At 44.3% G+C, this 60,948-nt stretch overlaps 1 protein-coding gene across 2 annotated transcripts; it reads left to right on the forward strand.

The window, feature by feature from the left end:
• The first annotated feature begins 6,236 nt into the window (after nt 1-6,236).
• TMEM120B (transmembrane protein 120B) lies at nt 6,237-60,628 on the forward strand. 2 transcript variants are annotated; one of them, XM_088449157.1, is made up of 13 exons: nt 6,237-6,387; nt 16,915-17,033; nt 18,110-18,226; nt 18,689-18,748; nt 22,907-23,002; nt 25,686-25,763; nt 25,857-25,946; nt 35,754-35,819; nt 50,604-50,665; nt 51,616-51,708; nt 54,149-54,213; nt 55,301-55,369; nt 58,770-60,628. In XM_088449157.1, the coding sequence occupies exons 1-13, from the start codon at nt 6,325-6,327 to the stop codon at nt 58,875-58,877; spliced, it is 1,086 nt and encodes a 361-aa protein (XP_088305283.1). In that variant the 5' UTR covers nt 6,237-6,324; the 3' UTR covers nt 58,878-60,628. The 2 variants fall into 2 exon arrangements, with proteins under 2 accessions (XP_088305283.1, XP_088305282.1); XM_088449156.1 differs by lacking the exon at nt 25,686-25,763.
• The last annotated feature ends 320 nt before the right edge of the window (nt 60,629-60,948 follow it).

Below are 60,948 nucleotides of genomic sequence, written 5' to 3' on the forward strand. Positions count from 1 at the left end.
GTTGACAGCCAATATTTTCCAAATTCAGGGTTACGGTTAGGCTGCAGTTAGGGTTAGCTAATCAGTTTAGATAGAAAACTGCATTGTTGACATATACAATGTCACAATGCCGACATTATGTCATTGTGAATGTCGGCATTCAGAGTATGTCGACATTTTCTAACACACCCTTAAATCCAGCTTTAATACCATGCACAGAAGGATGTGGATAAAGCATTACTAAGTAGCCAAATATTAGCTTTGCAGTGATGTTAGTAAGGGCTCTATTTACTACAATCCGCATTTAAAATGCGGTTGTAGTGTTATATTACCGACTGAATTCGCATTGCAAATTCACGCAATATCACAGGGACTTATTAATAGAAATAAACCACCACCACTGGTTAAGTTACTGGGTTTTTTATAGCTTGAGTCATACGCTGATATGTACCTAACTACACTGCAACATCAACACCTGTATACACACATAATTTCCAGCAGGTTATGGGCCCAGGCAACCAGATATACAGGCTATTAGGACGCCTAGAGCAGCACACTGACGCCATCCTGAGCACATGTGTAGAACAGACTGCATAAGAACACAGACTGAATACAGCACAGAGTGTTTCTAGAGCTGTATAGCAGCAGTGAAGCTTATTAGAGTACAGAGAATTATGAGTACAGTAGCTACACCCATAATGGAGTTTATCAAGCTAAAAGGTGCAGAAGATTATACAACCTAGAAGTTTGCTATAGAAATCCAAATAAAGCATGAAAGGGTGGGGAAGGTCCCTATAGATGCAGGTGCAAGTATAGATGATATAGAGAATGGGTAAGATTGGCTTAGGGTGCATACACACCAGCACAATATCGGCCCGATTTAGCCAAATCGGAACGACAAATCAGGCATCTCATACAGTGTGTATGCCCAATTTGCGCGTACCCGCGGTCGCATGCGATATCGTGCGATTGGCTGCGCTGCACAGTCAATCACATGATATCGCATGTGAGCCTGTACATGTTAATGAAGGACGGAACAGTGATTGTTTCGTCTTTCATTAAATCTTTCAAGTGTGTACCGGCAATTATGCGATGTCCAGGGTGAAGGCAAAGCGCCCTGAACATCGGCATGATTGCCGGTCGTTTAGGTGTGTAGCCAGCCTTAAGTGTGGAGGAACACGCATACTCTATAATACATGGGAAGGTGTCAACAAAAGACATGTGGACAGCACTGCATACCAAAATGGAGGTCTCATGAGGAGAATAAATTTAAGACATGTACTGTATAACATTAAATTGAGTGAATGCAGCAGTATGAGTGATTACATAAACAGAATTATGTCTGTCTCAGCAATTAATGTCTGTTGGAGTGCAAGTGGATGATGAAGAGATAGACAGCAATGTTACATAGTTTCAAGAATGTGTGCTCTGTGATTCAAGTGCCGAGACTACTGCACTACATACAAGAAGTGAAAAGTTCCGAAAATTTTAATTAAAGTATTACAATTGTCACAAGATAGGTCACAAAGCAATTGAGTAAAAACTAAAGAATGTGAATAATATGCATAGCAAGAAATGGAACAGCAGAGATAAGGCAACCCTGAGAATTGCAATTGGTACATTTATTCAGACGCAACAAAGCATTTCAGCTGCAGTGAACTGTGGTTTACCAAATTAACCAAATAGGACTTTATCGCTAGTAAAGGAATTGGTAATCAAGTCATTGCAGCTTCTAAAGTTGGGACAATTAAAGCTTTTTGGAAGAACAAAAGTTACAGAGATTCAAGACGTGCTTTACGTGCCAGAAATGGGAACAAATCTTATAGCCATCCGTGTCCTAGAACAAAGATGCCACAGAATTCACTAAAGGAAAGTGCATTGTGGGAACAGAAAAGGGACAGTAATAGCTACAGGCACAAGGTGTCAGCAAATGTACATCATTGATACACAGCACTGTTATGCGATGATGACAACAAGCATTAGAACTCTGGCATAGAAAATGTGTTCACCTTGGATATTGCACTGTTCAGAAGCTACAGAATGGGATGGTTACAGGAATGAGTATCGCAATGAAACCCGTATGTGAGAGCTATATTGCAGGGAAACAAAGTCCTCAAATCCTATTAATTGGCCTGAGCTAATATACCGCAAGAGATTCCTTTGTGGGGCACTGTTTTAGTATCAAATGAGATAAGTGAAAATATGTTAAAATATATCTTTTAATTTGTTCTTTTCTTAAAAAAATTGGGGTATTGACAACATATAACCTAGTCACCCCTTAAACAAACATACATACTTTTTTTTTTTATTTGACTACCAAAGTCAAGTGGTGAAGATATATAATATATGTAACATCCTCTTAATAGGGTGCACTAGCTGTTTTTTTAGTATGTACGGGTATATATTTATTTAATTATTTAGATCAAATAAATGTAGCATACACCCTTTTCCTGCATCTAGTGAAAAAGTACAAAATTATCCAGACTAATATAGTTTTTTCTAGATAAATATCTTATGAGTACCTTTCCATCCACATCACGGCGGTGATGTTTATTAAATGTCAGCAAATTATGTTAGCATAAACATGTCATTATGAAATCAATCCCCTTATTTGACAAAAACGATACATATCAAGTCTTTAAAAAAGTATGTGACCTCAAGTTGTCTTCAAGCATTGAAAAAATAATAATCACCTTTCCACATACTGTCATCATATAAAAAATAATACAGTCTAATAACTTGTCACAAGAATAAGTTATATGGGTAAATGCCAAAATCCTGCAACATAAACAATGTTACCATAAGAAACCTTGTGCCAGCTAGATTTAGACGCCTGTCATTTAACCCTCGCCGGGATACAGCAGTCAGGAAGCTGGCTGTCGGGATTAGGCCCTCTGCTTCCTGACTGCATACCTTTTGGGCAGCCCTACAGGGCTTCTCAGGGCTGCATTATCCCGGGACTGCTTTATCCCGGCGAGGGTTAAATGACAGGCGTCTAAATCTAGACGCATGACATTTTACCAACGCCGGGAGACCGGTGCCCGGCATCCCAATCGAAGTGATGCCGAGCGCCGACAGTCGCGCGGGGGGGGGGAAAGGTTAGGTGCCGGGGAAGGGGGGGTTAGGTTTAGGCACTGGGGGGAAGGTTAAGGTTAGGCACCCCTAAGGAGGGTTAGGGTTAGGGGGGGAGGTTAGTAAATACTTACCTGGGGATGATCGGGATTTTCACCCATGTCGGGCAGCCGCTGTCGGGATTCTAACCCGCCGGAACAAGCGTCCGGCTGTAAATCATACCGATTCCGCCCGAAAGGCAGAGCAGCAGCTTCCACTGGAAGCCGCTCCCTGTTTATGGCAGCCTGGGCTTGCAGTCCCACGGGGAGGAGACACCTCCACCTGGGGCTGCTTGTCCTGTGCGTGACTGGCAGGTGGTGCTTCCAATAGGAAGTCACCTCCAGTCACAGGGTAGCCAGTGCAGTCACGGACTGCACTAGCTCACTGAAGTGGATTTTACTGGGGGTGCTGCAGCCTTGCAGCCCGTAGGTAAAATCCGCCGCTGCCCCTGAATATGATAGAAAGATGTCAGAACACACAGTGCAACGCACGTTTTCTTTTAAATCATGTGGATGACTGGGGGCGTGTGCGGCGTTTAGCTGGGGAAAAGATGGCACCAGGAGACACTATAGGAAGAAGGCAAGCTGACGGAGGTAGTATGATGCTCTGGGCAATGTTCTGCTGGGTATTGCTATTCATGTGAATGTAACTTTGTCACATGCCACCTACCTAAGCATTATTGCAGAACAAGTACAAAGGTATTCCCTGACAGCAGTGGCTTCTTTAAGCAGGATAATGTGCCCTACAATACTGCATAAAATGTTTCAGGATTGGCTTAATGAACATGACAAAGAGTTCAAGCTGTTGAATCCGATCGAGCATCTGTGGGATGTGCCGGAAAAATTAGTCCGAGCCATGGAGCCCCCAACTCGTACACAGGACACATTCAGTTGTCCTGTGGAGTCCAAGCCTCAATGGGTCATAGCTGTTTTGCCGGCACAAGGGGCACCTACACAATATTAGCCAGGTGGTTTAAATGTTATGGTTTATGGTTGTATGTCTAACTATTTTGTTTTGATTCTTTTTTGTTATAAATCTTTTATTAATTTGTACATTGAGGAAACCATGCTGCAAACAGATGACATACAGTTTTACCCATTGTTACCATTTGCTTATTATTATTGATGGCTGATAATGCTGCTGCCTAAAATAGCCACACATTTTCCCCATCAGCGGCAACAATTGTTACTCTACTACCTTATGTATAAAGTGCTTCCCGCACCTAAAGCTGGGTACACACTATATACAATATATCGTACCGATGCTGACCAGAAGGATATATCCGTACACATTATATAGTGTGTACGCCCGATCTGTCATTCACGACGGTCGTTCATCACATCACCCCATCTGCTGTTCTGCATGGCGTATGAGACTATGCAATAATGATGCGGTGCAGATACAATCATTATGTAACGATACATTGTGCTGAAATATGCCAGATTGTGCAGTGTGTACAGCCTGCGCGATGTATCATTACATGACATTGCACAGAAGCTGGGTCACACATCGTATAGTGTGTACCCAGCTTTAGATCCCACCCATTACACCTCTCTAAAGCTGGCCACACACTAGACCAACTTACATCCAACCAGCCAACTTGTTGATTGGTTGGAATGAAAATCTGGTAAGGAATGGGAGTAACTGACAATCAGCAATTTGCTCCCAAACTCCGGAAAATGGACAAAAACTGTTGTTTGAACAAATTGTTTAGATCAAACATTTAACAAACTTGTCTGACAACCATTTTCATCTGTTTTCTGGCATTTAGGAGCAAATTGCTGATCATCAGTTACTCCCAAACATTACCAGATTTTCATTCCAACCAATCAACAAGTTGGCTGGTTGGACAGATAATCTTTAGATGTGTGGCCAGCTTAAGCGTAAGGAAGAGCAAGTGTTGGATCTGCATGCGGGTGTAGAGGTACACCTTTGTGTGTATTTAATGCCAAGAAAACATGAGAAGCTGAAAACCTGCATCAACCCCATTGTTTAGTTAGCTATGAAAGAAAACCTAAGGAGTGCTTGAGTATATCACGTGGGTACAGTCTCCGTTGTGCTCACATGACGTGTGTACCATCCGCTGTGTTGTTTCAGAGGGGTGGAAATGCTTAGAACACAGGTTCTCAAACTCAGGACCCCAAAGAGTGCATGTTTTCCAGGTCTCCTCACAGAATCGCAAGTGAAATAAATAACTCCGCCTATGGAACTTTTAAAATGTGTCAGTGAGTAATGAATACACCTGTGCACCTGCTGGGTCACCTGGAAAACGCGAACTGTGCGGGGTCCTGAGGACAAAGTTTGAGAACTTCTGGCTTAGAAGTAGCCCTGTTGTTGATAGACAGCAAATGATCCAGCACAATATAACAGGTGAGAGCTTCCCTCCTGAGTGACCCTGGCCTACAGCTAAGCTGACGTTTTCCAATTCATTTCCAGTTTTGCAGGTTTGTGAATATTTTTCTGCTCCGGAAATTAACCCCTTGCCCCGTAGCAAAAGTTTGTAAGGACCCCTATATACCACCCAAAGGTGAAAATGTATATAACACTTGTAACTTTGACAAGGAAGATGGGGCCCCCCTCAGCTCTGGGTCCCATAGCAGCTGTAACCCTTGCACCTATGGTATGCCCATGCCCTTGTCTCATCATGCCCATAAGAAAATATAATTTAAACTTTGATTCCAAATAATCTGTAAAATGTAAAAAATCTGTAATCAGCGTAAATATTATTTTCATACAGTTTGGTGCAATCACCTACTTAAAGCTGAAGATGAATAGTTTTCTATATCGTTGTGAATGCCATTGACGGCTAGGAATGCAGTTTGTCCTGTGGTGCTGCTGCAATCATTTCATTTGTTGCTATTTTCTAATTGAAATAATAATTAATAACATGCGGCGTATGATGCATGGCACATCATTGCCATGGGATAAACATGTACATAGATATAATGATCCTGGGCAAGTGGGCAGTGCTGCTGAGGGCGCCAGATGTGGTGGTGCTAGCCGCCCCTCACTCAGTGCACCACGGCATACACTCACCCACTTGCCACTTCACTTCCAGTTCCTACTCTTAGCATGATGATCAGCTGCCGGGCTGCCGGTAGAGCGCATGCGCAGGCCCCGCCCCGTCTGGGCTGCCGCCTGGGTGCTGGAGTTGTGGCTGTGACGTCACTGCGAGCGTGGCTGCAGGCGCCGGGGCAGTGAGTGCTGCTGCTGCTACTCCTCCTCGTCTCCAACATGTCCTTGCACAAGTGCCAGGAGGAATGGGAACAATTGGAAAAGGAATTCCAGCAGCTGCAGGTAAGGCAGAGCCGGGGATACAATGTGCATGCCTTAGGTAAGATTCCAGCAGTCCTGAGCCATGTTCCTTGTTGCTGAACGCTGCCGAGAGGTTGTGTATGATGCGGTCCTTTTGTTCTGCAGTCGCATATTCGTGTCTGGCGATCGCAAAGAGCTGTATATCAGCCCCACTCCTTATAGTTCCTGTGTGTGTGTCCTCTGTACCTGCTATACACTGCTGGAGAGATAAGGGTTTGCAGTGTTAGCTACAGCATCCTTATCTGCACATGTGACTAGTAAATGAAGATGTCCTATCCCTGATATCCTCTGTGATCGCCTTTCTAAATTTTGGCTTTACCTTTGTTTGCGTGCCCCACCACCACATTATGCCAATCTCTCTGATATACTAAGGAACGTGTACCCTTTTTTACTGTGGGAATGCACTTGTATAAACAAGGTACTATACAGGTATGTGCTTGGCAGATCTTAGTGAATGGACGTGGGGAGCCTCTTAGTGCAGCCCAAGCAGGCAATGCTCTTATAGTTCATATACACTAGCTATAAAAACATTTTATTCCTAGTACTTTAAGTGATTTCTCCATATGTCAACCTGAGCATAAACCCTGCAATGTAAACTCATCCGCTGGGGGAACATTAATGGGCAGAAATGACCAACATTACTAAGTGCAGCTAATGTAAGACTCTATGTAATTGACATATATTCATATATGGGATAATGTGACCCCCTACTGTAAATTATGTAACTGAGGAGTTCTGTGATAATGTAAATGAATAAGTCCACGTTTATACAGGTCACAGAATTACCAGGTTACTTTGTTTACATAATATTTTACAGTAGGTGATGCATTGGTCATCATAATACACAAGTTTTCCTAATGAACACTGAAGTGATGACATTAGAGCTCACTGATTATTATTTGTGATGGCATCAGAATTCTTTATACAGATATTATAGTCAGGAATTTCAACATGAATTAGCATCACTTGCATTATGAAAGTATAAATATATACTCTTTTGTTTATGGTCTCAGAATATGTTTGTGGTCTGCCATTAATAATTATTAGCATTTACATATTACATACAGCCCTATTTATCCTTCCTTTTTTTAACCTCCTAAAATGTGAGGTGATTTTGCAGTTTTTTAGTATCACTTAAATGTATTAAACGGCTTTTGGAGCAGTTTTCGTACAAAAAACTACTCCAAGTCTTTCAATTCGCATCATTTTGAGTAAGCAAATCGCATTTCCCATACTTGTAATGGGAAATGTGGTCTGTTCAGACTTAATAAAAAGGGGAAGGGGAGGGTAGCCAGTGGGGCATGCACGGTCACACTGTGAGGGCATTTTTTGCAAAAAATACCCTGAAAAGTGTGCAGAGACTATTCGCACGTACAGAACTTTCACACAAGCTCTGTCCCTGCATTTGAAATTTGATACATCCTTGTGATGTATTCAAATATCGCAATGTGCATTTGGGTGATATTATCACAACCCATCCGCATCTTAGATTGTGATAAATGGAGCCCATAGTGCTTTACAGAGTATATAATAATGTACGGTGACCTGTCCCATTTCCAGCTTGTACTGCAGAGATGGGACGAATCAGGAGAGGGGAGGACCCTGTAGTGCTGGGTCTGATAAAGGGTAAGTATAGCGGGGCAGGGGAGTTCCTGGGGTGGTCCTGTATATGCCGTGTCCATATTGCTAGTATTCTATCATTCTCATCAGTCCCTGTCCTAGCTTACGTTCTATATTCCCTACTACACAGATATACATTGGTTAACTTTTGTGAGAAGCCAATTAAGCTACAGTTTGTCTTTGAGACACCTAGACAAAATACCACAAACACAGGGAGGTCATACACACTCGTCAGACAAGGTCCTGCTTGCAATCAAACCATGATGCAAGCGCTGTAAGATAGCAATGCTAACCACTCTGCCAAACGCTAGTATTATGTGCTGTATATACTTAAGCTGCATACACGGTACGATCTGCACAACCAACGATATCTCTGAATTATTTCCCTTGAACTTTCTGTAGTGCAGGACAAACGATATTGGGTGTTGATACTGACAGATATATATGATAGATATCTTTCAGTGAAGTCATCCTGCCACATCTCTGAAGATGCAAATCGTGATGAAATCGTCCAAGTTGGCCTGCATGTACGGACGACCATAGATATCGTTATCGCACATGCTGGAACGCGCATCATTGGTCGTTAACTGCATAAAAATTAACGATATGAACTATTTATCGTTGAATGTTATCGTTCATAATGTTCATAGCTATCGTACTGTGTGTACGCACTTTTAGAGCTAAGAATCTTTTATTTTAATCATGAAGGTTAATGTTGCAAATTCTTCAGCAGTACTGTCCTTCAATATTACCTCGGTGTTCTACTGCAAACAGCTGCCACTGCACCCTTTTCCCACCCTCTATACTGCACTCTGCTTTGTTTTAGTCCTATAAGGAACTGCCATTTAGGGATATGTGACAGGAGGGGAGAGAAGAATGGGCAGCAGGTGTTTGGGGGCAGAAGAAGCTGAGGAGGTGGTTAAAGTACAAGTTCAGAGATGGGGAGTAACACAGAGCTGCGGCCACAGGTTAAAGAGCACTGGTGGTGGCAGTTGTTTAGGTCTGGAGGAAAGAACAAATGGGTGACTTGACTTGAGCTGAGTAAAGAGCCCCATACATCAGGCTTCTGTTTCACTGATTACTTGATCCGACTGGATCCACCAGTCAGACATGCTGATTGGCAGCCATCGATGATCGTCAATCTGTCGGGGCATCAGTGAAATTCTTCATGTTAAAAACCCCCAATTTGCTGATCACGTTTTTCTTCTGAAATTCAGCATCTGTTTGATATGTCACATGACTACTTTTTCATTTAAAGAATTAGTTGCATCCAAGATGGCCGCCATACTGATGACATGTCCTAAAAAGTTTTCCCCCACTCTCATATCATGTGTGTAGACACTGGATTCATATTTCCTTACTCCTTTCCTTTTTATAAGGGTGTTTCCACACTTATGGACCATCCTGTATAATTTGCTAGTAAAGAGGCCTATTCATTAGCAGATAAAATGAACGATTGAACGATATATCGTTCAATCGTTCATTATATCTGCTAATGGATAGGCCCTGACAGATGTGCACTCCCGCGGCCGATAAATCGCATCTATCATCTCTCCAACATGTTGGTCAATTATCGCATATAGCTGTACGATATTGGCAATATTGTGCAGTTTATATGCGGTGAACAACGAAAGATATTAGCAGCAGCTACAGAGCGCTGCAGAGAAATAAATCCACTCCCTGAACGATGTCATGCGATATCATTCGTCATTTGCCAAAATTGTCATGTACATGACAGCTATCGTTCAGCTCAGCCACCTGAATTTTCAAGTGATATCTTTTGTCTTTCATCGCTCAGAAATACATCTGCTAATGGATAGGCCCCTTAACAGTGTTCATAAGGTGATCTCTATGGAGACAAAGTTTAGGACAATCCCAAGTAGATTCTTGGACAAGGAGTCCCTCCAAGGAGAAATGTCCAAATAGATGGTAAGTTTCCAGTATATTATAAAGACAAAGTCTCACCTTAAGTAGAACAGAGGGGGGGACTTGTTACATGATGTCCTCTGTAGCTTAGTATAGGCGTCCTGTTCTCTGTATTTTATAAATGTTACTGCATTGATTTGAAGCAGTGCACAGATTAATGCTGCTGAGGTTTCAACAATTTAGACTATGATATCTGAATTAAGTGCAGCTGTCTGAGCTCTAACAAGGCAGAGTGCACTGAGTAATGAATGCTGTCTGGGTTCCAGTAGATCGGCTAGGTCTATAAAAGGAGCAAAGCCAAATACTGTAATAAAGTGTCACTGCTGGGTCCAGCTGAACAGCAGCACCGCGGTCCGAACACATTTGGCAGCAGCTGAATATCGAAAGGCGCTGCACAGAAGATCGATTTGAAGTACGGCAAGTGGCGGTATCTAAAGCCTGATATGTAACACATCACATGACTTCATCCATAGACACATAGCTGTAAGTGCAAAGGCTCGGTAGCAGTGTATTGTTTTGAATCCGCCAGGATGGAGAACCCCCATTTGTTTTGCCCACTACATACTGTAGTTCACAAGGCACTATGCACTATGAAGTAAAACAAACAGAACACAAATCCTGGTGATTAACTGCGGATACAGCCGACATAGTGGAGTATTTTAAACGTTTCCTTTGCAAATATGTTATTACTGTGTGTTTCTTTGGGAGGGGGTCTATTAACTTGTGTCTTTTAATTTATAATGCATGACGTTGTTGCTTGAGGTACATATACTTCAAGCAACAACAAATTCCCAAAACAGGATGTTCCTGATGTAAAAAGGAATAAATTGCCACTGTAATACTGTTCAGAAAAGACAGAACACTAAAGAATTTTCCCTTAAAGGCTTTACTACGAGACAGACAAGATCCAAGTTATTCTGCTCCTAGGAGAATGCAATGCTCGGTTTACAACTTCACTAAATGCTGCTTGCAAATGCTATGGAAGACGCATTTAATTCAGTCCTCCATCTAAATTGTTTAAACCTAGGTGACATCAATCTGTGCAATGCTTCTAGTCAATGCTGTAACATTTTTAAAATACAGAGAACAGGACTCTTATATTAAGCTACAGAGTACATCATATAACAAGTCTCCCACTCTACTCTACTTAATGTGAGACTTAGGGGCCTATGTATAAAGTTTTTTTTTTCATAGAACTATGTAGAAACTGCAGTTTCTGCAAAATTTAATGTATTGTAACTGTATACTAATAACACAATGCAGGGGATTTCACAGAAATCTCCGGCAGAGTGCTAATTAGCGCTGCAAATCGCAGTCCCCATTATTGTCAATAGGGGCTACCATCTGACCCCTATGTACCAAACTCCAAAAAGCAAAGCTTTTCATAGTTTGGCTCCGGTAGTTTACACAATCTTCGGATGGTGTCAACTGCTTTAAGCCTATGGAGGCTTGGTAGCAGAAGAGAGAACTTCCGACCTCCCTCCAGCTGGTGGTGGAAACTGACACTGTGCATGTGCGCAGTGTCACCTTCCACAGGAGAAGTCTTTCACAAACATGAAATACTTCTACAATATGCCGGGGATATAACTCGCAGGGACAGCGGTTACCGCATCCGCTGTGCCTGCGAGTTCGCCTTTCTACGTAGCGGAGATATTTTCATTAAAAATGAAAATATCCTCGGCGAGATGGTGGATTAGTAATAATCACAGTTGGCCCATGATTATTAGTTCATAGACCCATTTGGGGATGCAGTTTATCAGAGTCGTAACTAGACTTTTTGGTGCCCTGTGCCAGAAAGAGCATTGGCGCCCCCCTCATTTTTCAAAGGGACCTGATGCACCCAAAAAAGGGGAAGGGCCAGGGAAGAGATAGGGGAGGCCAGGAGATGCTGGGGATGAAATATGAGGAAACTACAAGTGGGAATGATAATCAACAGAAATTTGACAGGCCCAAACAGTGCCCCCTGACCTGTGGTGCCCTGTGCGATGGCATCGGCCGCACTACCCTAGCTACGGGCCCGCAGCTTATAGACCGGTGGACTAGATGCCGCCGGTCTATATCCCGTCACGAGAAGTCCGACGGGAGACTTCAGATAGGCGTCAAAATACCGACTCCTATCTGAATCCCGACGCCGGAACGCCGAAGGACGACAGCCCGAACGAGGTAAGTCCGGGGTATCCTTAGCTGCGCGCACGTGGGGGGGGGGAGGATTAGGTTTCATATATTAGCAACATGATTTTAAGTATAAAAACTTAGTTTGGGGAAACAGTTAAAGACAATATTTTGCTGCTGTTAGTGAGGGGATTTATTTGATCTTTACACTTCTGTCATTTAAAGCTCTGTTTAATCAAATTATTTAGTAGTTCCTTCCTAATTACTGAACGAAGGAAGGGAGCAATAGAAAGTATGTATTTTTGCTGGTAGTGTGCCACAGAAGGCGCAACATGAATATATAATTTAGATAAAATAGAGGAATGGGTTAAACTGTGAAATATTGAATTCCTAAGTAATGCATGTGGGACACAATGCAAAAGCAGAATACAAAACGAATGGTGATAAACAACATCAGAGGAATGGAACTTTGGACCTTGGAGTTCTACTTTCAGATGATATGAAGCTAAGCCAGCAGTGGGTAAAGCTGCTGGCTATACTTGGCTGTATATGAAGAGGTATTACCAGCAGTTATATTGGTTCCCGCTGCAGTCCTGGAGATCATATCTCCAAAAAGAGATGAATAAAATAGAAAAAGGCAACCAAATGGTATTTTAATAGCAAACACTATTTGAAATGCCTTTAAGAGATGAACATGCACAGTTTAAAGAAGAGGAGAGAAAGGAGGTGATTTGATAGACATTAACATATATCAGAAGTGATACAATTCCAGGAAGGCAGTATTGTTAAAAGTAAGGATAATAGGGGTGATCTAATGGCACAGTGGATATCATTGCTGCCTCACACCACAGGGATCATGTTACATTCAACAGTACAAAGACACTGGCTTTTAAATTGGCTTCTGACAAAAGTAACCTTGTTGTTTGTGTGGTAGAGAGTACAGATTGTAAGCTCCACTGTGACAGGGACATTTTAAATACTCTCTGTATAGTTCTGTTTAATATGTACTGTAGGTGCTGTATACTGCGAATAAAAGGTTAATGATGGAGGGGGCAGACTCTGAAATCGGAGGGAAAAGTACTAAAAGGTACATAAGAAATGGTGATCGATCCATGCAATAGACACCCAGCTGTTGTGATGAGGATTTATACAATAAAGTTATTAAAGAATGCATTGGACAGACATATTGCCATTGTTTATATACAGATATACAATCTATAAAAAAAATCTATATACACAAAGGACATGGCTAGATGTCTGCAGGTTCTATGTGCCGTCAAATTCTAGGTTTTCATGTTAATAGTGATGTTATAAACATTTATTTATTTTTTTACATATAACCAAGAACCCAAACTATATAAAGTATTTAACTGAAGGTTTTGTAAAACTTTCTACATCTGCTCCTTGTTGTGTCCCGCATTTCAAGTACTGTTCCTGTAAAATGAGGATTGCTAAGTATTTGAACCAGTCTAGGAGGACTCAAGCATCATGGCTTCAACCCTACATAACCAGATATTAATGCTACAGCAGTAATCAGGGCCATAACAGGGCACAAATGCGCTCTGTGCCAGCTCTGCTCCCTAAGGACAGGACGTTACGTGCATGACGTAATGCTAAAGGGAAGGGGTTGGCAGCGATGACCTGGCATCCTGGGGGTACCTGGTCGGCTGCACAGATTGCAATGTGCCCGCCTGGAGCGTCCACATGATAAACTGTGGTAACCTAAGCTTACTGCTACTTGTTGAGTACTGAATGGAGCACATAACCCATGTAATGAGTGGTAAAGGGGTTATGTCTGGTTATTAAACGTAGCCCTGAGTCTGAGAAATGCAGAAGCTCCACCCTCTCCTATCTCCCGTGATGCCTACAGGTGCCCCACCTTCCGTTTCAGGCTCCACCCCCTCCCTTTTTGACCTGCTTACATCTCTGCAGCTGTAACCTAAAGGCCCAAGGGACCTGGGGTACGTAACCCCTGTGCCCACACCTTAATCCGGCTCTGCAATTTCGTACAGATTCTATGTTGCCCATTAGGTGGCACGCATGTTATGATATTGCTATAGTGTTCTTATAGATTCATGAGGACATTTAGGAATAATAAACTATATTGTATTAATACACTTTAATTTACTTTTATCATGTATCTTATTGCAGACATCAGACTTAATAATTATATCACTAGTGATCTCAGAATATGTTCTGTATCATTATAGCAAGTCAAACTAATGTCCACTAAATGTATTTTATGCCTGTGTCTTAGAATCCATCAACCTGTTACTACACTTCATAGGTAGATTGTGTGCCGTATCCACTATACATGTCCATGATATCACACACTGGGTATTTAGATCTTTTGATGGGTGAAACGTGTTAATTTCAGGCAGCGCAAGGGACAACAGCTAGTTGGTTATATACTTGAGGGTGGTGGCTTCTGAGTTAAGCTGGGCTTACACTATACAATTATCTGGGCGGATTGGCCAGATAATTGCAGTGTATGTGCACGACTGATACAAAAATATCAAACTTCCAGCATGTCTGTCAATTTTGTAAGTTACAAGCCATGTCTGCCGCATCTGGCAGTGTACGCACTGCCACGGCCGACCGACAAACATTTCTCCTGGTCATTCACATTGGAGGAATAGGGAAATGTTGCCTCCCCAGGGGAGGAAGCCTGCTAGCATGCCAATACACTGTGAAATATCTGAGTGTATGGCCATGATATCTGCTTGGTATCAGACTGCCAGATAAAATGTCTGTTAGTTTTACACAGTTTATCTGTCAGTGTATGCCAGCATCACAAAGCCACGCAGCATCAATGTACCATCTGTATTCTGTGATCTCTGACTGTTGGAGCTGATTGCTGTTGGGCCTCACATTACTGAAAAGAATTCCCATGTTACCTGCACTAATATGTGATGTGGAAAGTACTAGGTGTCCACAGTCTGAGATATTATATGGCTTTTCGTTAATTCCTCTAAATATTATTTTTTATACTTTGCCTAGTAAGGGGTATCTTGAAAGTTGTTGTTTTTTTTTAACCTATTGATCAGCATATGAATATACCAGTTATGAGTAAAGAGTCTTGTTATGGTGGGTACACACCTAGCAGATATATCTGCAGATCGAGTGATTTGCAGATGGTGGTTGTTCATACACACTGAACAACCATAATCTTCCTTCTGTCCGCGGGTCCTGGAAAGCCGGGGGTCGCGCCGTGGCCCCCCTTTACAGTGGCTGCCGCTGCAAGTATATGGGCGTCGTCGTTCAGACATATCGCTGGTACTCATTGGCCAATGGGCATACGATATATTGGCCGATCAATTGATCGGCCAATGTACCTGCCAGTGTGTAGCCAGCATTAGTCTGAGGTAGGTGTTACCTTTTTTGGTTGTGTTTATGTTAATTGGTCCATCTTTAGATATATTCAATTGGCTGTCTACTTTAAGATTTTAGTTCGACAGAAGTGTGTTTTGTTTGTTTTTAAGTATTTACTTTCGTAAAATAATTTCTAGTGAGGCATATTATTACTGGGCAGATGCAATTAAACGCGAGCTGCCGTCGCACTGTGAATGTCAGTTAATGTGTATAGCCGTCATAAGCTACTGCTCTGCATTGTATCTGTCCCTACCTAAGAGGGTTTTGGATGCACAAGCAGTCTGACAATAATAACCTGATTGCGGCTTGTAGTTAGACCCTACTGTTGGTGACCAAAACAATTGAAATTAATTTTTCTTAATTGAATCCTCGTTCTACAAATATTTACAAAGAATCCCCCATTGGGTGGTAAAATTGCTTGGCATGCATCAAGGACCTGGATTACTGTCCCACATACAGATTGAGTAATACAGATGAGAGACATAAAGGTTACTTGATGGCACAGTGCTGCATGTGGAGATTGCATTTGCAAGCAGCATTTAGTGAAGTTGTAAACCGAGCATTGTATTCTCCTAGGACTATAATAACTATAATCTTGTTTGTCTAGTTCTAAAGCCTTGAGAATGCTTTAGTGTTCTGTCTTCTCAGAACAGTATCACACAGTGGCGTAAGTTCATCCCAGACGCCCGGAGGCAATTTATCATTTAGTACCTCCCTATCCCACATGTTTGCATCCCTAAATGGGGTGAATATATTGTGGGTGAGGGAGGGAGGTGCCCCTTCAGTGCTGGCGCCCGGCGGCAGGCGCCTCCATTGTCTCGCATACTTCTGCCCTTGGTATCACAGTGGAATGTATTCCTCTTTACATCAGAAACATCCCTTGTGGGGAATTTGTTAATGCGCTCAAACCCCCCCCCCACACACACACACAATATTATGCACAAAAAAAATCAACAACAAAAAGTAGTGACATATTTGCTAATTAAAATTTAAAAATAAGAGACTCCTTGCTAGGTCAGCAGCATCAGCACTTAGGGGTCTATTTACTAAGCAGTGTTAGGAGACAGAGTGATAAGTCTGTGATAAGGTGCCAGCCAATCAGCTCCCAACTGTCATCTCACAGGCTGTGTTTGAAAAATGACAGTTGGGAGCTGATTGGCTGGCACCTTATCACTTTTCAGTCTGTCTCCTAACACTGCTTAGTAACTAGACCCCTTAATACCAGGACCTGTGATCGGTTTGTTTTTCTTCATAGTGCCTTGTGAACTATGTAGTGGGCAAAACAGATGGCACTGTTAGGAGTTATGAAAGAATTAATAACATTGACCAAACGCAATATATTTATATTTTGACCATTAATAGTCAGGAATGTAGGGCTACCTTATTTCAACCACCACTGAGATGGCCTACGTTGTACGTGAATCTAAATGTATGCAACTAATTAATTTGCTATTTATCTTTTGTATCTCCATTTATTAGGAAACACACAAAGTGTACAAACAGAAGTTGGAAGAACTTAACTCTATCCAAAGCACGTGTACTGGTTATATACAGAAACATAAGCGGCGTCTAGCGGATCTAAAATGCAACCTGAAAAAGTAATCCTAAACCTGTTTCTTTGATGTGGCGGGAAATGAAAGACTGTGCATGAAGTAGAAAATAAGATATTTGGGGATTGCAAGAAAAGTAAAAAAAATGCTGGTGTACAAACCATTGTTTTGCAGGTATATGTTTATAATCTAACCGTGACCACGGTAATGTATCCCATCATGTGATGTCATGCTACTAAGCCTACTGCTTTGTATCTGCACAATTACTAAGAGGCAATATATCTATACATCAGTCCTGTCCAAGTCTTTACACAATCTGGCTGCATTTATTGCACAATGTTATGCTCACTGGTTGGAATCTCCCCCCCTCCGCCCCCCCCACCCCTGCCCCTCCCCCCCTCTTTCTCTTTTCTGTCTCTTTCCCTCCCCTTTGGATGGGATAGCTGCAATGGGTTTCCTGAGTCTGACAGTATATCATTCTGTTTTTGGGTGATTTTCCAGTACTAATTATATATATTAGAGCTACAGCCTGTAAGTGATTCGCACAGCTAGATAACGGAGCTCTGGGAAGGTCGGCGTGTGCCTGCAGCCTCCTAATCTTGTTGATACTTGTGATCCCTAGAGCACTGATTCTGCAAGTTCATGCCTGTTCTGACACAATTACAGCTTATGTCACAGCTGCTGATGGGTAATTGTCACTTGTACATTTTGGGCACACCTGCGCCAGAGCCGGACTATCGCAGATTAACCTCTCCACGTATGAGGCAGACTTTCCTAGGTTGTACATTGAGGGCCAGTTTATAATGCTTCAGTTACTCCTGAAAGGAAAGTGATCGAGAGACAGAATATCAGAGCACACAAATACCCACTCTTTGTATTGGTGAAGGTCTGACATTATATGTACATGGGTCCTAAAAACATTACCTAACACATTAACATTTCTAATCTGGGAAATGTCCCCAATGTATATTTATGTATATTTAAGGGCAATACCCAGCAGGACTTTGTCCATGTAAAAAAAATGTGTTACTCCTTTATTGGAGCTGTTGTGATAGTGCTGGTTTGATTATACACCATTTGTTTTTGTTTTTTTAAGCATGGTATATTCCATTTTCCCCATTAAGGTATAAACAATCTGCAAGCCTTGGAGAGACTGACCTCATCCAACAGATAGACTACACCATTAAAGACAGACACAATGTGTTTTTTGATATGGAGGCCTATTTGCCAAAGAAAAATGGGTAAGCTGTACAATCGTTTGTCTCAGATTTTTATTATTGTATTTGCATTCCTGGCTGATTACAACATGGAGTCTGACATTTGCGTGCGATGTAGGAAGAGAGCTGCAGCAGTACTGAGTCATGCGCAGGGGGATGGGTTCGGGATGCTGGCATTCTGACCTGCAGAATCGCTGTGGTCGGGATATTGACTGCATCCCATGCGCAGGTGTTATAGTACTTAGTTCCATCCTCTGCATTCTTGCTTACAGTCTTGCAATCATTTAAGTGCTGTTTAATTACCAATGTAAAGTTTGAAGTGTTGCAGAAAATAAATCATGTTTTGTTCTTTTCTGCTGCTGTGAGTTATAGAAAAATGCAATATATAAAATACTGTGCTCTAAGTTTGTTGATAGCTGCTACTGTATTATTGTACAGGGCGAGCCCAAAACATTTCTAACGTGCACATTTTGTCTCCTCTTTTAGTTTATATTTAAACCTTGTACTTGGGAATGTGAATGTCACTCTCCTTAGTAACCAAGCAAAGTAAGTATGCATTCTAATGAAGGGCAAATAGAACATATCAAACTTGGCTTATGTACAAAACCTATTCATTCTGCACCACTTGCTAATTCTCTGTTGTTAATGAATAGAAGCATGGCTTATCTTGCACAGATTAGTCTGAGATGTACACAGTCCTGTCACATTATAATGACCACCTCCTAAATTTGACGTCGGCAGCGCGTAGCCCATGAAGTACGTCACATGCTGTGCGGTGGCTATATAAGGTGTGCGATAGGCCGTCTGCACACATATCACTCGTTGCTGTCATGGGTAGAAAGGGCGAGTTATCCGAGTTGCAAAAAGGGATGATTATTGGCTTTCGGGCCAAGGGTGGCAGTATTTTTGAAAGCGCAGTTTGTGAACTGTACGTATGCTGCTGTGGTGAAGGTGTATCGTGACTGGACAAATGGCACCATTGCGAATAACCCAACGTGGAAACTACGGAGCACCACGTGCCATTTATGTGATAGGTCAACGTCTGCTATGAAGTTGCGCGAGAACCGACCGACACGTTACAGTGGAGCAACTCACCGTCAAAATGAACCTGGGGCCCACCAGACATGTGTCTAACGACCGTTCAGCGAACCCTGCTGCGTATGGGGCTCCGAAGCAAATGGATGGTCACTGCACCTATGCTAACGAATGTGCATCGGCGGAAAATACTTAAATTTTCACTCCTGTATCAGAATTGGACCTCTGCTGATTTCTCCAATGAGTCACATTTTCCGCTTCATCGATCGGATGGACGTTGGCGTGTCAGGTGAGAAACATCAGAGAACAAACACGCAGCAATCATTGCTGGAAGAACACAAGCTGGTGGTGGCAGCGTTATGGTCTGGGGAATGTTTTCATGGTTTTCTCTGGACACGCTCATCCATGTGGAAAGCACCCTCAACCGATTTGGTGATGAATCCATCCTTGCAGAGCACGTAGACCCATACATGCTGATTGTTTTCCCTGAGGCGGATGGGATCTTCCAGCAAGACATAGCTAGAAATGTCCGACAGTGGTTAGACGAGCACGACCAAGACTTCCAAGAACTTTCCTGGCCCCCTAATTACCTGGATTTTAATCCAATTGAGCATCTGTGGGACCACCTCGATCGTTGTTTGCTCTATGGATACTCCAGCAGCTGTGGGATGCATTGCAGTCAGCATGGCTCCAGATACCTGTGTCAACCTACCAGCACCTTATCGAGTCACACCCAGCCTGTCTAGCTGCAGTCTGTGCTGCAGAAGGCGGTTAATCTGGCTATCAGCTGGTGGTCATAATAATGTGACTCGACTGTGTGTATGTATGCGTGTGTGTGTGTGTATGTATATATATATATATATATATATATATATATATATAATTTTACACACACCCCTTGATAAAGGCTCTTGTAAGCCACGAAACGCTGGTCCCTTTTTTTTTTTTTTTTTAAGTTAAAGTGACTCCATCATTCAAAATCTTTAACTCTTGAGTGCAGCTGCCCGTTGTTATATATATATATATATATATATATACACACACACACACACACACACACACACACACACACACACACACACACACACACACACCCACCCACCCACCCACCTTTCAAAAGTTTGGGGTCACGTACAAATTTCCTTATTTTTGAAAGGAAAGCACTGTTTTTTTCAATGACGATAACATTAAATTAATCAGAAATACACTCTATACATTGTTAATGTGGTAAATGACTATACTAGCTGCAAATGTCTGTTTTTTTTTAAAGGAATATCTACATGGGTGTATAGAGGCCCATTTCCAGCAACCATCACTCCAGTGTTCTAATGGTACATTGTGTCTGCTAAGCGCGTTAGAAGACTAATGGATGATTAGAAAACCCTTGAAAACCCTTGTGCAATTATGTTAGCACAGCTGAAAACGGGTTTGCTAGTTAGAGAAGCTATAAAACTGGCCTTCCTTCGAGCTAGTTGAGTATCTAGAGCATCACATTTGTGGGTTCAATTATACTCTTCAAATGGCCAGAAAAAGAGAACTTTCATGTGAAACTCGACGGTCTATTCTTGTTCTTAGAAATGAAGGCTATTCCATGCAAAAATTTGCCAAGAAACTGAACATATCCTACAACTGTGTATACTACTCCCTTCAGAGAACAGCACAAACAGGCTCTAACCAGGGTAGAAAGAGAAGTGGGAGGCCCCGGTGCACAACTGTGCAAGAAGACAAGTACATTAGAGTCTCTAGTTTGAGTAATAGACGCCTCACAAGTCTTCAACTGGCAGCTTCATTTAATGGTACCCACAAAACGCCAGTGTCAACATCTACAGTGAAGAGGGGACTCCGGGATGCTGGCCTTCGAGGCAGAGTGGCAAAGAAAAAGCCATATCTGAGACTGGCCAATAAAAGGAAAAGATTAATATGGGCAAAAGAACACAGACATTGGACAGAGGAATATTGGAAAAAGTGTTATGGACAGACGAATCGAAGTTTGAGGTGTTTGGATCACACAGAAGAACATTTGTGAGACGCAGAACAAGTGAAAAGATGCTGGAAGAGTGCCTGACGCCATCTGTCAAGCATGGTAGAGGTAATGTGATGGTCTGGGGCTGCTTTGGTGCTGGCAAAGTGGGAGATTTGTACAAGGTAAAATGGATTTTGAATAAGGAAGGCTACCCTGCCATACCCTGTAGACAGTGCTTGATTGGAGCTAATTTCCTCCTCCCAACAGGACAATGACCCAAAGCACACCTCCAAATTATGCAAGAACTATTTAGGGAAGAAGCAGGCAGCTGGTATTCTGTGTGTAATGGAGTGGGCAGCACAGTCACCAGATCTCAACCCCATTGAGCTGTTGTGGGAGCAGCCTGACCGTATGGTACGCAAGAAGTGCCCATCAAGCCAATCCAACTTGTGGGAGGTGCTTCAGGAAGCGTGGGGTGAAATTTCTTCAGATTACCTCAACAAATTAACAGCTAGAATGCCAAAGGTCTGCAATGATGTAATTGCTGCAAAAGGAGCATTCTTTGGCGAAAGCAAAGTTTAAAGGACAAAGTTATTATTTCAAATGAAAATCATTATTTCTAACCTTGCCAATGTCTTGACTATATGTTCTATTCATTTTGCAACTCATTTGATAAATAAGTCAGTTTTCATGTAAAACACGAAATTGTCTGGGTGACCACAAACTTTTGAACGGTAGTGTATATATAAATATAAAGTACCCTACCCCTAAACCTGACCCTCCCTTTGATGACATTAGGGGCAGTGCCAGAAATTATCTTGAATTCCCTATGTAGGCGATTCAGTTCAGTGTGATGTTAGATATCGCCGGGACGCAGTTCCCAGAGCTATTCAATTGGCTGCGCTGTTAACCCTGACTAGAGGATTTCTGCTCGCAGCCTCCTGAGGTAGGAGCAGAAATCCAACTAAACTAGTGCAAGCTATGCTGGTTATGGACTTAGCGCATGTGCTAACAGCGTGGTGGTCGGCACTTAAGCCGGAGAATGCAGGTTACCGCAACTAAACTCCTGGCATTAGGTGCCGTAACCTACATCTCCCAACTTAAGTGCAGGGCGTGATGGGGACAATTGAATAGCTCCGAGAACTCATTCCCAGCGCTATTCAACATCACATTGAATTGAATCTATATGCCTAATACCCCAAATTCACATATTTGGGTCTTTGAATAGTGACAACTGAAATATGTCTGTAATTGCAGCCTTTGACATTTAATTCTGTACATTTTACAGAGTTCATCTGTTGGCGGCACAAATGCTGCTCCAATGCCCCTTGCTTCTTTATAGTATGGTTCCTGGAACAGCACTAAGCAGCCAGTATTACTGCGGCAGTGCCGCTGCTCTGGGCATTTACAATGCTGCTGTTACAGCTGCTCAGTGTCCTCAGGATGCTCCGAGCAGTGCTGCACTTCCCTATGCTAGCTGCTCCACCTACTCTGTACTATGTCATGTCGTGATGGGCTTATGGGGCAGGGCCGGCACATGGGCGCTCCGGAGCCGTGTTACGCCACTGTTTGGCTCTACTAGTAGTAATCACATGTATATGCTGATTCTTTTTATTTCTACAGGGACTACATTGCTTGTGTAAACACAGTTTAACATTTTGCAAGTTTTTGGCGCCCTTGCAGACCCCTCTTCCTTTGATTTTCAGGTTTGCTTACAAGGATGAATATGAAAAATTCAAGCTTTATTTGACTATAATATTGTTACTTGGAGCTATAGCTTGTAGGTTTGTGCTTCATTACAGGTGAGAATTTTTTCTTTGGTTATAAATGTACACTGTTTTACTATTATTTATTATGAATTTATATAGCACTGCAATATTATGCATTGCTTTACAAAGAATATTGAATTCACATCCATTCCTTCCCCACTGGAGCTTTACAGTCTAAATTAGCTTAGCGTCCAATTTTGTAACTAAAGTATGACGGGCAACTCTGTTTCTATATTGTTCTTTTCAATATTCTAAAATGTAAAATTCCTACTTAATGTAGGAGTCCCGTTTTTTAGGTTAGACTGTGTAAGATACAGAAACCAGTACATTACATTTAACTTAAATTATAAATATGATATCTGTTATCCCATGTGTACTAAGTGGAAACCCCAAGATGGCAAAGACTCTCCCCTGAATTTATATCTATAGATCAGGCTGTGCTCCAGCTGTATATCTGGTCTTCAATACTTATGCTACAGATCATTTGCCAAAACATAGAATTTCTTAATGTGCTAGCCAAAAAAGGTATATACACATTGGGTATATATACTTTTTCACATAGCAATTTAGTGTGGCATAGAATGTCCTGTGATGCCACAGAACATTATAGTATGGCACAAAACTTCATTGCTACACATGATATTCTGTAGCAGTAGAGATGCACATGTGTTACGAAGCCAAGATGGCACAGTCCAGAATAAGGAGCGAGAGCAGTATAGAGGGTCGCAGAGCAATAAAACATATATAGTATTCTATTAATAAACCATATAATATACCAGACAAAAATACAAAAATATCTTTCTAAATAAGCTTTTAAATCTGTCACTAAACCTAAAATAATGAAGTTAAACTGTATAAAAGAGCAGCTGATAACCCATATACTGTGTATGTAAAGCGTTAAGAAAGTTGTTGAGAAGAGAAGGTATCTTACGCAGGGCACACTTGTGTTAGTGAGTCCATTCAGCCTCTTACATAGTTTTTTTTTTTGTCTGATGAAATAGAGCAATAACTTGCATATGGCTGCCTTACAAATGTAAATACTGTAAAATTGGCAAGCGCTTTAAAGCTAAGCAGACTTCTACATATCTGAATCTTAGCAGAAATTTAATGTTAATATAAAGTTTAGTCGCCATGAAAACTTTGGAATTCATGGCTATGAGATGTAACATTGTTTTTCAGTTAGTAGGAGCAAGTGTATTACAGAGCTAGATTCCCGGAATGCACTTGCAGCACACGCTATTTCAGAGATTCCCAGCTCCAGGCCACAAACTAGTAATACCTCGTGGTACTGGAGTGACAACGAGGGAAGTACTTGTAAATCTAAGATCATCTCATTCCTGTAAGCGTGGTGAGGGGAGGAAATTTGGTCTGTATAGTGGTGGCTGTATCAAGGGTCCCTAACAGCATGACCTTTTTTATTTGTGTTATTGCGATGACCAGTGATGTGATTCCATTTGCGAAAAACGATCTAAACCCGATTCAGTAACTTTTGTTTAGTTAGAGGGTCAGGTTTCTTCCAGTTACGGGCAAGTTAGTATCTTGCTGCACAAGCAATATGGAAAATGAGTTTGTTGGTGTGTTTGATGAGATGGGGCATACAGTAAGAGATGAAACAGATTGGGGATAGTGCTGTGTCCAGTAATACTTACTATGAGGGAGTTTATCATATTCCAATAGGGGGCAACTTCCGGGCATTGCCTCCAACAAGGATTAGTGGTGGTAGGGTGCATTCTGTAAAGGCAAACATGTACCATCTAGTAATCACCTTATAAAAGTTTTCCCGAGTTATGACATTGATGGAAGATTTGAAGGCAGTAGAATGTATTATATTCCAGGTTCTCAAGCTTTCTTGTGCTCAAAACAGACGGGAAATACTAGATTCAGGATAGTATAGTAAATGAGAGATGGATCCTCTCATTGGGGTAATTACCTCAAATTATTTTTAATTCACAAGTGACTATTATTATTCTGTATTTTTTTGAGAGTTGTTCTTGATGAATAGCGTAAGAAGGTCATGTTGGCATGTGTCATCTAGGCCTAACAGCAGGACTGTAGACCATAATGATCTTCTATGGTTATGCCACTGAGCGCTGCTTGTTGGTGGTGGGCTTCATGAGTAAAATGAATTATTGCTTTGAATTGCAGTTACTTTGCTTTATCACATACTGTACACCACTAAAATTGAGTAATCCTAATTTTTGGACAGCAAATATGTTTCCAGAGATGCAGCTCCAAATGTATTTAAGTCCATATGAGGGTGGCAGTTGGTAATACCCCAATCATATAACAGAGGTGTTCATACTTCAGATTATATTACTGTATATTAATATTAATTCCTCCTGCAACTATTTTTCTTTGTTCTTGATTCATTTTATGTGGGGATTTTTTGTTTGCCTTTACATGTCAGCTCTGCTCTGTGTATTGAATAAGTTTCTCACCACAGAGCAGATTTGTGTCATTCCAAAGGGCAAGTAATAAACCTGCTGAGGAAATGTAAAACGGTTCTTATGGTTAATGCAAGGGGAACAAGAAAGGTAAAGCTACTAATATAGTACAAATCTGAAGAAGAGCATGGGCGAATTAATCGGTTACACTTGCCTGGAGGTTATCAGCGTTCAGAAAGTGCGCCCCCTATTAATAAACTTTTAGACTGTTTGATGCAGGGTACTTATATGGAGTAAGGAAGCGAAGCTGAATGGTTCTTATCTATTGTCAGATCCTACAGTATGTTCTCATTCGATATGAAGGCAAATTGCAGCCTCATGCTGCTCAGTTGGTGGACGATTCCCCTCAGGTTGTACGCTTGGCATTTATAGTCATCTGCTTCTCCCGCTCTTCAATTCACATGACACATTATTCACACATGGACTGTATCTTTCTTTCCTAGAGTGACAGATGAAGTGTTTAACTTCTTACTGGTCTGGTACTACTGCACACTGACAATCAGAGAGAGTATACTCATTAGCAATGGATCAAGGTAAGTGCAACATGCACTCAACACTTATAAAGCAAGAAGCTTTTCTATTGGTTTAGGAAAAAGGTTCACCAGAGCTAATTTGTCTCTGGGGTTATTAATTAACATTGTTCCTTTACGCACTCTGTCTTTATTTTATGTAGAAATCTCTAATGCCTTCTTGGACAACAACACCCATTCACATGTAACTCTCAGGGGAGTAGTGAGAGCGGAGCCGATAGAGCTCTTGCACCAGGCATCTGACTCCGGCCTGGGTGCTGGAGATCAGCTGTCTGACAAGCCCAGGGGCGAGTTGGGCCACCAAGAGCACGGGGCAGTTCCTTGAATTGACCCCATTATCTGAACAAAAAGAAGAATGGGGTAGATGTATGATAGCGGCACTTACCGTGCCGCTATAACGCTTCCCACTTCGCCTCTTTACCGAGGCGATAAACAAATGGAAATAACACCGGCGCTGACAAGGTTGTCTCTCTAAGCAGCTGCTAGAAAAAAGGGGTAGTTAGTCCCTTTGAAGAGCCAAAAAACTAAATGTAAAAAGCAGCGCTAAAGCTTGAACTAATTTATTGGATAATACTAAAAATACATAAAAGATGACATAACATTAGGTGTCAATCAATCTATGAACAATACTTGCAAGTATGAAAGAAATAATGTAATGAAATTGAAAAATGAAAAAATACTAAAAATTGAAAAAAAGGCACTGATGAATTGAAAAATCGACATGCATGTCAGAAATCATAATCACTGGATGACCTCAATAAATACCCATTTCAGGCACTACACAATATACCGCACCATGGGTAAACAAGAATATAGTTCTGTTGGTAAAACCCGAAGAATCAATCAGCCAAAGATGGAAATCCAATAAGGGACTGAGCACATATAGTTCTCACCGCTGGGACCCTCCTAAATGGACAAATATTACCTCTGTGAGTCTCTTAGGAGTGGTCCAATATGTAGTGGCGGTGGTCTGGGAAGGGGTGCTCAAAGTCGCAAGGCAATATCCACAGTTTCCTGGTGCTGGGCTGGTAGTCATAGGGGCTTCCAATGAAGAGAAATCCACATATGTTGAACTTCCAAATGAAGTGCAGGGATGTGTAGGTGCAGGTGCTGGTAGTGCCTGAATCCTGGTAATACACCAACGCGTTTCACTGCTTCTCTGGCAGCTTTTTCAAGGTGTTTTGGACTCTCTCAAGTGCCTCTTAAATAGTGCCTTTCATTAAAATTAATAAATTTCCATTGAGTATAATTACATTACTCACATTGTTTAAGTTCTCAAAAACAACACATTAAGCATTAACATATTCTAACTTTAATAAGCCATATATATAAAAAATGGATGGAGGCAAACCGATCACTTATATAATAGAAAAAAGGAATGTTTAAATCACTTATATTCCAATCGTGCAAATAATTCTTCCGTCCTAGGAAGAAGTATCTGCTTATCACTCATTGGTGTATGCAGACCACCTGTTCTGTAGCAGGGAGAGATCAATATGGCAAGGGGCGTAGCCCAAATGGCGTTGCGTCTCAAGCCTCAACTTGATCCTCCAACCGCTAACAGAGGACGGATCTTAAGGGTACAGATACTACGGATCAATCCGAGCGGCCTGTGGAGCGCAACGCAAAACAACGTCGCGCTCCACTAGGACCCCTCCTATACAGCGGTGTAAGATCCAATCATGAGATATTCCACGCTAAAAAAGGCATAATCAGTGGAGCGCAGCGTGATTAACGTCGCGGTCCACAGTATTCTCCTCTGTCAATGCCAATGGGATATAGAATCATATAGGTGGAAAATATCAATTATGCCCATTCTAGATCCCGAGTAACATAATTAACCAATTTATATATGGACCCATAATGTTCCCAGCTAATATTTGCAACCTAGCTACATGGAAATAGGTAAATATTACATATAATCAATAAAATCTGACACAATCTAAGTGAAAGTGAAATACAATAACTGCCATTAATACCTCTAGTTGTATAATATTCTGAATCAATGTACCTCCAAATATAGCTTCCATCCTAAAGAAGGGGGGGGGGGGGAGGGAAAGAGAAGACTGTGTAATGATCCCCCAATGGGTCATGAATATGAAAACAGAAGTATAACATAAATGACCCATCGTCCTGAAAATAGAATATGACACAGACTCTGGAGTCAGTTAAACACCCATCTATCCACACTCCAGTTTCCCTTCAAGGTTTGACAAAATCCAAGTACGACAGACCTCTAACACCATACTGTGACAGGTATGAGTGACTATCTGATGGCGTTTAATTCTAATGTTTCATTTAATCCATTACAAAATAGGGAGTCCAACTGAAAGGTCCAATAAATCTCCTGTTGACACAACCTCCCAAATCTATCCCCTTCTCCTCTCATAGAAGGCTGTATATATTTCAAACCTAAAACTCGTAGGGTGGTGTGACAAAAAGTTTCGGAATACTATGGGTATGCAATTTATTTAAGATGTTCCTGCGATGTTCTAAAAATCGCACTGTCAAAGGTCTTGTTGTACGCCCCACATATTTTAAATCACAACCGCACTGAAGAAGATACACTACCCAACTGGTGTTACAATTTATGAAGCTAGATATCTGTAGTAATCGATTCCCTGCCACAGACACAATGTTTTTAGTTTTATTCTGAGCATGTTATACATCTCCCATTCCCACATTTATAAAAACCGACTGGTTTTGTATCTAGCCAAGTTGGTTTTCTAATGTCTTCAGGCTTGTCACATTTCATCAAACTTGGGGCGAGAAACGTTTTTAGAGAGCGGTTCTTTCTAAAAATAAAGTTGGGGTTCATCGGAAGAATATTCCTAAGTATCTGATCGTTCTTAAGGATATGATAGTTAGACCTAGTAATATTTTTAATTTCCGTTGAACGGTTATTAAATTTGGAAATAAATGATAATTGGTAATTTAATCCAGGTTGACAAGTGAAAACACAGTGTGAGGTGTTTTGCCCCTGAAATATATTGTTCGAACCAGTCATCGTGTAATAAATGACTTCCAACTCAGATTTTCCTTCACTTATTTTACACTTAATTTATTTTTTGAATGTTAGAAAGAAAACACATAAGAAATGTCCAATGATTTATTCATTGTTAGAAGCACTAATTACTGGAAAAAAGTTTGTATTATTAGATATGTGTTGGAGGGTCAGCTGCTATACTATGAGCCCTCTAACAGCATCTCAACTAGAAGAAATCAGACAAAAGCATACACGCCTACCACACTGGAAGTTACATGTAAGAAATAATAGCAGATCTGTGTGAAGGGGACTGTATAAGACTTAGCAAGATCTAGAATTCCTGACATCTGACAGAACTGCATGTAAAAACTAGTCAGGTATGCAAAACCAAACCCACATATCAATACAAAGGGACTTTAGAATCGTTAGGCTAGCAAAAGTGATCTTGTCCCTGTTGATGAAGTTTCCTATAACCTCATCAGCTTCTGAAGCATGCAAAACAATACTTGAAGATTGATGTTGGGAAGTGCTGTTGGGCTAATAAAACAAATCTGTTTTGCCTACAACCACAAAACATACATTTGGAGAAAAACAGATAAAAGATTTAATGAAAAGAACACCTTGCCACAGTTAAGCATAGGGTGGATACATTGTACTTTTAGGGTTTAGTGGCAGCCTGTGGCTCAGGACGGGTTGGGTACGGGATGCCTGCGCTCAGGATCTCAGCGGTCAAAATTCTGATACCGGCATCATCACGACAGGGTTAGGATACAGACCCTTACGGTAGGTATCCTAACCCTTCTCCTACCACCTAACCCTCTGTCCTCTGTGCCTAAACCTAACCTCCCCCCAGAGCATAACCCTAATCTTCCCCCTAACCCTGCTACTTACCTTCGGGGTGCCGGCCCCGGGTTTCTGACAGGTGTCTGGATTCTGGCGCCGGTGTTCTAAGCGCCGGCATCTCCTTTTCTGGGATACCGTCCGGATCCTGCTCATGACACATTTGGTTCAATTTAATTAGGAAGGACTAAGTCACGCCTGTGAGTAAGTGCGGCTAAAAGTCGCACTTATCAGTACGCTACCATAGGGTTACATACTAAAATCCACCACTCCTGGGGTCAGATCAAGCTGCAAGGGGTTCGTGTTCAGCTGCCAGCGTTTGTACGGAACTCCTCTTCCTCGCTTCAATTGAATTGACCCCATTATCTGAACAAAAAGAAGAATGGGGTAGATGTATGATAGCGGCACTTACCGTGCCGCTATAATGCTTCCCACTTTGCCTCTTTACCGAGGCGAAGCAGGAAGCACTACCGATGAGATGTAAGAACATCTCATCGGCCGGAGAGGGGGAGCGTTAACTCCCCCCTCCGCCGCTACCCGCAAGAGACCACAGCGCATCAGCCTAGTGCTGATGCCCTGTGTCTCTGTCCCAGCCGGCTCCACTGAGCAAGCGCGGGATCTCACAAGTATCGCAAGATTCTCGCATGCGGCCTGGAGCCGGCAGCTGCCGCAGCAGGGACAGCGCTGTCCCTGCTGTGGGTACAGGCTAGTGCCAGGCTGTAGCTGTCGATAACGACAGCTACAGCCGGCCGAACAGTCATGCGGTATGACCGTTCGTACATGGCCCTGTCGCTCTGCGCTGCTATCTTGTAGATAGCAGCGGCGATAATGACAGGGGCGCATGGCGCCCCTGTCATTTACCGCCCAGACCCCCGATCATACATCGGGGAGAAGCGTTATCAGCGCACATAGCGTGCGCTGATGCCGCTTCTGGGCTTCATACATCTACCCCAATGACTTCAACAAAATGCTCTGCTCCCTCCTAAATTCAGTACATAGGGCCTAATTAAGAGTTTCACGCCATGTCGATATTTACACAGTTGGCCTGATTTATATTACAGCACGTGTCTAAGTCGCACTGCTCATTTGTCCCGGTGCCTCTGTAATGTCGCACACAGAGAGGCTTTGTACAATTTGTGGGTGGTAACTGAGGGTTGGTTAGAAAAACGCGGGTGTGTTGCAACAGTGTCAGATCCAGCGACTGCGTCTTTGTACGCTGTTTCACTGGTGCAGGCATCTAAGATCCATCGTCAATTTTGAGTAGTCATAGGGTTGCTCAGAAGACCAATGATCGACTGATCTGCGACAGACGCTGCAACATTTTATGCAGTTGCATTGATTTGCAAAGCCGCAGGTGGGCTTCTCAATACATCTCCCAGCGGTGGGATCAGCGAACAAATCTGAATTGGGCCCATAGTAATTGAGCAAATATGTCATGTACTTGGAGCTTTTGTTAACTTCTTTTCCTCTTCAATACTGCATGGCATTCATTACAATACATTAGTTTCTTTTTGTGGTAAAGGCCAAAGGCCTTTTATCCCCCTTGCTTGGGTCTTTGGGAGAGACGTATTATAGCGGCACGGGTTGTGCCGGCATAACTCTTCCTGCTTCACCTCTTTACCGAGGCAAAGCATGTAGCAGTACCGATGAGATGTATGAACATTTCGTCTGCCGGAGTGGGGGAGTGAACCCCCCCCTCCGATGATCCCTGACTGAGCCCGCAGCGTATTAGCGTAGTGCTGATGCGTTCTCTCACCTCCCAGGCCGGCTCGACCGGGCATGCACGAGATCTCGCAAGCGTCACGAGATGACACGTGCAGCCCAGCAGCCGCTGCCACAGCCCTGTTATGGTGTTATGGCAACGACATCTGTTCATACATTGCTTGGCACGTTGGCTCGTTATCTTGTAGATAGCAGTGCCGATATGCACCCCCGTCATCTCAAACACATCCCCACATTTAGTGGTATCAGCGCATAACGTGCACTGATACCACTAAACCCCATAACGCTAGACAATACATCGCCCCCTATGTTTCTTTTTAGTAACAAAAACTAGTTGCATCCAATCCATAAGCTCTTTAAACTGCTCTGTAGGATGAGCTAAGGCAGAGGTTCCCAAACTCTTTTGAATCACTGTGCCCTAGAGTATCAGCCTTGTTTTCACGGCACCCCTAAGCCAAATGTTTGTTGTTGAGAAATTCAGGAAAAAATTGTAGTAAAGTAAATTGTGCTGACCTGTCCTCTTTAAGTTCAGTTATGTGGTGGGGGACAGGTTTGCACTTATGTTTGTCCACATATTTAAATTACATTGACCATATATCATTTAATTTTGTGCTAGACCACCAACCTGAGGCACCCTTGCAAGTGTCCCGGGGCACCCCAGGGTGCCTAGGCACACAGTTTGGGAACCAGTGAGCTAAGGGCTACATTTGGAGCATGCAGTCTCCTCCTCCTATGAAGAAAAACCTGTTATATGGCAAATTTCATGTGTGAAGGTATCCTTCTTGCTGGAGGGCCTGCAACAATGCTGTAGAAGAAACCTAATAGTACGCCTGCCCAACGTTAGTCCAGATTTTGCATAAAATGGTCCCCACACTTTAGAGGCATTGAGCAGGGTGGCTCTTTCAGCTTTCCTTCTTATGCTCTAGACAGCTCTCTCTCTCTGTCCAAATTGCATAGTAGTGTATGCACAAGCGCAGACAATTGGGATACTCAAACAGTGAGATACCCAAAACTTTTCCTGCAGAACACATTGGTGTAAAGGCTAGAGGGGGTCTTACACGTTACCGGGCATCTATCTCACGTATATGTGTGTATATATATATATATATATATATATATATATATATATATAATGTGTGTATGTATGTCACACAGTAGGGGCGGCACTCCCAGTACATGTAGTAAATAGTCCCCGGTGCCCTCCGTTAGGGCTGCCAGCAAGTAGCCCAATATACATCCAGGAACACCGGCACTCTGGTCAAAAAGGTCCATTTGCCTTATTAACCCAAGTTGTGTGGATTTCAGAACGTGGCAAAATATCTTAGCCATTGTGCTCTCAAAGGCCCCTCGGGTTTTTAACAAGATCATTGCAGTTATGGCGGCCTCTCTTCGTCGTCAAGAGATCAGACTGCTCCCGTACTTAGACGATCTCTTGCTGTTGGCAAGCTCCCCAGAGCCTCTTCAAAGCCATCTGCAGGTAACCGTTGCCTTTCTCCAAATGCATGGTTGACTGATCAACTGGAAAAAGTCTTCCCTGGCACCCTCTCAAAGGATGGTACATTTGGGAGCCCTCCTGGACACACTCGAGTTAAAAGAATCGTCAGACAAGATTTCAGCACTACAGCACAGACTATGCAGACTGCTTCACAATAGCAGTGTCTATTCACTCTGCATTGCAGGCCTTGGGATCAACATGGTGGTGTTCGCCCAGTTTCACTCCAGGCCCCTCCAACACCTGATCCTCTCCAGGTGGAACGGGCTATCCCATCTGCCCAAATCCCAGACTATGAGCCTCCCCCTAGAGGTTCACCTGTCCCTAGTCTGGTGGCTACAGACTTCCCATTTGAACCCGGGTCGTCCCTTTTGGGTCCCGGACTGGGCTTTCCTCACCACGAACGCAAGCCTCCGAGGGTGGGGCGCAGTAATCGGCCATCACTCCTTCCAGGGCTGATGGTCCCCAGTCAAGGCAGTTTTGCCAGTCAACATCCTAGAACTTCGAGCCAACTACAGAGCTCTCACTCTGGTTCAGAATATTCAGTACAAGTACAGTCCGACAATGCCACGTCTGTGGCCTACCTCAATCACCAAGGGGGCACTTGAACTCAGTCAGCAATGACAGAAGTGTCCCGCATTCTCACCTGGGCCGAACACAATCTCCCAGCCATGCCCGCAGTGTTACTCCCGGGTATTCTCAATTGGGAGGTGGATTTCCTCAGACGTTACGAGGTGCATACAGGAGAATGGTCTCTACATCCAGAAGTCTTTCAGCTTCTAGTGGACAAATGGGGTCTTCTGGAGGTAGGTCTCGTGGCCTTCAGACACAGCAACAAACTTCCAATATATGGATTCAGAACAAAGGACACCGACGCGACCTTCGTAGATGCATTGTCAGTGAAATGGAACTTCCATTTAGCATATCTCTTCCCTCCAATATCCATGCTTCCTCGAATGCTTCAAAAGTTCAGACAGGAGGGAGGCACAGACATGTTAATAGCTCTGGCCTGGCCCAGACGTCACTGGTACTTTGATCTTCAAAGGCTCTCCATAGACATTCTTCTTCAGCTTCCTCTACGAGTAGACCTGTCGTCTCAGGGTCCATGTCTACATCTGGACCTAGCCCGTCTGTCTTTAAAGGCTTGGCTCTTGAGACATCCTTCCTGACTGCTAAGGGTTTTTACAGCTCTGTGGTCCAGACCATGCTAAAAAAAAAAGCCTGTAAAACAGCCTCAGCCAGGATTTACCACAGAATATGGCATACATGTTTCCAATTGTGTGCTCCAAGAAACTATGACCCTCAGGTCTTTAAGGTTTCCAGAATTCTTACCATTCTTCAAGCTGGATTGGATCTAGGCCTCTGTCTAGCATCTCTGAAAGTGCAGGTCTCTGCTTTGTCTATCTGGTTTCAGCGCAGAATTGCTCCTATACTGGATGTTCACACCTTCATGCAGGGTGTTCTATGAATACAACCTCCCTTTGTCCCTCCTGTGGCTCCATGGGATTTGTCAGTGGTGCTCCAAGCACTTCTGGAACCTCCACTTGAACCCCTGGAATCTGTGGATGTCAAATGGCTCACTTCGAAGATTGTTTCTTCTGGCTATAGCATCTTCCCGTAGGGTATCTGATTTAGGGGCGCTTTCATGTTGCTCCCTGTTTTTGATATTTCATCAGGACAGGGCTGTTCTTCAAACACGCCCAGGCTTCCTTCCCAAGGTGGTTTCTCGCTTCCACCTGAATGAGGAAATTGTGGTTCCGGCCTTTACGTCATCAGACCTCTCGGCAAGGGAGGCCTCGTTGGATGTGGTCCGTGCTCGAAGATCTACGTGGACCGTACTGCTTCCATCCAGAAATCGAACTCCCTCTTTGTCCTGTATGGATTCCTAATAGAAGGGATGGCCAGCTAACAAACAGACTCTGGCCAGATGGATTCGCATGACTATCTCACAGGCTAACACGCAGACGGGCCTTCCTGTGCCGACTACAGTCTCTGCATATTCTACTCGCTCTGTGGGTCCCTCGTGGGCAGCCCAGTGTGGCACGTCAGCTAAACAGCTAGGCAAGGCGGCCACCTGGTCTGTCCAGACCTTTCTTAGGTTTTATGCCTTTGATACATTTGCCTCTCAGGATGCTTCCTTCGCGCTTAGTGTTCTCCGATCAGCTCCCTGTGGAGCCCTATGGACCCCTGGTTGGATGTGCAGCACGGCCTACCAGATGACGTTGCAAGCAGCTGCGGGAGCGCGCATATTGGCCATACACAGTGAGTGATGCAGCAGATATGTTGTTCCGATTCGGCTGGAAAAGACATATTGTGCCGACATCATCTCTGTGTACACAGCTTTAGTTTTAATCAAACTTAAGTGAGTATACTTTAGTATGTGTGGTATAAAGTATAGGCATCACTGACATTCCAGTATTTGCATGGAAATGTCATTAATGCTAAAATGTGTACATTGCTTTTATTTTGTTAAAGGAACCTCATCCAGCACGATGACATGCTTTGTGTCTTTCCATTATATGTTAGGGATAATATGGTTTTATTTGTGTATTTCTAGTGGTTTTCTATATCACATTGCTCATATGTAGATGCGGAATTGTATTATATCAGATGTATGCTTATTAGTATGTCATATCTTAATCTAAGCTTGCTGTTTTGTGTCTTGTTACCTATGTGGAGGAGGCGCTGACTGTTAGTATTATAATTCGTGTGAGGCTGGTTGTGTGGACAGATCTCTTCTAACATTGAATGTTTTGTTTTCTTTACACAGAATAAAAGGATGGTGGGTTTCACACCATTATGTATCTACGTTTCTATCTGGTGTGATGCTGACATGGTACGTTCAATCCTCTTACATCTGGAAAAATAAATTTTATCTAACTTTTCTCTGTTGGGCACCAAACAATACATCATTGGCCGCACACACTGTAGGCACAGATGTACAGGTGATTTGGGAATTCCCTCCCCAAGCAGTACATCATTGGCACCACACACAGTGGACACAGATATAGGTGATTTAGGAATTCCCTCTCCAAGCAGTACATCATTGGCCTCACACACAGTGGGCACAGATGTACAGGTGATTTGGGAATTTCCTCCCCAAGAAATACATCATTGGCACCAAACACAGTGGGCACAGATAACAGGTGATTTGGGAATTGCCTCCCTAAGCACTACATCATTGGCACCACATACAGTGGGCACAGATGTACAGGTGATTTGGGTATATCCTCCCCAAACCATACATGCCAGTGTACAGGTGCAGTAGTGACCTACACCCAGTAAAGACAGCCATTTTGTGTGTTGTTTCAATGTCCCTGAGTACAAACCTAACAAATTTGGAAACTGACTTTGGTGCTCAAACCAAGAAACAGAAATTGGCCCATGCATGGCTGGCATAACAAAGAGTAACATTTAATGAATTACCAGGATGACAGTGGAGAGCCTTTCATTGTTACCAGGAAATCTATTTAATTTATCCTCCTCTTTTTTTTTTTTTTTTAACAAGGTATCTCAACTTAGTATATATGTTACCACAAGGGGTGTGTGTGTATATGTATATATGTGTATATATATATATATATATATATATATAATATATATTGTGATGGGATCACTGGTAAAGTGGTCTGTGGCAGGTACATTTGTCCCAGATTCCTGTCTTTTGTGTTTTAAACCCCCAGGAGAAAGTCTGCAGTGTAGCACTCTTGAGTTTCGGCTTTTTGAAAAGCCGGTTTGGGACCTGGGGGTTGTGGGTGAGAGGAGAGGGAGGGCTCCACCCACGGCCACTCCAGGTTTTGGTTCTCTTAGCCTGGTAACAGGCTTGTTAGGGTTTCCACCTGAGAGTGGCCAATATAAGCCTAGTGTGTTGAGGGCTGATTGTCTCACCTGGGAGAGCAGACAGGGAGTTTGCTCAGAGACACTTGGAAAACCTATCTGTGAGTACTGTGCTGTGCTTTGTTGCTGGCGAGGGCATTAGGCCCTGCCAGGTTCTGGTAGTGAGGGAACTACCTGTGAAGTTAGTGCCCCGACAGGGCTAGGATTTACATTTATGTTTTTCTTATATTTCTGTCATTGTACAATAAAGACTGGCGCTGACCAGCTTGTACTTGCATCCAGACTGGTGTGCTGCTTCCCTGCTGCTGTGTGTGTGTGTGTATAAGGAAGGAGTCCTCTACCCAGGAGAGGGACCCCCTAACCTAACTGTGTCACAATATGGTGGAGAATGCGGGCAACCACACACACTGAAGTTGCAGCGAGAGGAAAACTTTCCGTTTAAAAATTAAAGGGACAGACACCCAATTTGTGAGTGTGGAAATAACACTGTGTCCTTGAAGTCCCATAGAGGAGGCATCAGCCAATGCTCAGAGAGGCAAGGTTCAGCTTCCAACCAACACCCCAGAACAAAATGGAGGAAATTATTAAGGCCTTGCTCCAAGCTACGGCAGCTCAGCAGGAGACAAACAAACTTCAGCAGGAAGCTACAGCAGCTCAGCAGGAATCCACCAGGGTGCAACTGTTGGCCTTGGAGACAGCCCAGAGGCAACAACAGGTCGCCATCGAGGAAACCCGCCAGGCCTTAGCGGAAAACAGCCAGGCCATAAGAGAGGTGGTACAGCACCTGGTCGCCCGTCCCAGAGATGTTAATACTGGTCCTCCCACCACCACCACTCACTCCGTACGAGCCAGTCACTTCCTCCAAAAGATGACTTCGGGCGATGATGTGGAGGCCTATCTCGCCGCATTTGAAAGAACGGCCGAAAGGGAGAGTTGGCCCCAGGAGCAGTGGGCAAGTCTGGTGGCACCTTTTTTGTCTGGGGAGCCACAAAAAGCATATTTCGACTTATGCCTGGCTGATGCCAAAGACTATAAAAAACTAAAACAGGAGATTCTAACTCGCTTGGGAGTCACCACCTTTGTTCGTGCCCAACGGGTCCACCGCTGGGAGTTCCATAAGGACAAGCATCCACGTTCACAGATGCATGCCCTCGTCCATCTGTCCTCAAAATGGCTACAGCCCGAGACGCTGACGGGACCACAGATCGTGGAAAGGGTCGTGATGGACCGGTACCTGCGATCATTACCTGTGACTCTGCGCAAGTGGGTGAGCCATGCAGACCCTAAGTCCGTGGACCAGTTGGTCGAGCTGGTGGAGAGGTACGTGGCGGCTGAGGAGCTGAGGAGTATGCCCCACCGAGCCCCGATGGCGCACCGGCGAACTCCCAGAGACACTGGTAAGACTGTTCCAGGGGAGAAGGGTGCTGGGCGATGGAATGTACCTAAGACAGGGTGTAGAACCTGGAGACAGGCCTGCCAGGCCGGGAAGGTTCTTGCCCTGTAAACGACTAGACATTAATATGACTCAGTGTTTCCGATGTGGTGGCTTCGGCCATATTGCCGCTAATTGTGCACTTACAACTGAACCTATGCAATGTGATACTGCTCATGTCTACCGCAGGGGGTCTTTCTTTGCACAGATAGCCTGTACGGCTGACCGGCAGGCTGAGACTGATAAGCACATGTGTGTACTCATTGTAGATGGCAACCGAGTAGAGGCACTGTTAGACTCTGGTAGCTTGGTGACACTTCTAAAAGCTGAGCTGGTGAACCCCTTGAGGCATACAGGGAAAACTGTTGGTGTGACCTGCATACATGGGGATACTCGATATTATGTTACGGCCGAGGTGAACATCGAGACACCATGTGGCTCTGCTATAGTTTCTGTGGGTTTGGTGCATGGTCTGGTGTACGATGCAATATTGGGGAGAGACTTTGCTCACTTCTGGAAGTTGTGGGAAAGCCGTTTTGTTCCAGAGGTGAACAACCCCGATCCATTTGAGAAGGTTGTCGATGTAGTGGAGGGAGTTTCTTCTGAGTCAGAGTTATTCCCTTTTTTCTACTATGGTTGGCGAACTAGAGAATGCGGAACGTGACGGTGGCCCGCCAACTGATGTGCCTCCCATTGAGGTGGGAAGTGTTGTTGGGCCAGGTGATCGTCTGCCTGATTTAGAGGTCAGAAGAGAGGTCTTTGCCGTGGAGCAGTTGAATGACCCTACTTTGGTAAAAGCCAGGGAGAATGTAAAAGAGTTGATGGTAAACCCGTAGACCCTGATAGTCCTTTGTCCTATCCCCACATGGCAATGTGTCAGGATTTGTTATATCAGGTGACTAAGAAGGGGGAAGATGTTGTGGAACAACTAATAGTTCCCAAAGCCTACAGAAGAACAGTGTTGGATCTGGCCCATGGTCATATAACGGCAGGCCATCTAAGGGTAGAGAAAACCACTGAGCGAATAATGCAGAGGTTTTTCTTACCCGGGCTTCATAAAGAGGTATCTGACTTTTGCGCATCCTGCCCTGAGTGTCAGTATCATGCTCCCAGGCCACATTTTAAGGGTCCACTAGTTCCATTGCCTATCATAGAGGTGCCGTTTGAAAGAATAGCGATGGATTTGGTTGGACCCTTAATGAAGTAAGCCAGGGGACACCAGTATATTCTGGTCATAATGGATTACGCTACCAGGTACCCGGAAGCGATCCCGTTGCGCAATACGTCAACCAAGACCATTGCCAGAGAGCTAGTTCATGTCTTTAGCAGGCTGGGTATACCTAAGGACATACTAACTGACCAGGGTACACCGTTTATGTCCAAAGTCATGAAAGAGTTATGCCGCCTGTTCAAAATCGAACAGTTAAGAACTTCGGTTTATCACCCCCAAACCGATGGGCTGGTCGAGAGGTTTAACAAGACGTTAAAACACATGCTTAGGAAAGTGGTCGACAAGGATGGTAGGGATTGGGACTACTTATTGCCGTATTTATTGTTGGCCATAAGAGAAGTTCCCCAGTCCTCCACCGGGTTTTCACCCTTCGATTGTTGTATGGGAGACACCCAAGGGGGTTACTAGACATTGCCAAAGAGACATGGGAGGGGCAGTCTAGTCCTTACAAAACGGTGATTGAGTATGTTTCTCAAATGCAGGAGAGAATTGCTGCGGTAGTGCCGATAGTGAGAGAGCACCTGGAACAGGCTCAACAGGCACAGCGGAGGGTATACAACCGCAATGCTCGGTTACGCAGCTTTGCTCCTGGGGACAGAGTGTTAGTATTGGTTCCCACTGTGGAAAATAAACTTTTGGCTAAATGGCAAGGGCCCTTTGAAATCTTAGAGTGGGGCAGGTCAATTACAAAGTTTACCACCCGGGGAAAAGAAAGCCGGAACAGATATACCATATAAATCTGTTAAAGCCCTGGAAAGATAGAACGGTACTGTCGGACGTCCGAGACCCTCCAGTAAGTCCAGGGCCCTTAGTTCCCGAAGTGACAGTGGCAAAAACCCTGTCGGCAATTCAACAACAAGAGGTCAAGGAGTTTCTGATTAGAAATAGGGTGCTGTTCTCTGACGTACCTGGGAAAACCTCGGTCATTAAACATGACATCATCACTGACCCAGGGGTTAAAGTTAATCTAAAGCCCTATAGGTTACCAGAAGCACAAAGAGAATCGGTGTCGAAAGAAATGAAAAATATGCTAGAGTTAGGGGATATTGAAGAATCACATAGTGAATGGTCAAGTCCCATTGTGTTGATTCCAAAGCCCGACGGGAGTGTGCGTTTCTGCAATGACTTCCGAAAGTTGAACAGTGTTTCAAAATTCGTTTCCTACCCGATGCCAAGAGTGGATGAACTGATTGAGAGACTAGGGACGGCAAGGTATTTAACCACTCTTGATCTAACCAAAGGGTATTGGCAAGTACCGTTAACCGAGAGCGCCAAACAAAAGACAGCTTTTTCAGCGCCAGAGGGCTTGTTTCAGTACAAAATGTTGCCCTTCGGGCTACATGGGGCACCTGCCACCTTCCAAAGAATGATGGACAGGATTCTAAGGCCCCATAGACGGTATGCGGCTGCTTATCTGGATGACGTGGTCGTTCATAGTCCTGATTGACAAACTCATTTACCCAGGGTACAAGCAGTGTTGGACTCCATCTATAAGGCAGGTTTGACAGCCAACCCAAAAAAGTGTTGTCTAGGCATGGAGGAAGTAAAATATCTGGGATACACCATTGGCAGAGGCCTGATAAAGCCTCAGCTCAATAAAATTGATGCCATACAAAACTGGCCACGGCCTCTGAATAAGAAGCAGGTGAGAGCCTTCTTGGGAATTACGGGGTACTACAGGAGGTTTATACCCAACTTTGCCACCATGGCAGTCCCACTGACTGACCTGACCAAAGGCAAACAAAAAGTCATGGTAGAATGGAGACTGAGGCAGAGAAAGCTTTTCAGGAGTTGAAAGTAGCGTTGTGTTCCCAACCAGTCCTGATGACTCCTAATTTTGAAAGGGAATTCATAGTACAAACCGATGCATCAGAAGTAGGTATAGGAGCGGTCCTGTCCCAGAACAAGGAGGGTGAGGAACACCCTATTTTCTATCTTAGCAGAAAGTTGAATATACATGAGAGAAACTATGCCACAGTGGAGAAGGAGGCGTTGGCCATAAAGTGGGCGTTAGAGGCTCTCAGGTACTACTTGGTCGGAAGAAAGTTCAAATTGATCACTGACCATGCCCCTCTGAAGTGGATGTCTGAAAATAAGGACAGTAATGCGAGAATTACAAGATGGTTCTTGGCGTTACAAACTTTTAAATTTTCAGTGGAACACAGGCCAGGAAGCCAGCTGGCCAATGCTGACGCGTTGTCACACGTTCATTGTTTGGGGGCTTCAGTTGTTCCGCCCCACAGGTCGAAACAAAGGGGGGGGATATGTGATAGGATCACTGGTAAAGTGGTCTGTGGCAGGTACATTTGTCCCAGATTCCTGTCTTTTGTGTTTTAAACCCCCAGGAGAAAGTCTGCAGTGTAGCAGGCTTGAGTTTCGGCTTTTTGAAAAGCCGGTTTGGGACCTGGGGGTTGTGGGTGAGAGGAGAGGGAGGGCTCCACCCACGGCCACTCCAGGTTTTGGTTCTCTTAGCCTGGTAACAGGCTTGTTAGGGTTTCCACCTGAGAGTGGCCAATATAAGCCTAGTGTGTTGAGGGCTGATTGTCTCACCTGGGAGAGCAGACAGGGAGTTTGCTCAGAGACACTTGGAAAACCTATCTGTGAGTACTGTGCTGTGCTTTGTTGCTGGCGAGGGCATTAGGCCCTGCCAGGTTCTGGTAGTGAGGGAACTACCTGTGAAGTTAGTGCCCCGACAGGGCTAGGATTTACATTTATGTTTTCTTTATATTTCTGTCATTGTACAATAAAGACTGGCACCGACCAGCTTGTACTTGCATCCAGACTGGTGTGCTGCTTCCCTGCTGCTGTGTGTCATGCTGGAAGACCCAGCCACTTAACATCTTCAATGCTCTTACTGAGGGAAGGAGGCTTTTCCCCAAAATGTCACGATACATGTCCGCATTAATACGGATCAGTCGTCCTGTACCCTTTGCAGAAAAGCATCCCCAAAGCATGATGTTTCCACCCCCATGCTTCACAGTGGGTATGGTGTTTTTGGGATGCCACTCATCATTCTTCTCCCACCAAACACGGCGTGTGGAGTTTACACCAAAAAGTTCTATTTTGGTCTCATTTCACAACATGACATTCTCTCAATCCTCCTCTGGATCATCCAGATGGTCACGGGCAAACTTTAGACGGGCCTGGACATATGCTGGCTTAAGCAGGGGGACCATTCGGGCGCTGCAGGATTTGAATCCATGACGACGTAGTGTGTTACTAATGGTAACCTTTGTGACTGTGGTCCCAGCTCTCTTGAGGTCATTGACCAGGTCCCCCCGTGTAGTTCTGGGCTGATCCCTCACCGTTCTCAAGATCATTGATACCCCACGGGGTGAGATCTTGCATGGAGCACCTGGTCGAGGGAGATTGTCAGTGATCTTGTATTTCTTCCATTTTTTAATAATTGCGCAAACAGTTGATCTCTGCTCACCAAGCTGCTTGCCTATTGTCGAGTAGCTCATCCCAGCCTTGTGCAGGTCTACAATTTTTTCCCTTGTGTCCTTAGACAGCTCTCTGGTCTTGGCCATGGTGGAGAGGTTGCAGTCTGACTGTTTGAAGGTGTGGACAGGTGTCTTTTATACAGTTAACAAGTTCAAACAGGTGCCATTAATACAGGTAGCAAGTGGAGGATAGATGAGCTCCCTAAAGAAGAAGTAACAGGTCTGTGAAAGCCAGAATTCTTGCTGGTTGGTAGGTGTCCAAATATTTATTTTCCGCAAGAATATACAAATAAATTGTTTAAAAATCATACAATGTGATTTCCGGAATTTTTGGTTCTGATTATGACTCTCACAGTTGAAGTGTACCTATAATGCAAATTACAGACCTCTCTCATCTTGTAAAGGGCAACAACTTGCTCAATCGGTGGCTGTCCAAATACTTTTTTGCCCCACTGTATATACATACATACCCAATACTTTTGCAAGGCACTGTGTGTGTGATATATTTTATTTATTTTTTCTCAAAATAGCAGCCCGGCACTCTGCAAACCACAGCGGGTCAAATACCTTGCTCCGGGTGCCTTCAATACGGAGATCACTCCTGTTATTGTATACCAAAAAAAAGCATGAAAGCGGCACTCCGGAGACTCACAAACAGGTGAACACAGTGGTGTTTTTATTCAACGTTTCGGGGTTCTGGGACCCCTTCCTCAGGAACACACAATATCAAATACACAGAAATAGTGATTTAAATAAATACTGTAGAGTCCCCCAGGCAACCAGCCGGGTGCCGGATGATGTCACTTCCGTGTCTCTGACGCCGCGTCCGGAAGTGTGCAGTCAGAGCGCCGGTGGAGTGCAGGGGGTGACGACGTGATGGGCACTGGAGTAAGGTATTTAAATCACTATTTGTGTGTATTTTATATTGTGTGTTCCTGAGGAAGGGGTCCCAGAACCCCCGAAACGTTGAATAAAAAGACCACTGTGTTCACCTGTTTGTGAGTCTCCGGAGTGCTGCTTTTATGGTGTATGTATATATATATATATATATATGTGTGCGTGTGTATATAGATATATAGATATACAGGTTGAGTCTCCCATATCCAAATATTCCGAAATACAGGATATTTTTAGCATGACTGCGATAGTGAAACCTTTGCTTTCTGATAGTTCAATGTACACAAACTGTTTAAAGCACAAAATTATTAAGATACAGTATAAAATAACCTTCAGACTGTGTATAAGGTGTATATGAAACATAAATGAATTTCATGTATGTATACACACTTTTTTTTGATGCACAAAATTTGTAAAATATTGTATAAATTGACCTGCAGGCTGTGTGTATAAGGTGTATATAAAACAGAAATGTATTCTGTGGTTAGACATGGGTCCCATTCCAAAGAGATTTCATTATGGTATGCAAATATTCCAAAATACGGAATATTCCGATATCCAAAATAACCCTGCTCCCAAGCATTTTGGATATGGGAGACTCAACCTGTATGTGTATATGTATGTGTGTGTATGTATATATATGTATACATACTATATATATATATATATATATATATATATTTCAATTGGGATACTTTTAAGAGTTTAATTTCATATTTAAAAGAAAAGCAATTGTCATTGTTCATAGACTGTATAATAACAATAAGTTGTCAGTAGTGCTAATAAAAAAAAAACACTTTATCAATACAAAATGTTTCTACTTCAGGGTCCATAGGGTATCCACAGGATACCTTGGGGTATAGGTGTGATGTCAGTCGCAGGGCACCAAAGAGTTAAGCTTTCAGCCTCCCAGGATGCACAAGGTCCCCCTCCTATACCCCGCCCCCGAGCCAAGGCATCTCAGTTTAGTTTGGTGCCCGGCCGGAGTCGGGTGCACCTGTTGGAGTGGGGGCTAGAAGAGCCCCTGAAGCTTTTTCTTCATGCAGCTGTGGCTGCACATCTGGATGAACAGCATGGACAGTCAGTCCTGACGTCCATGCTGTCTTCCCTACACCCCGCCGGTACCAGTACGCCGGTACTGATCCAGGGATGCTGGTGGGCATCTGGGGTCACAGCTAGCGGTGACCCCAGATGTTCCGGACCATGGCCGGATTCAAGGGGGACAGAGGTAAGCAGCGGGGTCCCGCGGTGGGTCCCTGCTGATCACATGGTCCTAAGTCCCCAGGCAGGGGGCTCCCTGGGGACTGGCTGCAGCGTGGAGCCAGGCGACCAACCGGCGCTTCCACTACCCCCTGGGACAGCGGACCGCAGCAGAGCGGTAGCGCTGCGGCGTCCCAGGGGTTAAATGCATGCCAGGGGAGCGCGCCTTCCCTGTCTCACAGCCGGCGCCTCCCCCGCTGCACACAGCCCTCTCTGCACTGTGCTGACTGGCCCTGTGTCAGCGCTCCTCCCCCAGACCAGCCTTCTCTCTGCTCCTCGGCGGCCATCTTTTCAGAAGCATGGTGAACGCTGCTGGAAGCCTGCATTGGAAACATCGTGGTCTGGGTCCCCCCGCATACCTCTCCTCCGCTGTGGTCAGGTCTGTGTATGCAGCGCTGTGTCCTACCAGGCCCTGTGTCTGTGTAGTTGAGTGATCAGCGCTGTTAGTGCAGGAATTGATTTTCTTTGCATTGTATGTGACTGTGCTAGCGCTGCTGCCTGTAACTTTTCTTCTCAAGACTGTCAGCTTTATTACTGTCCCTGTTCTTTCTGCTAAGCCCTTGCGGTGCGGTGCGGTGCTGCAGGGTGGTCTCTCGCCTATTTAATATATAATTGGTGAGAGGGGTCACATACGTGGTGCCATCATGTCTGAAAGTGATTTTCCCCTCCGGCTACAGTGTACCTCGTGTAAAGTACCGTTAGCGGAGGGGGAGGGTAGCGCGGAGGGCCTTTGCCGGCAGTGTTTGTCCATGGCGCGGCCTCTTACGGTTACAGCACCGGTACAGGAGCCGCCCTGGGCTTGTTTCGCTCAGGCGCTAACAGCTTTAGTGGGTCAGTTAGCTCCGCAGCCCGCGTTTACTCCGATGGGTTTGTCCCAGCAGTCTGTGGTGTCGTCACCCATGCAGGGTTTCCCACGACAATTGGTGGTACCCCACAGTCTCCCTATTTCCCCGCTCCCGGTTTCTCAGGAACCAGCGTGGGTTAACTCCCTGACGAGTTCTGTACAGCACTTGTCGGATGTGTTGCAAGGGGAGTCTGTGATGCGGCCTCATAAACGGCCGGTGGCGTCTCTGTCCGCTCCTTATGAGGATGACGAAGGGACGTCTGATGATGGGGAGATTCTGGATCCTTACGATCAGGAACCTCTCCATTCTAAGGACGCTGATGCTAAGTCCAAAGTATATATTCCTGGACTTATTCGGGCGGTCCGCACAGCCTTGGTGATTGAGGACGAAGTTCCCCCAGCGGCTAAGTCTAAGTATGCCTTTTTCAAAGATGTGAAGGGCGATGCCACAGTCTTTCCTCTACCGCAGAGACGCCTAGCGGTGGCTTATCCGTTCGATAATTATTTTGCTAAGTGGGAATCCCCTCCACAGGTGGATTCTCACGTGACCCGTCTTGTCCGTAGTGCCACATTGCCGATGCCATCCATGTCCTCCCTTAAAGATGCTACGGACCGCAAGGTGGAAATCTGCCTGAAGTCCGCTTATTCCCTTGCAGGGGGGGCAGCACGGCCGGCTATGGCCATTTGCTGGGTTGCCAGAGCGATGGAGCGCTGGGCGGATTCATTAGAGGCTTCTTTTGATGCCGACTGACCGGCCGAACAGGCGGAGTTGATTGGCAATCTCCGTGATTCGGCCACCTACATCAACGAGGCGGCTCTAGACATTAGTACTCTGGTGTCTAGAATTTCTTCAGCAGCGGTAGCTGCTCGTCGCACCTTGTGGCTGCGATCCTGGAAGGCGGACGCAGATTCCAAGAAGGGTCTGGAAGCGTTGCCGTTTACCGGAGAAGTTCTCTTCGGTCCGGATCTGGATAAGATTGTGGCCACACTGGCGGCAGCCAAATCGGCTTGTCTCCCGTCGGCCGCTGCTCCTTCTGGTTCTGGACCATCGTCCTTTCGGTCATCTAGGGCCCAGGGCAGGCCCAAACCACAGTCGTTTCCTCGACAGGCTGGCCCTAGGAAATCGGTCAAGCCCCGGAAGCAGGCATGGAGTACCAGACGTCCGGCCCCCAAGCCAGATGACAAGCCTGCGGCCTGACGGTTCGGGCCTCCCTTTGGGGGATCCCAGGGTGGGAGGCCGCCTGCTGCAGTTCGCCCAGTGTTGGTCGGTCACTACGACGGACACTTGGGTTCTCGAGGTGGTCTCCCACGGGTACGCCCTCTCCTTCCGGCACAGACCCCCGGCTCGATTCTTCACCACGGGTCTACCATCAGACCGGAACAAGGCTACGGAGCTGCGGAAGGTATTGCACACTATGCTCCAGGCTGGAGTTATAGTGCCTGTTCCATTCTCCCAGAGGGGCCAGGGTTTCTATTCAAATCTTTTTTTGGTACAGAAACCCAATGGGTCGTATCGTCCGATTCTCAACCTCAAAGCACTCAACAAGTCTTTGCGGGTACCGAAGTTTCGGATGGAGACCCTACGGTCCATCATTCTGGCGCTGGAACCTGGGGACTACATGGTGTCATTGGACATACAGGACGCTTACCTGCATGTCCCTATTCTTTTGCGCCATCAACAGTTCCTCAGGTTTGCAATCCGCAGCGACCACTTCCAGTTTCGGACGTTACCTTTTGGCCTGGCGACAGCACCACGTGTTTTCACCAAGGTGATGGCGGTCATGGCGGCTTCTCTGCGGCTGCAGGGAGTCCGCATGTTGCCGTACTTGGACGACCTGTTATTGGTGGCGGGATCTCCAGAGCTCCTGTTACGCCTCTTGGACCTGACCATTGCCCTGCTGCAACGGCACGGCTGGCTAATCAACTGGCAGAAGTCCACTCTAATCCCGTCTCGGAGGATTCTGCATCTTGGAGCCTTAGTGGACTCGGGACAGCAGAAGATCTTCGTGACGGAGGACAAGATCTCTGCTTTACAGTCAAGGGTGCGCAGTTGTCTGCACAGCCGCCGGGTGTCTCTACACTCGGCGATGAGGTTACTGGGCTCCATGGTGTCGGTGTTCGACATGGTGGAATACGCCCAGTTTCACTCCAGACCTCTGCAGCACCTGATCCTGTCAAAGTGGAACGGGCTGCCTCAGTCTCTGAAGTCCCAGACGATTGTGTTCACCCCGGAGGTTCGCCTGTCCCTTGCTTGGTGGTTACAGACGACCCACCTCAGCGAGGGATGTCCGTTCTGGGTTTCAAATTGGGTCCTGTTGACAACGGACGCCAGTCTTCGGGGCTGGGGAGCAGTTTCGGGTCCACATCTGTTCCAGGGCAGGTGGACGCCGACAGAAGCGGAGCTTCCAATCAATATCTTGGAAATCCGTGCGGTCTTCAATGCTCTCCAGCAGGCACATCGGTTTCTCCAGGGTCACCCGGTACAGGTCCAGTCGGACAACGCTACCACCGTGGCCTACATAAACAGGCAAGGAGGAACCCGAAGCCGGGCGGCTCTGGTAGATCCTGGTTTGGGCGGAGCACAATCTTCCGGCCATATCAGCGGTCTTCATCCCGGGAGTGCTCAATTGGGAGGCGGACTTTCTAAGTCGCCAGGACGTTCATCCGGGGGAATGGTCCCTGCACCTGGACGTTTTTCAACTACTGGTGGACAGATGGGGTCTTCCAGAGATCGACCTCATGGCGTCCCGGCACAACAACAAGTTGCCGGTGTACGGGTCTCGCACAAGAGACGAAGGGGCGTCTCTGGTGGATGCTCTGTCCGTCCGGTGGACGTTCCGGTTCGCATACCTGTTCCCTTTGGTCTCCCTTCTTCCACGGGTAATCCGGAAATTCAAACAGGAAGGAGGGACGCTCCTGTTGATAGCTCCCGCGTGGCCCAGACGGCACTGGTTCTCAGACCTTCAGGGTCTGTCCGTGGACAGTCCTCTGCAGTTGCCGCTACGACCGGACCTCCTGTCTCAGGGTCCTTGTCGTCACCCGGACCTGACTCGGCTGTCTTTGACGGCGTGGCTGTTGAGACGGCCATGCTGAGGTCCCGGGGGTTTTCCAGCTCTGTGGTGCGTACCATGTTGCGAGCTCGGAAACCGTCTTCCGCGAGGATATACCATCGCGTGTGGCATACGTTCTTCCAGTGGTGTCGACCGAGAGGTTATGCACAGCGGGAGTTTCGTCTGTCTCGGATTCTCGCCTTCCTGCAAGCGGGACTAGATCATGGGCTTCGCCTTGCTTCTTTGAAGGTACAGGTTTCGGCCCTGTCTGTCTGGTTTCACCGTAGGATTGCTACAATCCCGGATGTGCGCACCTTTATGCAAGGTGTTGTCCGCATTCAGCCGCCCTTTGTTCCACCTGTGGCGCCTTGGGATTTGGCTGTGGTCCTGAGGGCTCTCCAAGGACCGCCGTTTGAACCACTGGGCTCAGTGGATCTTAAATGGCTAACAGCTAAGACTGTTTTCCTTCTGGCTATTGCTTCGGCCAGACGTGTTTCTGAGTTAGGGGCTCTTTCTTGTAGACCCCCTTTCTTGGTTTTTCATGGGAACAGGGCAGTACTCCGCACTCGGCCCGAGTTTCTTCCCAAAGTTGTTTCCCAGTTTCATGTTAACGAGGAAATCGTTGTTCCGGCCTTTAACTCACCGGGTCTTTCCGTGGGTGAGGCCTCTTTGGATGTTGTGCGGGCCTTAAGGACTTATGTTGACCGCACTTCTTCGTTTAGGAAGTCGGACGCTTTGTTTGTCCTCTATGGCTTCCGTAAAAAGGGTTGGCCTGCTTCAAAGCAAACTTTGGCAGCCTGGATCCGTATGGCTATTTCTGAAGCTTATTTTCATGAAGGCCTACCGGTTCCTCCTTCTCTGAAGGCTCATTCCACTAGGTCTGTGGGTCCTTCGTGGGCAGCTCGACGTGGTGCCTCTGCAGTCCAGATCTGCAAGGCTGCTACGTGGTCCTCTGTCCATACCTTCGTGAGGTATTACAGGTTTGACACCTTCGCCTCTGAGGATGCTTCCTTCGGGCGGCGGATTCTCCTTTCTGCACAGGAGCGTCCCCACCCTTAAAGGATACTGCTTTGGGACATCCCCAAGGTATCCTGTGGATACCCTATGGACCCTGAAGTAGAAAATATGAGATATGGTAAGAACTTACCCTTGTTATCTCTATTTCTACGAAGTCAATAGGGTTCCACAGGACTCCCGCCCTGTCGCACCTGTGCTGCAGATGGGCTTTGCTCTGGTCACCGTTTTTTTCCGTCTCCCTCTGGTGAGAATGTGATTCTTGTATGTGTCCAGATCTTTGTTCTCTCTCTTCCTTCTCCTCCTCCGGCCTATGGCTTGGTAACTAACTGAGATGCCTTGGCTCGGGGGCGGGGTATAGGAGGGGGACCTAGTGCATCCTGGGAGGCTGAAAGCTTAACTCTTTGGTGCCCTGCGACTGACGTCACACCTATACCCCAAGGTATCCTGTGGAACCCTATGGACTTCGTAGAAATAGAGATAACAAGGGTAAGTTCTTACCATATCTCATATTTTTAGCTGTTATAGAGTAACCACATATATGTAGCTGGATGGGGGGTGTTAACTTATTGCGAGGTATTATATTAATAGGGTTATCTCTTATCCATATAGGCCCAACGGTCTCATGTATCAGATGTTCCGCAATCAGTTTCTTGCGTTTTCAATATATCAAAGTAAGTATAAATGCACACATTATATGTTCTCCAGATCTAAGCGCTCGTTCACATCTGACCACTGTTTAGGTCATTTAATCTATTAGCTAATGTTTTTAAGAGTGCAGCACAGTAAAAATATATTTGTAATAATCTGCACTTATTTTGAAATACAGGTATATAGGTTTCCTAAAGCATTTCACCTTAAGTTTCAAGCTCTTTAGCTGCATTTTGTGACCTTTGTGGGTCTGACTTCCTGTTTAAACATAGAAGGGAGTAACACTTGGCACTTGCAAATTTCAGCACTTAAAACACATTTAAAAAATGGTTGGGGAAAAAAAAAAAATGGAAGCAAATTGAATTTAAGTAACCCACATCTACCAGACCTGGCTCATTGTATAAATTGAGCTAGATAAATCACACACACTAATGCTGGGTACACACTTGTCGATATATTGTTTGATCGACGAACAGTATATATTGCGTGTGCTTTGTGGTGTCTTGGGTCTCCATCCATAGAAAATATTTCTAGTGGTCTGTTACCATTGTCTAATAAGAATAATGCTACCTGCAGTTGGGAAGGGAGGTGGTTATAAAATTGCCATAATTTAGTAGAGAATACAGAAGTATTAAAAATGGGGTTAAGATTGCCCATAAGATGAATACTTACTATGGATAAGGTCACATGTAAGCTGGCCATACACTGCACGATTATTGTTCCAACTTGGCCGCTGAACGGCAAATTGGAATTATAATCGTCAAGTGTATGGTATCGGGCGATAATCGCCCGTTAGCGTGAAAACGCTAAAAATCTGCACAATTGTGCAGTGTATTGCCAGCTTTAGATTGTGTGACCAGCAAATGTAAATGAAGGCTTCAGTTGTTTCTAGCTTGGAGATCTGTGTATGGACAAAACTACAATTTCAGAAAAAGTTTTGTTTTAAGTCTCATTTCTTCTGATTTGTTTATAGGCTGTGTTCAATTTCTTCAATATTATTATCAAAGTGGTTGCCTCTACAGATTACGTGCATTAGGAGAGAGAAATCATTTAGACCTTACAGTGGGTAAGTAAAAGGATTTGTAATACAAGACCTGATCCTGTATATCCCATATATGTTCAAGGCCTGTACAATTAGGTTCATAGATGAGAAATGTAGTGCTAAAGAACAGTATGAAAGTGCAGGTTGGATTAGTTTGCTGTGGCATGTAATACATTTACATCTAGGATGTACATACTTATAAGAAGACACAAATGTTAAAGCATAGTCTCATTATTTTGAGGCTCATTAATGATTCACAAGTGACCTATGTACTTGACTTCACAACTACAGTGTCTTCAGCCTTAGTACGTGGTAGTCAAGGGAGAGCGCCAGCAGAGCTGGATACACATTAGACAACTTGGAAATGATGCAATGTTGTCAACGATTTCCCTGGAACTCCCAGACAAACGATATGGTGCCATACACACTGTGCAATCTTACCAACGACCAAACGATATATTGTGCGTCGTTAACTATTTCCAAATCGTTAGATCAATAATGATATATCGTTTGCTTGCGACCAACTTAAAGATTTCTGCCTAAATTTAAATAATGGGCTGTACTATGACACAGATGCTCACACAGATCAGTGCGATCCATGCATCTGTGTATAAAAAAGCATAAGCGTAAAATATATATTTTTTAAATGACGTGGGGTTTCCACCCTAAAATCACAACCATCTCCGGACTTTTCAGAGCCAGTCCTGGTTGTGTAAATACGGGGAATAAAAACATTGGGGTCTCCTGTATTTAGCACAACCAGCACTGGGCTCAGTGAGCTGGTCCTGGTTTTGGAAATACAGGGGACAAAATGAGTAGGGGGTCCCCTGTATTTTCCATAACTAGCACCGGACTCTTTCTAGCAGGGGGTATAATGCCACAGCCAGGGAAACCCTTTCACCGTGTACCCCAGCCAAAGCATCCAGGGTTCATTGTGCATAGTGTGGTGAAAAGATAGATGTACTAATATTGTCTTCTGCTGCATTACTGCCTCACAGCACTGAGGTCATGGGTTCGATTCCCACCACCTGTGCAGAGTTTGGATATTCTCCCTGTGCTTGCGTGGGTTTCCTCCCACACTACAAAAATATACTGGTAGGTTAATTGGCTCCCAACACAAATTAACCCTAGTGTGTATGTGTGTGCGCATGTGATAGGGAATATAGATTGTAAGCTCTACTGGGGCAGGGAATGATGTGAATGGCCAAATATTCTCTGTAAAGCACTGCGGAATATGTGTGTGCCATATAAATAACTGGTAATAAATAAACTAGAGGTCCCAAGCAAGCCTCCCCCAAATGCTGGTACTTTGAGAACCACAAGTACCAGCATGCGGGGCATTAAGGGTCCGCTGGTACCTCTAGTTCACTGCAAAAGAAATATTAAATAAACACAAGACACACACACACACACACACACACACCATGACTACATCGTTTTGTTAAAACATACATTCACACTCACGCATACTCACTTCACTACACCTGTTAAAAAAAAAAAAACTACACCTGTTTAAAAAAAAAAAAAAAAATCCATACTCTCCTATCCCTTGTGTAGATCACATGCTCTTCGGTCCATGCAGGCATCCACCGTCTTCTTAAAACCAAAAAACGCCAAGTCGCGAGCCACGGACATAAGTACCGTCGTCTAAGGACGGTACTTCTCGAATTACAGCTCGGCTGCGGCATTTCTCTTAGAAATGCCTGGGCTGAGCATTCATTGGCTGAGAGAGGCGAGTCATTGACTTCAATGGTGAGAACCGCTAGTTACGAAAGGGGACCCCTACATGTTTTGTCCCCCAGGGGCTGGTTGTGCTTTTGGGGTAGGGGGGGTTCTTTTATCACTTAAGCTTTTAGACAGAGGCATGCATGGATCTCGCTGATCTGTGCATGCATCTGTCTGAAGCAGGGTTGTGTCCTGGGAATGCCTGAATAGTGACTGCCACATTGTCCAGGTCAGAACGACATATCCTTCGTTGTTCGGCAGTGCGCACACACTGCACGATAAGAGGGGAATCATTAACGAGATTGACAGATCTTCCTGCATGTACAAAAGATCTGAAGATTCGACCAACGACCCACAGGAGCGTGCATCGGGATCGCGGTAGATTGTACACACTGGACGATATGAGCGATTTGTCGTTCCGATGCGTCGGAATCGGCCAAATAGTTTAAGATATATTGTCTAGTTTGTAGGGGCCTTAAGATGTCCAAAAATGGGGAGGAGCCGATATTACAATGCGCACAGAACTATTGGCCTTTGTCCCATTTGGCACACACACAAATTAGACATACCAGGCCACTGTTCCCTTCCAGGTACAGATTCACATTAACTATATATAATGTATGTGATTTCTAATTTATAGATTGATATAGATGAATTGTACAGTTCTACAGTAGTAGATGTGTTTTATCCTGTAGATTCTGCAGTTAAATATTTATAGCTGCTCTTCCTCATTTTCTAGAGGGGTTTCAGTCTTGGATGTGGCGAGGACTCACATTTCTGCTCCCCTTTCTCTTTTTTGGCCATGTAAGTTTTTTTTTTTCTTTTGTTTGTTTTTTCTATTCAATAAGTAGTGAGTGTTTAGCAAGATGGGAAAGCAGATGGCATAGAAAATGTGTGACATTCAAACATCAGTAAGGCTGGAGAGCTCTGGGAGATGAAGGAATTATGGGTAGAAAAAGTAAAAGGGTGACATTTGTACCCAATGGTAAACCTGCTAGCGCGATCATAACATCACTAGGTAAAGTTATAGAACAAGAATATTTTTCAGAAATAACACACCAGGGTGGTTCAGTAAGTGAGGTAACAAGACTTCTCACGTGTGTAATGTTCTCTGTCATTCTAGTTTCCCGCCAGGCCAGAGCAGGTATTCCTCACGGCCATCAGCATAGTATGATCAGATTTCTGCATCTAAAGGGCACATCACCAACTTGTTGAGGTGTACGGTGATAGTCATGTCACGGAAACAAGTTTGGGGCACTGCCTATTTGACATCTGTGGTGGACGTGCTTGGCCGGCCGGATTGCTGCTGATCTTCCAATGTCTGTCCTGCCATTATCAAAGGCAGTGCACCAAACCCAAACCGGTTTCTGTGTCATGACATTATCACTGTACACCTCAACAAGTTGGTGATGAATTGCAGCTGCTGATGTGCCCTTTATACGCAGAAATCCGATCACGCTACGCATGTCAATGTTTGACCATGTTTCTGCCAGCCCCTCCATCTTACATGTGATGTTAGACAGTATGACTGATATGAGGCGCAGTCTAATGGCCGTGAGGGGAAGCGGTGGTCTACCTGCTCTGGCCTGGTGGGAATTAGAATGAAATAGAGAACATTACACAAGGTCTTGTTACCTTACTTATTGAATCAACCTAAATTATCCATCCATCCATCCCTACCCCTTGGATGATGTCTGTCATATACAAAAATGGTTACTAAATAAGAACTGTGTAGTCAACAGTTTGCTTTATCATTGATCCTGGTTAGGTTACTCACTTTGGAAGCACAGTGAGTAGTAACAGTCAGCTCATGGTGATGTAGGCTGTGTACAGATGACATAAGGAAATGCATAGCTGTGACCATTCATAATCCTCTCTCTCTTATTCCCAGTTTTGGCAGTTGTATAATTCAATCACACTTTTTGAACTCTCTAGACATGAAGCATGCAAGGAGTGGCAGGTATTGTATAAATCTGCATGGAAATGATACGTTATCATGTACGTCTATATGGCTTTAAGTAATGTCTATGTTTGTGGTCCTTGTGGACTGTCATGTGTCACCGCATTATACCTATACATTAGCATAACTTTGCACTTACGGGCAAACATTGCTTATTCTGGCTGTGTAGCTTGTAGTTTAATCACAGACAAAAATCAAATGTAGGAACAAAATTGTCTATTTGCTAAATTTTTTCAATAAAAACCAATCCCAGTATAGAAGCCATTAGTGTGCTGCACAGAAGCAGCCCGCTGGAGGGTGATTGGGATTTGGGGTATGGTAGTAATGGCTGAGTGGCCTAGTGTAATCGCTGGTAGTGGCTGAAACCATCATATCACTTTTCTATAGGTGTAGAGCCAGCAAGTCACACATTTATCAGTGCTTGTTGCAAGTAATCTTATTTAGATTGACTCGAAGAAAAGCTATAATGTATTTATTTGTTGTACTTAAAATAATTTGTGACTCATTGTTTCTGGAGTGACACATGGGAAAGACTATGTGGGAGTCTATTGATTAGGTGGAAGGAGTGAGGGCTGTGATTCATCGTGCTTGTTAATATGCTGCTGCTCCAGCAGGGGCACAGGAACTGTGACACCAAGCTTTGTCAGTCACTCTCCCCTTATGCTGCTGCAAATCTGCCGTCTTTGGCATCTGTCAGGAGTGGTGCGTGGCTGAAGGAGGAGAAGCTGCAGCTTGTGAGAGTACTTGGGGCACACCTAGCTAGAACAAACACCTAGTAGGCTCCACTCCACACAGCTGCAACCAGGTTTGTCCTGAGGGCATTGCATCACGATTGCCCATAAAATTTGGCGTTTTGTAATAAGTGAGTTTAGAGCATCTTTAAACCAGTCAGGGGCATAGCTTGATTGTGAGATCACAGTTGAAGGGTTAGGCACCCCCCGGGGGGGGTAGGAATAGGCAACCACCCCAGAAGGGTTAGGGTGCAGTAAGAGGGGGAGTTAGGCACCCCCGAGGGGAGGTTGGGGTTAGGCACCACTAAGGGGGGGAGGGGGGAGGGATAGGGTATTTGCTTGTCCTGTCGGGATCTTCTCCCTTCGGGCTTCATACCCCTTCCCCTATCAAATTTAAAATCTCTGACAGGCGAAGGGAATAACATTGATTAGCCTGTTACAATGGCACCTGTAAAGGGGAGGGATATATCAGGCAGCAAGTGAACACTCAGTTCTTGAAGATGTGTTGAAAGCCGGAAAAATGGGCCAGCATAAGGATTGAATATGGCAAGTCTTGTGTGATGATCCCGATATGCAGTGGTCAGTACCTACCAGATTTGGTCCAAGGAAGGAAAAGCTGAACCAGTGAAAGGCTCACTGATACCCGTGGGGATTGAAGGCTAGCCGTCTGGTTCTATCCCACAGAAGAGCTACTATAGCACTAATTTCTGAAAAAGTTGATGCTGGCTATGATAGAGAGGTGTCAGAACACACAGTGCATTACAGCTTGCTGCGTAGCCGCAGACCAGTTAGTGTACCTGTTCTATAGTCAAAGGGGCCTATGTAGCCATGGTTTACATACAATTCTGCAGAAACTGCATCTTTGTATCTATCCTACGTACTAATGCTTTATGTATCTATCCCATGTACTAATAGCACAATGTAGGAGATTTCACAGAAATTAGCACTTACGATCTGGCCCCTATGTACTAAATGCCAAAAAACTAAGCTTTTCGGAGTTTAGTACCGGTAGTTTACACCATCTTCAGATGGTGTAAACTACTATTTGCCTATGGTGGCTCCTGGATCAGGAGAGAGATCTTTCGATCTCTCCCCCACAGCCCCTGGCCGGTCCCGGAAGCTGACACTGTGCGCAATACGCAGAGTCAGCTTCCCCCGGGGAAGTCTTTCACTTCTGTGAAAGACTTCTCCAAAAGGCCGGGGAGAGCAGTTAACGCAAACGCTGTCCCTGCGAGTTCCCGGTAGTACATAGCCGGGATATTTTGATCAAAAATGAAAATATTCACGATGAGTCTGATTGTTAATCGCGGCAGTGACACGATTATTAATACATAGGCCCTAAAGTCAGGGACTCAGAATTCCCTCTGTCTCCCCTTCCCAGGTACATGTTCACTGATTGCTCCTGTAATAACTGTTTTTCTCATTTTGTTGTATTAATATTTCACTGTTTTGCCTCTATGGACCGTATTCAATTAGCGGCAAAAAACAGGTGAAAACGCAATTGGCGAAAAAAAACTGTAGAAAAGTTTTCTCCATCCCAGACCAGGCGAAAAAAATGCAAAATCCCTATTTTTGGCTAAAAATGTGGGGATTTCTTTCAGAACCCTTTGGACACCCCCCCTAATGATATATTACCCCCCAAAAAAATTGTAAGTTGTGCACTTTGGCGATAAACGACCACGTAAATTCTGGGTACGTTAAAATGGGTGCAAGTATATTTTCGTGTTGTACAAACGCAAAAAAACCCCTGTAAAAAACGCCTGCTGCGACCGCGTACGATGTTTAAAATACTTCACACTTTCATACCATCCGCCGAAATATCAGACCCAATACATTAAAACCATTTTCAGCTTTTTTTTTTTTTTACCCAAAATTTGCGCGGTCGTTTTTCGCCAAAATGCGCAACTTACACATTTTTTGGGGGTCATGTCCAAAGGGTTCTGAAAGAAATCCCCACATTATTTTTTTTTTTTTGCTTGGTCTGGAATGGAGAAAACTTTTTTCTCCAGTTTTTTTTTTTTTTTTTCACCAATTGCATTTTCGCCTGTTTCTTGGCGAAAAATGGCTGTTTTCGACGCTAATTGAATACGGCCCTACGTCTCTTTAAACCTTTGTTATATTTTAGATTGTATTGAATTTTTATCTAATTGTTCTTCTCATTGTATGGCGCTATGGATACTTTGTGGTGCTCTATAAATAAAATCTTATCATCTGCATGTTCCCAGATTTCAAGATGGTGATAGTGCATTCTGTAGCCAGATTTTACGAGAGTGATCACATCCGCACAGATTATTTCAGGAGATGTGTGTTGATCTTGCAGGCAGTGACTTGTCCAATTATCTAATTACAGGTGTGGGCCAATGTGAAAAGACTCCTACAAAATGTAACTCGCAGGGACAGTGGTTACTGCTGTCCCTGCAAGTTTTATTTAATGCATAGCAGGGATACTCGTATTTTCATTAAACATATCCCTCACAGGATTAAAAGCTCTTCTGCTACTTCCACCTTAACATAACTTGATTTGATATTTGCACTAATCCCTCCTGCGTTTAGAACCATCAAAAAATGATCTGGTTGTGTTTTTTTTTTTAATCACATGACCACAGTTCTTTTTATTTTTCTGATTCAAAAATGCTAAAGATGGTGCTTTTCCTGTCTCTTTCTCACAGGTTTTTGTGCTGGCCATCACTTTTCTCATACTCTTCCTGGGTAACTTTCTGACGACTCTAAAGGTGGTGCACACAAAGTTTCAGAAAAACAAGAACAAGAAACCTTAATGATGACTAGACCTGGATTTGTTGACTGTTACGTAGCCAATGAATTACACTAAAAGGAATCATGCAAAAGCCGTGTTTCTCTCCACCTGTACTAAGGACTGGAAGACAGGCTGCAATCCTCACATGCTGCTCCCTATTTCTCTCTGGGAGAGAAACACCTACACTTACAGGAGTGTAACACTATACATGCCACATGTGGCAGCAACATGATTTGCTCCACTTTCTACCACTTGAAGGTTTTAATGTGCTTATTTGCTGCACATAACTGACAATTCTTGGAAACCTGAGATCCTGTAATAGCGGGCTTCCTGATTCCAGTCTGCAGACCAAGGTATCTGGACAGACGAGTTTAATTACTTTATGTGACTAATGAACCTGCAGGCAACCGCGCTTGCATCCAGATCTGCATTATCTTTTATTTGTTTGTTTTTTCTTCTTTTGTTTAAGTAATTTGCATTTTGAATACTTGAGAAATAAAATGTGAAGAAGGGAATTTGCCTTTAGATAGGTTGTTTGCTGAATGCTATGTTTACATGGATGTAATACATGTTCATGCTAATGAACATGTATGATTTGTCTGGAAAGAGTGCAAAATAAAGAGAACTACACTGTTATTAACCAGGTGTACAAAGCTAAATGAAATCTTGGCTTGCACAGTAGTATTGGCTGAAATATACAGGTTAGTAGCCTGAAATATACGGAACAATACTACAAAGCTTTTTTGTAACATTGTACTATGCGGAAGCAATTATACTTTGCACACAGAGTACCGGGGAAGATAAGCGCGTGGTCGCTGTGTACAGACATCTCTCTCCTTATAATGCATATTGATCTTAGCCATGGCACCCTCCTCATCCTTTGTGTATATAAAAGCTTAACAGTGGAATTTCCTTTAAATTTACATACACATTTTATTAGCAGTAAGTAAATATACCATGGGCGTAAGGATATCCTCTAGCAGGATGCAGAATTTTTCCTTACAAGTATGTACAATCCAGGAGATGGTGCCAAAATGGAAGAGCCAGCTGGACCACATAGACATGCTCTGTTAGATCACCAGTGATTCTGGTTTGATACTAGCAATTTTGTCTCTCCTGCAAGTAGAATATAGAATTACGGTGGGATAATTAATCTGTGAAATGTTAAAGGAAACCCTTAGAACATGACCTTACTGAGTGAGGGTCCTGAGCTATCCTTTCTGTGAAATGATTGATTGTATTAAGGGCATTACACCGTATTATTAAATGTAAGGTGTGGAACGCAAGCTAGCGGATCATTTGACCCGCAATGCTTGCATGACGTCATTCTAGTCGCGATGGCAGGGCCACTCGAGGGAATACCTATGTATCAGGAGAGAGGCTAAGCATGGAACGCATACTAGCGGGTCACATGACCCGATGCACTGTTATGACATCATCACTGCCGCGATAGCGGAAGTCAGCGGATAATTAACTCTCAGGCGAGTGTGATTTAGATCCAATCTTTAGGGTATTTAAGGGGAATCTTCTTTACTATAGCAATGCTTCTGATGAAGGACCCACAAGGGTCATAAACGCGTTAAGCTTGGCTTCCTGTGGCATCAGAGACCATCGCTATTCATCACCTTCTTCAACTGGGGAGACACAGTCCGGACCTGTATCCATCACTCCAGCCTGAATTCCATCTGGACGATTCTATGAGGATTTTGGAAGCGGTGCTGCTCAGCCACAGACAGATTTGTGTTACATGCTGTTTTAATCATTTGATCTTGTAAGTGCATCTTTTTCATTAAATTTACCTTTTATCATAAGGTTTTGCACTATCTTCTTTTTCTGTTCTTGTATCCACCCACTGCTTGGGAGATACTACTGTTGTTTCAGATCCAGGATACAAAACATCTGTGGAACAATTAGCTTATAAGGTGGATTAACCTTGAAAGAAGGACCTCCATTGGACTTTATATCATGTGGATATGTATTTTAGTGGCTTAGGGCCTGATTCAGAGCCGCTCGCAAGCGGCCGCTCGTTCGTTCTGACCGATGTTCGCACATCTGCGCATGCGTACGGATTGTAATACGCATGCGCGAACCAG

Source organism: Taudactylus pleione, unplaced genomic scaffold, assembly GCF_031769625.1.
Source record: "Taudactylus pleione unplaced genomic scaffold, aTauple2 ptg000479l, whole genome shotgun sequence".
NCBI classification, from domain to species: Eukaryota; Metazoa; Chordata; class Amphibia; order Anura; family Myobatrachidae; genus Taudactylus; species Taudactylus pleione.

Coding starts and splice junctions, on each gene's coding strand:
- TMEM120B (XM_088449157.1), top strand. CDS start 6,325: ATGTCCTTGCACAAGTGCCAGGAGGAATGGGAACAATTGGAAAAGGAA. Junction 25,764..25,856: donor TGGTGGACGATTCCCCTCAG/GTTGTACGCTTG, acceptor TTTCTTTCCTAG/AGTGACAGATGAAGTGTTTA. Junction 55,370..58,769: donor AAGCATGCAAGGAGTGGCAG/GTATTGTATAAA, acceptor TCTTTCTCACAG/GTTTTTGTGCTGGCCATCAC.